Source organism: Sapajus apella, unplaced genomic scaffold, assembly GCF_009761245.1.
Source record: "Sapajus apella isolate SASKATOON/1434 unplaced genomic scaffold, GSC_monkey_1.0 scaffold4, whole genome shotgun sequence".
Lineage (NCBI taxonomy): Eukaryota > Metazoa > Chordata > Mammalia > Primates > Cebidae > Sapajus > Sapajus apella.
Window position 1 is genome coordinate 59350333 of NW_022436944.1, and position 68795 is coordinate 59419127.

A 68795-nucleotide genomic window follows, 5' to 3' on the forward strand; every position below is an offset into this window, starting at 1 on the left:
GAACAAGTAGACTTAATTAACATTCATAGAACTCTCCACTTTAAATACACAAAATATACACTACTACATCACATGTATTTACAGGTTTAAATGAAATATTGGTTGGCTGCTTGTTAATTATTTTCTTCTCTCATTTTTTTTTTTATGTCTCTATTATTAAACACAATTACAGGCATACCCATTCTTAGACTGCATTCTAGCCCGGGGAATAAAGGAACACCCCTGTTCTCTCCCTCTTTTTCTCTTCTTTCCTTTGTTCTATCTTCTCTTTTTTTTCTTTTGTTTTTTTTTTTCTTTTTCTTTTTTCTTCTTTCTTAAAAAAAAAAAAAAAAAGATAGGGCCTTGCTCTATGCCCTCAAACTCCTGTCTATAACCTCAAAAAAAAAATAATAATAATAATTATGTCATGGTTGTTTGAAAACAACTGGTATGTTTCGCATTGGGTACAAAGTTTTATATATGCCTATCGGAACAAACATGTTTACCATATTATTTTTTAAATCAGTATATTAATTTTTTTTACTATATCTGTCCATTTCTGAAACAGGTGTTATTGTACCCCATGGTAATTACAAATTCCTTGATTTCTCCCCATTATGTTTTATGTATAACAACTCTAATGAGTTGTTAGGAATAAAAAGGTTATAATTCATATTCTTGGGGTAGTATGACTTTAATTCATATGAATTCTTCTTCTTTGTTCTATTTAATGTTATTGTCCTTGAATTCATTTTTTCTGATAATAATATTGTTACACCCTCCTTTACAATAGCAGTTGCTTGGCATAATTTTTCAATCCCTCTTTCAGTCATGCTATTATTTGACTTTGGCATGTCTTATAAATAGCAGTGAGATGAAGTTCTGAGATAGTTTTAACCTAAACCAAAGGCTGCCCTTTAATGCAAAATATATAACACATTTACATGTTTTGTGGTTACTGATAGCTGTAAACTTTTAACTTTTTTATTATAATTTAATATTTTTAATTTACTATGGTTTATGGTTGTTCATTTCCTCTTCATGCCTTTTGTTGGGATAGAAAATACATATTTCTATTCTTCTAGAAATTACCAGTAAAATATTTCACTCTTATATGAAAGTTGTCAGAATCAAAATGGATTCACTCATATTAAAACTTTGACAAATAAAGCCAGGGAAAGCCATCTAGCAGGGACAGCAGGGGTCTCATATACAAATGCTTGATAATAAGAACTATCACAAAAGATTACAAAACTACAACCTTGCACAACAGCCATCACAACCTTACACACACAAAAATGCTTTTGAAATGGTATCTGCCCAGCAACTGCCTCTCCAACCTGACTGATGCCACCCTTGTTACTAATTTTTGCAGACAAAAGATCTCAAAACAATTATGTAATCCTCCTTACCTTTCCATTAAAAACTTTTGTCTTCCTTTACCTCCCTGAATATAAACATACTTTACTATGGTATGTGAATTCCCTTGCAATGTCCATTCCCAGATAAATATCATTTTATTTTAGAGAGCCTCTCTCTGGTTATTTCAGTTGACATCTCATTACATAACAATATGACTTAGATACAACCACAATTTTTACTAATTTCTTCATATACCTATATGTCTTTTATCTCATGTCTTCCTCTTCCTTGGATTTATATTTTATTTTCGTGGAGTTTTCTGTGGAAGTAAGTTTCTGAGTTGTTGAATATTTTGAAAATACCTTTATTTTCCATTTTTTTTTTTTTAAAAGATGGGGTTTCACCATGATGGCCAGGCTGGTCTTGAACTCCTGACCTCAGGTGATCCAACTAAAGTGCTAGGATTACAGGCGTGAGCCACTGCGCACGGCTATTTTGCCTCCTTCTTACACATTAGTTTGCCTTGATATAGAATTTTAGGTTCAAAATCATCTTCCTTCAGAATTTTAAAGCTATTACACCATGATCGTCAATAATCCAGTGGTGTCAGTGTTTAGGAATGTGGTTTCTTCCACTGATTGATTTCCACCTGTGTTTTTCTTCAAGAGGACAGAAATGTCTGATTTACTGATAATATATCAATAAAAGCAGTCGTCCAGCACTGACTTTATTCCTTCCAAAAATATATATTTTCTGACATTATTAGGAATATCTTTATGGTGAAGATGTTTAGCTTGCCCTCTTAGGCCAATCACCATCTCTTCTCTTTGAAGATACTATCAGCCTTTACTATCATCCTTACTTTTAATGATCTACCATTCAAGTTCTCAATGCAGGTGGTTAGGTTTCTGGGAATAGGGTTATACTTTCGGTCTATGCAAACATTCATAACAGTTTTGTTGTAAAAGAATTCTACTCTGTTTAATGTTATAAATACAAGGATTAAATCCCTCTTACCTTACAATTTTCTAAGTATTTCATTTATATCACACAATCCTAATATAAAGCATAAATACAACAATCAAGTCTCATGAGAATATGTTGAGATTTTTACTGGCATTTTCTAATTGACTTGGATACCACAGTGTCCAAAAGGTCTGGATACATAAGTAGTACATTCATTGTATTTTTTCAGAATAAAAAATTAGACCTTTGCCTTAAACTCTGAGGTACTTCACCTGAAAAGTTTCTGGAGATCGGAAAAAAATCTTAAGGACTATATTATTTTAAAATGTAATTAATATACTTTCAGCCCGGCGCGGTGGTTCACGCCTGTAATCCCAGCACTTTGGGAGGCCGAGGCGGGGGGATCACGAGGTCAAGAGATCAAGACCATCCTGGTCAACATGGTGACCTGTCTCTACTAAAAAATACAAAAAATTAGCTGGGCATGGTGGCGCGTGCCTGTAATCCCAGCTACTCAGGAGGCTGAGGCAGGAGAATTGCCTGAACCCAGGAGGCGGAGGTTTCGGTGAGCCGAGATCGCGCCATTGCACTCCAGCCAAAAAAACAAGAGCGAACCTCCGCCTAAAAAAAAAAAAAAAAAAAAAAAATATATATATATATATATATATATACACACACACACACACACACACACACACACACACACACACTTTCAAAAATGAGATTGTCCCTGTATGTCTTGACTTGTGAGACATCCAGTGTATCAACTATTTGCTCAAGCTCTGCGAATCATTTAGGTATACTTAGCCAATCTCTGCCACCTAGAGAGTCTGAGCTGTAGTCACTATGGCATTTGGCATCAGAAGCCCTAGATTCCTGTCTCAGCCCAACGACTTGCTACAACCCTTATAAGACTCAATAAGATTTTTCATCCCTCTCAGCCTCAGCTTCCTTTTCTGTAAAATTAAAATCATAACATTTGCCTTGCTTACATTCACTATATAAAATTATATATATATAAGCACTATGAAGACTTTCAGCCAAAATGATTATATGTTTGGATACCACCATCAGAGGTCTTGAGTGTCAGAAGCTGAAATTTATGTATAGCTTCAGGGAAAATGAGTTCTTCTGCTTAGGGGCCATTATGTTGCCAGGTCAACCACATGTTCCAACTTATATATAATTGGAACCAAGTTTATTTGTGACACTAGAATCTGGAAAGGCTGTTACTTATCATTTGAGAAAAGGCAACTCATGCTCAAGACAATAAAGCTCAATTAGCCTTTCTACATCACAGACCACTCCAGTGAAGCTGAAAACCTGGAATACCAGTCATCATAAACAAAGGAAAATTAGGAGGGACTCCAAGGAAATACTTCCCCCATAGTGTACCAAATGTTATAAATAAAACCTAGTGGCAAAACCACCTACTTGTTAACAGCATTTTGCTGTTTCGTAAAAGGGCTTTCACATACATTATTTCATCTGATTTTCCTAGCAGGCAGGTTTAGCAAATGTTATTTTTTTCACAACTTACAGATGAAACTCAGTTTCAGAGAAGTGACGTTACATTCCTGAAGTCATATACCTGGTTGGCAGAGCTGGTCCCTGGCCTTTGATTACTAATATTAACCTACTCTCAGAGCTGTCATAAGGACTTCCGCTAACCAGCTGTCTAAACTAATCAACATCCTCCATTCCTTCTGTAGAACATCACCTGCCCCACGTGCTGCTGCCTCATTTGGTCCTTATATCACCGTGAAATACTCGCTTACCAGGAGTCTGTTGCGTCTGCTCCTAAAGATGTTGTTTATTTATTTAGAGACAGAATTTAGCCCAAGCTGGAGTGCAGTGGCACGATCTTGGCTCACTGCAACCTCTGCCTCCTGGGTTCAAGCAATTCTCCTGCCTCAGCCTCCTGAGTAGCTGGGATTACAGGTGCCTGCCACCATACCCAGCTAATTTTTGTATTTTTAGTAGAGATGGGGTTTCACCGTGTTGGTCAGGCAGGTCTCAAACTCCTGACCTCTGGTGATCTGCCCACCTCAGTCTCCCAAATTGCTGGGATTATGGGCATGAGCCACCGTGCCTCATGGAATCCATCTATTAACAGAAGGAGAAAATTCATCTATTAACAGAAGGAGAAAATAGAAGATATATGTCTGGTAGAAGGCCTCTCTGGCCCCACCCCCCAGCCACATGGAAGGAGCTTAACTTCCTTACGTGACTCGGCACAATGCCCCCGACTGAAGGAACTCCAGCCCCTTCCGCCTAGCAACCATCTAACCAATCATCACCTGCCTCTTTAGCTCCCGCCCAGCAAACTTCCTGCCCAAATCCTGACCAATCACCATATGCCCTATCAACCTCCTGCCCACTCAACTTCCCGTTCGGCAAACTCCCCGCCCGGCAACCGGGACTAACCAATCATCACCCGCCGCCACTGCTCTCCCACCGCCCCAGGCCCTCTGCCCCTATAAAACCGACCGAACAAGGAAAGCGCGCGCGATTTCTCCCTTCCCGCTTGAGTCGCCCGGAGGTCCCAATAAAGTCGGTACCGGTCACCATGCGTCCTGCCTCGTGTCTACTGGGTGCCTGCCTCCGTGGGTTGGGGTCCCGCAACCAGAGGTCGCACAATATAATACTTTGGTATGTCCAGATTACAGGTTTATGAAAATTATAAAGAACAGACTCTCCCTGTGTTTATTAAAAGGCAAATTAGGACAAAGCCTGCAAAAACATTCATATCATATCTCCCTTAGAATTAAAGCAAAGTTTCCAAATTTAATTGTGCAATGCCTTGACTGTTCTGAAGTGTTTATTTCCAAAAATATGGTAATAAAAGGGCTTATATGTCTGTGAACGTATGAATTTAAAGAGAATATTCTCTTCAGTTACTGTTTTCATTCCAGAGCTTTTAAAATTGAGTATCATAATTATTACTCAGTATAACTGTGATAAGTTAATATTGGAATTCCACTAATGAAAAAAAAATGCAAAATGCTTACATATTTAGGCTTCTTTTATCAAGGGTTTTGAATTTTTTCATAATTTCATTGAAATATGATTGATTTATTTATTCTCTGCCTCATTCCAGAATAGATATAAATCTACTTACAAAAACAAGGAGAAGGAAAAACTAGACACAAAGAGATTTGTAAGGTTAAAAGAGAACTTTGCTCGAGAGTAATACAATTGTTCTTACTTCCAAAGCAGGCGTTTCTCTGTTTCTCTGAGGATCCTTATAAACAGACATCATGATATAAAATAACACATCTTTGACAACATCTCTGTGAGACAGACGACGAGTGTCATTTGTGCTGTCCCCTCCCTGTCTCTCAGCCCAGGCTGCTGACTGCACAGACTGATGGCATCACATTGTCATGCTGATTACATGACAATTCAGCAGGACCAGTTCTCAAAGGGACACGGGGGTAGCAGAGGCTAATTGAAATGCAATACACATTCTCAGCTTCTCTGTGGATCTGATTTGATCCGGGGGAACTATAAACTGCCTGGAGCCATATCCCCTATATACTGTTTCAATCAAACTATGGATAAATATTGGGCAGTGGTAACATACTGCTGGGATGACACTATAAACCAAAAATAAAATTTGAAGGCTGCACAACCATTGGAATAGACTTCGTCCTCTAGGCCAGGGCCCTCTCAATTTAACTTGAAAGACTGGTTCAGGCCATGATGTGGGGTGGGGGATGAGGGGGTTGGGAGTGGGGGAGGTGGGGGGTGGAGGGGAGGGGATCAGACATGCCTCATTATGTTCTCCTCCCTTTAGGAATTCAGGAAAAGCCAACCAGCATGTAACATTATCTGGGACCTTAAGTCTGATAAACATTTACAATTTATTCTCTCTGAAGCCTGCTACCTGGACGCTTCTTCTACGTGATTAAAACTTTAATCTCCACAACTTCTTATCTTACCCAGTTATTCTTTTCATTGACAGTAACTTTTTCTACCAACTGCCAATCCAAAACATTTTAAATCTACCTAAAACTTAAACGCCCCACTCCATCCCGCACCCCACCTCCACCTCGAGTTGCCCTGCCTTTATGGACCAAACCAATGTATACCTTAAATGTATTTGATTAATGTCTCGTATCTCCCCAAGATGTATCAAACCAAGCTGCGCCTTGACCACTTTGGAAACATGTTCTCTGTAAGGTCTTTAGACCGACTGACGGCACCATGGACGCCATGTTAACGTCCCTCATCTGCAGGGACATTCCAGATGAGTTCCTGGAAAATCTGAAGTAAGTGGAAGACCATGAAAAGAGGAAGAAATGATCAACCCCTGACCTTGGTCACCCTTGTGACACCACACCCTGCGACCCCTCCCAGCTTGCAAACCACCACCCTAAACTGTAACTTCTGAAACTTTCCACTGCCACCCCAAACCCATAAAACCAACTCCTATCCCACTGCCCTTCACCGACTCTTTTTGGACTCAGCCCGTCCACCTCCGGGTAAATAAACAGCCATGTTGCTCACGCAAAGCCTGTTTGGGAGGATCTCTTCATTCAGAGATTTAACATTTGGTGCTGAAACCTGGGATGGGGGAACTCCTAGGGGAGACCAAACCCCCTGTCCCTGTTCTCCTTGCGCTCCCTCCGTGAAGAGACCTGCCAGCCCAGGCGCCCACTCGGCACCCTCAGATCAGGTAAGCGGTTTTGCCCCAACTCTCCTCTTCAGCCCTTCTCTCTACCTGTCAGCCTCCTTCACCTCTCAGCAGAGACAAGCAAGACAGGACTTGCTGTGAGGTTCATGACCAGAAAAAAATCCTACATAGGTCATGGAACCGGGAACAGTCTTCCCTCAGGGACTGATCGTTGCGGAGACGTCTGCTCTGGTCACTCACTCGCACTCATAGGTGACGGGTCAACGCTGGGACGCACCCTTTGACTGATTCACCCCAGGTTCAGACCAAGGTTCAGTTTGGGCCGCCTGCTAAACTGCTGGCCATGCACTCTCTTTGTCTCCGCCGCCCTTCTTAAACTCTGGGCAGCCTCCCACACTGTCCCTCCCTCCTCTCCCTTAGCCTGCATTCTGAAAAATCTCAAACCCCTCCAGCTATCACCTGACCTAAACCCTAAGCATCTTCTTCTGCAATACTGCTTGGCCACAATACAAATTGGACAATGGCTCTAAATGGCCAGAAAACAGTACGTTCAATTTTTCTATCCTGCAGAATCTAGACAACTTTTGTCATAAAATGGGAAAATGGTCTGAAATTCCCTAGGTCCAGGCATTTTTTACGCATCAATCCCTCCCTAATCTCTGCTCCTTCTCTCCCTTCCGTCCGCCCCTCCTGCCTCCGCCAGCTGCCCGGGATTCTCCTTGTCCATTGACCGTTCTGACCTCTCTCCTCTCCGCCTGTCCAAACCAGGCCCCCATCCAGGCCTTAATCCCTCCCCTCAGAGCCTCCCTCCTCTTCCTCTGCCCACGACCCACCTCCTAATGCCCCTCCTGCCACCTCCCACCTCATACCGGTCTGGCTTACAGTTTAGTTCTGTGGTGACCTCCTCACCCTTGCCTAAGAATTCCCCCTTCGAGAGGTGGCTGGAGCCGAAGGCACAGTTAGGATGCACGTTCCTTTCTCTTTATCCAACCTTTCCCAGATCAACCAACTGTTAGGCTCCTTTTCATCAGATTCTACTAAATATATACAAGAGTTCCAATGCTTAACCCAGGCCCATAGCCTCACCTGGAATGACTTAAATGTCATCCTTACTTCCACTCTCACCCCTGAAGAATGCTTAATATGCATTTTATCACCCTATCAGCCCCTGACATTAAAAAGCTACAGAAATTAGAAACTGGCCCTCAAACCCCACAACAGGAATTAATCAACCTCACCTTAAGGTGTTCAATAACAGGGAAAAAGCTGCCTGGTGGCAGCGCATCTCAGAACTACAGATGCTGGGCTCTGCTGTAAGACAAACCGCAACCACACCACCAGCTCACAAAGGCTTCAAAGTGCCCAGACTGTGGCGTCCAGCCGCCCCTCCCAGACCTTGCTTCAAGTGTCGGAAACCTGGCCACTGGGCCAAGGAATGCCTGCAGCCTGGGGTTCCTCCTAAGCCCTGCCCCGTCTGTGCGGGCCCCCATGGAAAGTCGGACCTTCTGACTCACGTTGCGGCTCCCAGGGCTCCTGGACCGAATCCTGCCCAGATGTCCTCGGCTTGGCGGCTAAAAACTGACGCTGCCCAAACAGCTGGGAGGCCCCCTGGACCATCATGAACACGGAGCTTTGGGTAACTCTTACGTGGAGGTAAGTCCACCCCTTTCTTAATCAACACGAACTCCCCACATCTGGTGTCAATTAGGCCAGCACGCCTTTCCACATTACCTCCCAATCATCCCCACGTGTCCAGTTCCCCGTTAGGCTGAGATATCCTAACAAAATCGTCTGCCTCCTTGTCTATTCCTGGGCTACAACCACACCTCACTGCTTCCCTATTCCCCAAACCCGTGCCTCCTTTAGTAGCTCCCCTTGTGTCCCCCTACCTAAACCTTAGGGAGCAAGACACCTCCTCACTGTTCATTGCTACAAGTCACTCACCCATCATCATCCCCTTAAAACCTAACCACCTTTACCCGCCCCCAGCTTACCCCGTCCCACAACAGGCTTTAAAAGGCCTAAAGCTTGTTACCACTCATCTATTGCAACATGGCCTTTTAATTCCTACAAGCTCTCCTTACAATTCCCCATCCTACCTGTCCAAAAACCAGACAAATTCTACAGACTAGCCCAAGACCTTTGCCTCATCAATCAGATTGCACTTCCCATCCGCCTGGTTGTTCCAACCCCCTACACCCTCCTATCTTTCATACCCCCTTCCACAACTCACTATTCTGTTCTTGACCTCAAAAACGCTTTTTCTGAAGCCCAATTTACTTCCCCATCCATTACCTATCTCGGTAGAATGGAAGCAGAATCCTTCCCAAGCATACATTGGGGGAAGCAGCAAAGGAGAAAGGACTTACAGATGCCTACATACACTGGTTGTAAACAAGGAACAACAAACTGCAGAGGGCTGCAGGAGGCCTCTGGGGAGGAAGGCTCTCCACGCCTCATGTTCCAGTGCAGGGTGACCTCGGCTCTGTTACCATAAACACTGTGCTCAAGGACGTAAAACCCCTTCGTAGCACTATGACCTAGCCAGACTTGTAGGCTCCTTGTAAGGCCCGGGTTCCACCAGCTGCACATAGATAATAGGTTAAAGATAACCACATGTTCTTGTTTTGTGAAACTCCCAAACCATTACTGCTTATCAATCCTTAGAATGACACAGCAGTTCTGGCCACTGATTCACTTCCGGCTCACTGATTCACCCCACCATCACTCCACCCCAACCTATAGATCAAAGTAATTGTAACCAGTAAATAGAGGGGATGATCAGAGCTCAGGGCCTTCACTGTCCCCTCCAAAGTAATAAAGTGATGGCCCCCTGGTCCCACTTTCTCCCTTAATCTGCCTTTTCTCTCATTTCTTTGTCCCACCGAACCAGGGTACCCCCGGGTGACGTAGGGCTGGCTCCCTACAGTTCTTGACCTCAAAAATGCTTTTTTCTAAAGCCCAAATTTCTTTCCCATCCATTACCTATCTCGGTAGAATCCTCTGCAAGCACATACGCGCGCTCCCTGCCAACCATATCCAGTTAATTTCTGAAATCCCAACCCCATCCACTGAACAGCAGCTTCTCTCCTTCCCAGGCATTGCAGGATACTTTCGCCTCTGGATACCAGGTTTTGCACTCCTAACCAAACCACTTTACGAACTTACAAAACGAAACTTAGCTGAACCCATAGACCAAAAATCCTTCCCCCATTCTTTCTTCCATTCTCTAAAAAAGGGCTTAGCTCCTACTTTAGCGCTCCGCAACTCCCCGCAAACCTTCTCTCTACTCAGCAGAAATAAAAGGCTGTGCCGTCGGAATTCCTACACAGGAGCCAGGCCCATGGCCTGTAGGTTTTTTATCCAAACAACTTAGCCTGACAGCCCTGGGCTGGTCCTCATGCCTATGTGCAGCAGCAGCTGCCGCCCTGATACTCCTAGAATTTCTTAAAATTACAGGCTATGCCCCACCGACCCTCTGTAGCTCCCACAACCTCCCAAGCTTCGTTTCCTCTTCACACCTCACACACACACTTTCCTTATCCATACAGCATACTCCCCATTTCCTCGTTTCTCTTTTTCCTATTCCAGACCCAGACCACACATGGTTTACTGATAGCAGTTCCTCCAAGCTCAGCTGGCTGGCACTGGCCAGAGCTGGCTCTGCTGTTGTACCCCACTCGTCTGTCATTGAGACTGCCACACTCCGCTCTTCCACTTCACAGCAAGCTGAACTAATTGCCCTAACCCGTGCTCTTACTCTAGCCAAAGGACCGCATGTTAATATTTATACTAACTCTAAATACCCCTTCCACAACCTACAGCACCATGCTGCCATATGGACAGAAAGAGGTTTTCTCACTACATAAGGACCCTCTATTATCTTTTTTTTTTTTTTTTAAAGATGGGGTTTCACCATGATGGCCAGGCTGGTCTTGAGCTCCTGACCTCAGGTGATCCACCCACCTGGGCCTCCCAAAGTGCTGGGATTGCAGGTGTGAGCCACCACACCCGGCCAGGGCCCGCTATTATCAATGCCCCCTTAATAAGGCCTCTCTCCTCCCAGCCAAGGCCAGAGTTATCCACTGCAGAGAATCCAGGATTTGAGCCACTCCTAAAGAACCCACAGGGTATGGCCCCTTTGAACTCCTAAATGGCCACACCCTTCTGCTTGGGTCTAACCTTATTCCAGACACCAGTTCTCTTGGTGACTATCTTCCAGTCCTCCAATATGAAATCCACCAGGCTGCTAATTTCCTCTTACCCACTCCAGATATCCGGCCATGTGAAGACATCCTAGCCAGAAGGTCAGTCCTCGGTAAAAGCCTAACCCCTCAGTCTCTGCAACCTTGGTGGACAGGACCCTTCCTGGTCATCTATAGCATCCCAATGGCTGTCCATCTACAAGACCCTTCCCAGGGGGTCCCTCATTCCAGGACAAAGCTGTGTCCATCCGACAATTGGCCTGACTCCTCTGCCTCCTCCTGAAAGTCGTAAGTACTCTCCCCCACTTCTCTTAAACTCACCCGTATCCATGAAGCGGAAGAGTAACCCTCTATAAACCTAACAGACTTTTTAACTTCATCAGGTGTCTTTTTCCTGACACCACTATTTAACGCGGTTGTCTATTATCTTCTGTCCTCTTCTTTTCATTTATTCTCACTCTTCATCTCACTCCCATTCTCTGCTCAGACCCAATCCTGTTAATGAAAGTAAGTGGTTAATTATAGATAAAAAACGCTTTCTCACACACCATGAAAACAAAAGCTCTCCCCCCACAGTTACCCTACCAAACCCCGCGATAACCTCTAACAGCGGCAGCCCTTGCTGGTACAAGACCCCAGCGCCCCCCAGAACACTTTCTCATCTTTTCAGCTTACACTTCCAGTTCTGTCTAAGCCAAGGACTTTTTTCCTCTGTGGTTCTTGTCTTACATCTGCCTTCCTACCAACTGGACAGGCACTTGTATCTGAGTTTTCCTTACTCCCCAAATTCGTTTTGCGAAAGGAAACAAAATGGGACCTCCCCCTGAGGTCCTGGCACAACACAAGCGGGTCATTCCACCGATCCCCTTACTTGTGGGGTTAGGAGTTACTACTGCACCCGGCACAGGCATCGCAGGCCTTACCACGTCATTCGTCACCTTCCGTGGCCTCTCGGATGATTTCTCTGCTAGCATTGCAGAATTAACTCCATCACTCTCCCTTCCTCAAGCTCAAGTAAGTTCCCTAGCTGCAGTTGTCCTCCAAAACTGCAGAGGCCTTGATTTATCGACTGCTGAAAAAGGAGGTCTTTGCCTATTCCTAAATGAAGAATGTTGTTTTTATGTAAACCAGTCCGGCCTCATATACAATGCCGTCAATACTAAAAGAGCCCAAAAACTCGCTAATCAGGCAAATGGCTATTCCGGACCTGGCTGGACTGGCTGGCCACTCTCTAACTGGGTGTCATGGCTTCTTCCAATGCTTAGTCCTCTGATACTTATCTTTCTCCTTCTCTTGTTTGGATCCTGTGTTTTCCGATTAATCTCTCAATTCCTACAAAATAATATGCAAGCAATAACTGATTAGTCAATATGACAAATGCTCCTTCTGACAACCCCACAATATCACTCCTTGCCCCGAGATCTCCCAGCAGTCTAAATTCTTTCCCATCTTTAGGTTTCTATGCTGCTCCATTCCCACTCCAGGAAGCCCCAGGAAATATCACCCCATCACCTCTCTTTGCCAGCCTTCCTGATATTCCATTGCCCTCCACTCTTCATTTCTTTTTCTTTTATATTGCTAACATACAAAGGAATGTAAGGTCTTTTAGGCTGACTGACAGTGCCATGGATGCATGTTAACCTCTGTGGCCTGCCTGGATACTCCAGATGAGTTCCTGGAAAATCTGAAGCAACTGGAAGACCACGAAAAGAGGAAGAAATGGTCCACCCCCGCAGTACCTACATAACTTTGAGATTGATAAGGCCATTGGACTTTGTAACCTACCACCTTGGTCAACCTTGTGACTCCCAACCTACGACCCTCTCCCAGCTTGCAAAACACCACCCTAAACTGTAACTTCTATTACTTTCCACTGCCCACCCCAAACCTATAAAACCAACTCCTATCCCACTGCCCTTCACTGACTCTCTTTTCAGACTCAGCCCGTCCACCTCTGGGTGAATAAACAGCCATGTTGCTCACACAAAGCCTGTTTGGGGAGGTCTCTTCATTCAGGGTGTGCATTTTAATATTCTCGGGATCTCCTGAGACCTGAGTCATGGGCCATGGTCACTCATATTTGTCTCAGTTTAAATCTCTTCAAATATTTTATAGTTCAACTTTTTGTCAATAACACCATGGGCTCAAATGCCTAACTCTGCAAACAGGTAGTGACTAAATCCAGGAAGGTGTCTCCTATCAAGCATTCACCTCTTACTTGCTGGTTCATGTAGGGGTCTGGAAGGCCCAAAGGGAGGAGCCTGGTGTCGGGGAGGCTGAGAATCAGCTAGGTTGGAAATGGGTTTATAACATCGGGAAAAATCCACACGGAGACAATGGATCACTCAGCAAGGCTAGTCTACTTCCTGCATGTGTATGCTTCACAACTCACTGGCAGTCTTGCCATGAGAGCACACCTGAACAAAGAAGACAGGGACATTTGTAATTTTCATAACCTGACACAATCGCCCTAATGCTGTGTCCAGTTTCCACTGTACGGTATGGAGCCTCACATTCTACGCTTGACCCAGATGGCTAAAACTTGGAAATTTTCTAAAGAGGTAAAGTCAGAGGAGAACAAAGGAAAAGAGGAAGTCACTTGAGAATGCTTAGAGGTTTCCGCATAAGGAAGGGGAACAAGCTATGACCTGAGACTTGCCTGGGCATGTCAGGGCAAATATCTAGGTTGAAGTGTAAGAACTAAGAACACGGGATGCATTTATTTCTTTATTATGACTAAAAGCTTTAAAGTAAATTAACCTTTGAAGAAACTATTATTTATTCATAATGAACTAGGAAGAAAGCTTTGAAGAGGAACCTTTTATTATTTCCTACAAGCTATTTCCCAACTGTAAGGGTTATTGCCAAGTTTAAAATGAGGAAACAGGCCAGTATAAGAAAATTAAATGCCAATTTATTCAGCTCCCGGGTGAAGTTCTCTGGTCCAGGGAAAGGGGGCCAGAGAAGTCCCACTGACTTCCTGGGGTGGGGGTGGGGGTGGGGTTATAGCTATGAGGAACGAGCAACATTTGGGTGCTCTGATTGGCTCCAGGGGAGCGGGATTGAGACAGGGTGGGCCGCTAATGGTTGGTGGGTTGTTGGGCGTGTTTTCCGGTGCAAGAGCTGGCCAGGGTTGCATTAGCTGGAGCCTTCCAGGGGAGCCATGTGGCAGACCTACGTGCCGAATGCAGAGCCTCGTGCCGGGTGCAGAGGTGGGTGTGTCCGGTCTCCCGGCAAGGCAACCGGCCTTACACCAACCACTATGAAATTATGTTAACAATATAACAGCTGGTATGGATTCGGTCATATATGCCAGCTGATGTCAACTCTCCAGCATCTAACCAAATTACAAAAAAAAAAATTGTTTGAGGCTTTTAAAACTTGAGCTTCAGGAACTCTACTGCTAGTTTTATGGTAAAAATCCAGGTGTGGGCCAGGCGTGGTGGCTCACGCCTATAATCCAAGCACTTTGGAGGCCAAGGCAGGCGGATCACCTGAGGTCGGGAGTTCAAGACCAGCCTGACCAACGTGGTGAAACCCCGTCCTTAAAAAAAAAAAAAAAAAAATCGGGGTGCATTGTGTGCAAGGCAAACAATAAACAATGCTAAATTTGATGAAGTCTTCCTTTTAATACTCCTGGAGGGCGCTATCTGTCTCTTGTTGTTTATGAAAGAGATGTGATAAGCCCAAGATAGTTAATGGACATCTGCCCTGCCATGTGGCCTCTGAATGCTGAGGAGACACATATACTGTCAGTGTACAGTGCATCCTCCTACACCCCACCCTGAGCTAGCCCGACTCTCTGGAATCAAGGTTAGGGTAGGGAGTGTGATCCAAGCCACACACCCGTCCAACTCAGAGCCCTACGAGAGTACTTATCCAGCTGCTCAGTGTCCTGGGGTTGCATTCAGACAACAGTGCTCTTTAGGCTAGGGTCAGGTTCAACTTCATTTAACTGAAAATTAAGAAGAGAAGCGGTTTAAACACACGGGGTTTTTTCTCTCACATATAACAAGTCGACAAACAAGCAGACCCGAGCCCCAGGTTCCATCTATTATTCTGTCCCGCCAGCTGCAGCACATCCAGATGGCAAGGTTATGGTCCAAGACAGCTGTCAGACTTCCAGCATTGTGTCGGCATTCCGGGAAGCAGGAAGGAATAAGAAAGAAGAGCAAAACAGGCACTTGTCCCAACTGAGTCAGCTTCCTTTAAGCAATTGCTATGGTTTTAATATTTTTTGGCCGCTCCAAAACTCATGTTAAAACTTAATCTCTAAGGCCAGGTGCGGTGGCTCACGCTTGTAATCCCAGCACTTTGGGAGGCCGAGGCGGGTGGATCACGAGGTCAAGAGATCGAGACCATCCTGGTCAACATCGTGAAACCCCGTCTCTACTAAAAATACAAAAAATTAGCTGGGCATGGTGGTGCGTGCCTGTAATCCCAGCTACTCAGGAGGCTGAGGCAGGAGAATTGCCTGAACCCAGGAGGCGGAGGTTGCGGTGAGCCGAGATCGCGCCATTGCACTCCAGCCTGGGTAACAAGAGTGAAACTCCGTCTCAAAAAAAAAAAACTTAATCTCTAGTGTGGCAGTACTGAGAGGTGGGGCTTTTAAGAGGTGACTGGGCCTCTTAGGGAGGTCTGCCCTCATGAATGGATTAATCTATTCATGGAGTTAAGAATTGATGGGATAATGGATTAATAGATTATCATGGGACGGGACTGGTGGCTTTATAAAAAGAGGAAGAAAAACCCAAGCCAGCATACTCAGTTCTGTCACCATGTGATGCCCTGCGCCACCTCAGGACCCTTCAGAGAGTCCCTACCAGGAAGAAGACCCTCGCCAGATGTGGCCCCTTGACCTTGGACTTCTCAGCCTCTATAACTGTAAGAAATAAATTCCTTCTCTTTGTAAACCACCAAGTTTCCCGTATTCCGTTATAAGAAAATGAGGTAATAGCAATCTGTTTGGAAAACCCATTCAATACTTCTGTCTACATCCTATAGGCCACACCTAGCAAGGAAAGCTATGAAACACAGTATAGTCTTTTAGCTGGGCACACTGCAGCCCAGAATAAAATCAGGATTCTGTTTTACTAAGAAAAAAGGAGAGAGGCCAGGCGCAGTGGCTCATGCCTATAATCCCAGCACTTTGGGAGGCCGAGGTGGATGGATCATGAGGTCAAGAGATCGAGACCATCCTGGTCAACATGGTGAAACCCCGTCTCTACTAAAAATACAAAAATTAGCCGGGCATGGTGGCGTGCGCCTGTAGTCCCAGCTACTCGGGAGGCTGAGGCAGGAGAATTGCTTGAATCTGGGAGGCAGAGGTTGCAGGGAGCTGAGATCGCACCACTGTACTCCAGCCTGGGTAACAAGAGCGAAACTCCATCTCAAAAAAAAAAAAAATGGAGAGAATGGATATTAGATAGCAACCCACAATCTCCACCACAAACCAATTCCAGTGAATCAAATAGAAAAACAATAAAGAATGGCAATGACATGATTTATTATTTATGCTGAACTAACCCAAGTCAGAAGATCAACCAAAAGTTCTACAGCACCAGATCTCTCTTGAGAAAAAAGGTAAATTTAACTTTTAAAAATAAAATGCAAAGTATGTCCTTGGTGACTTACCCTTTGATTTGGCACAAACTATTCCCAAAATGTCCCCTAAGGTGGAACAATCTAGATCACATTTGGCTCCACCTTTACTATTTTCTTAATTCATTGGTAGTTTTTCTCACCATAATTGCATTACATAAGGAGGGAATCCCACAGCCTCAGTAATCAGAAGTGAAGTCTATAAATCAGCCTTGACGAGAGAGAGAATAAGCTAGGAAGCTGGGCTCGGTGGCTCACACCTGTAATACCAGCACTTTGGGAGGTTAAGGCAAGAGGATCGTTTGAGGCCAGAGTTTGAGACCAGCTTGAGCAACAGAGTGAGATCCCATCTCTAAAGAAAAAAGTAACCAGACATGGTGACACACACCAGTAGTTCTAGCTGCTTAGGAGGCAAAGGTGGAAGAATCACTTGAGCCCAGTAGTTCAAGGTTAGAGTGAGCTATTATTGCACCACTGCACTCCAGCTTGGATGGTAGAGTGAGACCCTATCTCTCTCTCTATATATATATATGTATATACACACATATTTATACAAGCTAGAAATTTAGATTTTTCTTAAAACAGAAATCTGGACTTTCATATGAAATATGACAGCTAGTCTACTTTTGTAGGAAATAAGAATAAATAAATAGTTTCTCTTCAAAGCTTTCCTCCTAGTTCATTACAAATAAATAACAGTTTCTTCAAAGGTTAATTTACTTTAAAGCTTTTGCTAATAATCTTGAAGTGGCTGTTAGTCACAGTAAAGAAATAAGTGCATTCCATGTTCTTACACTTTAACCTAGATATTCGCCCTGACATGTCTGGACAAGCCCAGGCAAGTCTCAGGTCATAGCTTATTCCCCTTCCTTATGTGGAAATGTTATCGCCTCTCTAAGCATTCCTCAAGTGACTTCCTCTTTTCCTTTGTTCTCCTCTGCCTTTACCACTTTAGAAAATTTCTAAGTTTTTAACCAATCCGGTCAAGCGTAGAATGTGAGGTCCCGTTCTGGCCAATGGAAACTGGACACAGCAGTAGGAGATTGTGTCAGGTTATGAAAGTTACAAATGTCCCTGTCTCCGTTGTTCAGGTGTGCTCTCATGGCAAGACTGCTGGCGAGTTGCACCCTTCCTGCAGGAAGTAAACTATTGTTAATTACTTGCTGAGGAGTGATCCATTGTCTCAGTGTGGATTCTTCCCAACGTTATAAACCCGTTTCCAACATCTTTAAAAAAAAAAAAAAAACAATGTGTGAGCCTCTATTTGACCAAGACCTAAACGCTACTGAGTTAACTGTTCACTATGCTCTTGACTTTCCTTGTCTTTGTTGTCATGGGGATGCAATTCTTTCCACAGAAAATCTTTCCTGCTTTTTTCTCCCTGTTCTTTCTCCCCTTTTTTCTCCCTTTGCTTTCCATTTCTTTGTTCTTTCTTTCATCTATCTTTACCAAAATAATTAATTTTCTTTCTACTGATCTTGTTACCCATTCCTTCTTCCATACACTTCTTTTCTGAAATCCTCCTCTGATCAATACTTCCCTTTCAACATCTAGTTTTATTATCCAACTATAGATTCTCTTCCAAAGTTGGTCTTATGTTCTACAATCCATTTATTTCTTTTCTTCCCCCCTTAACTCTCAAGAAATTCTGAGATAAACAAAATGCATTAAAAGCATCAATAATGCCTTCTCTAAATCTACAGCGAGAGGCTATGAACCAAATGCCATCAGCAGTTAGGCAATATTCTTGATAATCGACAGTGACAATTGCAATGACAATTGATACTTAGTTTACATGTCAAAGAGCCAATAATACATAGTACATATTGTGACAAATTAAAGAACCCATTCCTTATCTAAGGTAGAGCAATTGCTACCAGCTCTTCTTAATTTTTTAAAGATAAGCTGGAAAGTTAGTTTTTTTTTTCTTAAAAAATAAATAGGCCGGGCATGGTGGCTTAAGCCTGTAATCCCAGCACTTTGGGAAGCCAAGGCGGGCGGATCACGAGGTCAAGAGATCAAGACCATCCTGGCCAATATGGTGAAACCCCGTCTCTACTAAAAATACAAAAACTAGCTGGGCATGGTGGCGTGTGCCTGTAGTCCAGCTACTTGGGAGACTGAGGCAGAAGAATTGCTTGAACCTGGGAGGCAGAGGTTGCAGTGAGCTGAGATTGTGCCACTGCACTCCAGCCTGGCGCCTGGCGACAGAGTAAGACTCTGTCTCAAAAAAAAAAAAAAAAAAGAAATGAACCTGAATTTTTATATGAAACACACAACTAATTCACCTTTCTAAAAACAATGGGTAGACCTGTAGTTTCAACCTTTGATCTATAGCACATATTGAATTATTTTCTAACCAATTCAAACATATATACCTCATCACAGCACTTGGAAGAATGCGAAGCACACTGCAGGCCCTCAATAAAAGTTGACTGAAGTTGTAACTGAGTCAATGGACTTATTCATACTCTTCACTTAGGGAGGAATTTCTGGACTGTTTCAGTGCTTGGGTAAGGTTAGGGACTACTACCTTGACTATGATGAAAATAAGGGAGATGCAATCACTTTAATTGAATCACTATGATTTTATACTTTGCTATGAACTAAACTCTATGATTATGATAAATTAGCTTTAGTATACTGCACACAAGATTTAGTGACTTCTTTTCATGAGTGACTATAGGCCTTTAATCAGTAACCACTGAAATTGTATTTTACTGGTCCATGTCTTGAATGTCACCAATTGACCAGACTTACTCATTCTTTCCCTGTGAAAACACCACTAAATGTAATAACTCGAATGGTACGCTTTACCTCCATAAGGGAATTATAACATGAGGAAAAAAACCATGAAATTTGGAGGCAGACATACCTGAGTTCAAATCCTAGCGATGACGCTTGCTGTATATTCCTAAGCAAGTAATAAACTTTCTGGGTGTCTCATTTTTCTCATCTGTAAAACGGGACAATGAACTCCACTTACAAAATTGTTATGAAGAGTAAATAAATAATATAAAATGCTTGGAACTTTTCCCATCCCACAGTGGAGAATACAAAATATTAGTAGCAATTCCCCTTGCTTGCTTAGTGTATATCTCAGTTCAGAATGTTTCACCTTTTTAGCTATAAAGTGGGTCAACTCATATTTACCTAGTATTCATAGTACTTTAACTTCGTATGTAGTACTTGGAATTACTAAGAAAATTTGTCAGGTTTCAATTACAAACATGAGTACACGGGCAAACTAATATAATAGGAACACAATTACACAATTTACAGGTTTGTTTATTTCCTAGCCATACAACAATACAAAGATTTCTTGCTATAAAACAACACTGATACATATTTCTAAAAGTGTTCTAAAGTGAAGGTTTTTAGCACAATAACAAATTTACACCTCTGGTAGGTAAAAAATTTGCATAGATGGGTGTGTGTGCATGGACAGACACACCACTGGTAGATGAAGGGTCATCACTCTAAAAAAGTTAATTTTTTCCCTGAGTGTCAGATATATTCATAATTCAAGGTTTAACTTCATGATCGATGCCAAAGAGAAGTTTATTCTCACATTGAAAATACATGTATTGAAACTTTGCATTCAACCAAGATGAAGTAACAGTGACTGAATTTACTCTTCCACCTAAAACAACCAAATCGCAGGACAAAATATAAGAAAACAGGTTTTCAAAACACTCCACATGAAACAAAGAAGGACAGTGATTGCTGAGCAATGGGAAACAATTAAGGTGAGCCCTGCAATTGGCCTTTCTGTCTTGAAAGAGTGTCCCAGGCCAGAGCACAGAACAGGTGTCTTAGTCTGTTTTGTGTTACTACAACAGAATACCACAAACTGGGTAATTTATTTTATAAAGAAATTCATTTCTCACAGTTCTGGAAGTTGGGAAGTCCAAGGGCTTGCATATGATTGAGGACTTTTTTGCAGCATCATCCCATAATAGAAGGCAGAAAGGCAAGACAGAATGTATACGGCCTTTAAATTATAAATTCTGTCTTTAAATTATCTCTTTCCTGTCTTATTTTACTGTAAGAAGTCAAAAGTAGCCATGTGCAGCATGGAGGACTTGCTGTTTAGAGATTTCTTTTACCAGACAGCCTAGTTCCTCACTCTTAAATTGTACCTTTCATAAAGCCTTTGGGCATGGACAGGGCTCAGCCCAGTTATTTGCTACTTTGTAACAAGGGTCGCCTTTGCTCTAGTTTCCAATACCTTGTTCTTCAGTTCCATCTGAGACCTCATCGGAATAGCCTTTACTGTCCATATTTCTTTCATTATTCTGGTTAAAACCACCTAAGTAATCTCTAAGAAGTTCCAGACTTTTTCTAGTCTTGTCTTTCTTAACTCCATTTAGTCTTCAACCTTGCAGGTCCTTGAAACTTTCTTATTCTGATATTTGCATAATAATTAAATGTGGCTTGGTTTAACTCTCCTTTTAAATTCAACAGCTCTCTGAAAATAAGAAAAACTACTGACTCTAACACATGCATAATTTTTGTTTCTGCTCAATATTATACTGTGTGGATACTCCACATATAATGTGCTAATTATAATCATGTTGATCATCATCACTATTAACAAACACAGAGCCCATTCACCCACCTTCCTTACTCTTCTCCCAGGAAAATGGGAGAGTGTAAAGCGTATGATATTAGGAAACAGGCCTAGCTCACGACTTTCTCTTCTGTGGTTTGCTGCATCCATCCCCCCATCACCTACATCAGTCATTTCTCCCAGTGTTATCCCTCCCCTAGCCCCCGACCCCTCAACAGACGCCAGTGTGTGATGTTCCCCTCCCTGTGCTCATGTGTTCTTATTCAACACCCGCCTATAAGAACATGCAGTTTGATTTCTGTTCTTGTGTCAGTTTGCTGAGAATGATGGTTTCCAGATTCATCCATGTCCCTACAAAGGACATGAACTCATCCTTTTTTATGGCTGCATAGTATTCCATGGTGTATACTATTTTCTTTGTCTAGTCTATCATTGATGGGCATTTGGGTTGGTTCCACGTGTTTGCTATTGTAAAGAGTGCCACTATGAACATATGTGTGCATGTGTCTTTATAATAGATTGATTTATAATCCTTTTGGTATATACCCAGTAATGGGATTGCTGGGTCAAATGGAATTTCTATTTCTAAATCCTTGAGGAATCGCCACACTGTCTTCCACAATGGTTGAACTAATTTACACTCTCACCAACAGTGTAAAAGTGTTCCTATTTCTCCACATCCTCTCCAGCATCTGTTGTCTCCAGATTTTTTAATGATTGCCATTGTAACTGGAGTGAAATGTATCTTAATGTGGTTTTGATTTGCATTTCTCTAACGACCAGTAATGAGCATTTTTTCATATGTTTGTTGGCCTCATAAATGTCTTCTTCTGAAAAGTGTCTGTTCATATCCTTCGTCCATTTTTGAATGGGTTTGGTTTTTTTCTTGTAAATCCGCTTTAGTTCTGTGTAGATTCTGTATATCCAGGTATTCTTAACATGGGGTCTGCAGATCCTTGGTCCATGGATAAAACTGCAGGGGTGGAGATCCCTAAAACTGGATGGGAAAAAAATATTACATCTACATTTCCATTAACCTCTAAGCAAAATTTACCATTTCCCTCCATTATGAATGGAGGAGATAATATCATAGTATTAGATGGACCTGTCACTTTGCACCAACAGAAATCACACATACTTTCATATTAGATTTCTGACGTTACAGACATCAAAAAATATCTCTAACATTTATCAGCTTTTTGAAATTGTAGTGTTAAACCTGGTCTTGCTAGATCTTGTTAGTGTATTAATACAAAGATACATGTTATGTATGTATTTTTTAATTTTAATATAATTGGTTTCCTTTGTAATCCTATGTACTTTATGAACTTAAAGCTTAAACAACTTCTCATTATTCATAGAAGGGGTTCAGCAGTTTCACAGGACTGCCATGGTACACACATAAAAGTTAAGAATGCCTAAATTTTAGTCTATTTCTTTGCTTCCAGAAAGCCAACCAAGTGTGACAATTGAACACCTACCTGAGTGAGCCAATTCCCAAAGTCTCGGGTTTATTTCTTTCCCTGTGCGTGACTTGATGGGAAGATATTACTGTGATATTGTGCTGGCCTAGAGCCAGAACCGGAGCAAAACTATTTTATAAAATGCAAAACTGTTTTTAGATAAGTTGAAATGGCTGCCCCATTCTCCTCACAATAACTACTGTCCTTGGCCTCTGTAAATAGAACTGCTAGTTTGTTCTTCAAAACTATGTAAAGCTGCTTACCTTTTCTTATCAGTAACTGCTACAATCTGTGATGTGTAAACAAATGTATATCTTGACTTCTGTAAACCACTGAGGTGAATCACAGAATCCCCTAGCCCTTGAAATGTCCGGAGACCCCCGCCCTTATCTCCACCCAGGAGGTGAATCACAGAAACCCCTAGCCCTTGAAATGTCCGAAACCTTATCATCCCCATCCCCGCCCCTCACCCCCACTCCCAAGGTGGTTTTTCGGGTATAAAAAATCATGGCACCCTTCTTTTGGCCCCACAGGTTGGAGAGACATGAGTCCTCTGTGGTCGCTGGCACAATAAATGACCCTGCAATCTGGCATACTTTTGTCTTGTGGTAACTTTCTACACTCCGGTCAAATACAACATTACGGTCTCGTACATGACTCCATCAATTAACCTATTTGCTGAGCTCACCTTCAGCTGATACCTGGCATCTTTCCTGAATTCTGTGTTGGGTCTTCTGAGGCACACAAAATGAACTGACAAACTGATTTCTGGTATGTTCTGTTCACACACGCCTGGCCCCCAGTAGATGCCAGGCACATGATGAAGCCGGGCAGTGACTCTCAAGCCTGATCCCAGACCAGCAAGCAGGATCAGCGTCACCGAGAAGCTTATGAGAATTGCAGATTCTCAGGTCACACCCTAGACTTCCTGAAACAGAAACTCTGGGGTCTATCAGTGTTTTCTCAAGCCCTCCAGACACGCACACTGGAGTCTGAGATCCACCGTGCTGGGGAATCGGAGGTGCGCCCAATCCTGGAAAGAGAGGGTCCCATCTCCATCCTTGGTGAAGACTAACACCGCTCCTGCAACTGGGCTGGAATTTCAATGCAGGTGGTGCTGCGGGGCGGCCAACGAGTCGAAAGCCGGAGCAAGGGGACTTGTTTTCTTCCTGCACCCCGATTTTACTTACATTACCCGGGGCCTCGAGGGTGACTGATAGAGATTACCCCTGAGCGACGGCCCCTCGGCCTCGCGACTGCAAGGCGAGAGAAGGGGAGTCAAGGGAGACGCTTGATTCCTTTGACCGTCCTCCCCTGCGAACTCGTGGGGTGCAAAGACCCAGACCCTCAAACTCTGGGCAGCCCGGCGGCCGTCGGAACCCTTCCCAGGTCTTCCGCCCGGAGCTAGAGGGCGCACTCCCTGACGGGAATTGAGGTCTCGAAACCCCGCGGGCCTCGGGCTTTCCGGGCTCTGCTGCCTCCGGAAAACTACAAGTCCCAGGATGCCCGGCGCGGAGGGTCACGTGGGAGGAGCGGCGGGCGCGGCTAAATAGTCTCCATCGGCCATTTTGTGGGAGAAGCCGCAGCGCCGCCTCTTCTCTCGCGTCCTCGCATCCGTCGCCGCCGCCTCTTCCTCCGCCTCCTCCTTCGCCTCTTCCTGCCTCCTCCCGGCTTCCGCCGCCGCCACTCCAGCCGCATCCCAACCCCGGAGCGAACCGTTTCCGTATTTATTTCCGTTTTCTCGCCACTGCAGACTTCTGACACGGTGATCCGGGCGGGCCCCGCAGGAATTTTATCCCCTCACCGGCCTCACACTAGTATCGCATGTCCACTATCCAGAACCTCCAATCTTTCGGTAAGATCCGTCGCCGCCGCCGTCCTCCCTTGCCCCGCGCGCGCCTCTGCCCGCTGCCCGCCTGGACCACCTCCCCCAGGGGCCCGCTTTTTGCCCGCCTTGCACCCCGACTGGGGCTTTGTCTCGGCGCCCAGAAAATGGCGACGGGGCCCCTGGCGACCCCCTCCCCGAGGACAGCGCCGGACGGCGAGCCCTCCTCTCGGAGCCCCGGCCGCGGGCCCTGCCCTCCCCCACCCCAGCCCCGTCCTTGACCCGGCTCCCGCCTCCGCCTCCGCGCCCTGACACTTTGGCCACCGTGTCTCGTGGACTCCTAGATCGGCCCTGCTGCTTGCAAAGGCGATGCCGGGCCAGGGGGACTGGGGATCGCCGTCCGTTCTCCGCAGCTCCCGGGGGTGCTTGGGGAAGGCTGCGGATGCAGGCCTCTCATCTGTCACCGGGCAGTGGTTCAGTCTTCTCTGCTTGCGTAGAGAGTTGTAAAATGACGCCTTTTGATATACGTGTTTAATCTACTTTTTTTTGGCAAGGCACAGTTACGGTTAAATGATTGGGGTGGGCATATTCGAATGTTTATGTTTTCATCAGAACGTAATCGAGATGACGCACGTTTTTATGGCGGCTATAAAATTAAGGTTTTCTAAATCTCCTTTCTCTCATTAGAGGACCATGTTCAACGATAACATTATCTGTCTATAACAGCGTTTTTCTACAACGGACGTAGGTGTTCAAATGTTTTTCTCTTTTTCTGAGAGTACCTTGGGGGTATTAATACACCACCCTCATCTTCATTCCTACCCGCAAAAATAGCAAAGGCACTAGAACCTTCATTGATGACTGTCTGGATTGGTACTATAACATATTTCTGGAAAGTACTTCCCTAAAAAATATTATTCTACTTTGGATTCTTTTTTGTATCCATTTGCAGACCCCTTTGCTGATGCAACTAAGGGTGACGACTTACTCCCGGCAGGGACTGAGGATTACATTCATATAAGAATCCAGCAACGGAACGGCAGAAAGACGCTGACTACTGTTCAGGGCATTGCAGATGATTATGACAAAAAGAAACTTGTGAAAGCTTTCAAAAAGGTAAAAGGATTAGGAAAAAAGGATTAGAATAGAGTTACTGAGGCGCACCTCTGAACCGGATTATGATTCACACCTTTATATCAGCGGATGAAAATGACTAGACCGAAAAGGTTGTTCTCATTCTTGTAATTAACACATAAATATTTAGTTATTCTCCCAGTGTGGCCTCTCATTTTAAAAGAAGATTTGCGTGGATTTCACATAAATTTAAATGTGAAATATTTAGTTTTTGATGCTACACATAAAATCATTTCCTGATTTACAAATTAATTTGGAAGGATTGTGGATTGTAGGAGACACAATCTGTTTCTCTAAATAAAATCAAGCTTACTGAAATGGTAAATTCTGTTCTTTTGGTGAAATAAAACCTCATAGTAGTTGGACTAAATTTTATTGTATATTTATGCACTCTTCCAGAAATTTGCCTGTAATGGTACTGTGATTGAACATCCCGAATACGGAGAGGTTATTCAGCTTCAAGGTGACCAAAGAAAAAACATTTGCCAGTTTCTCTTGGAGGTGAGTGATTGGGTGCTTTATGTGTAACCTTGAGATTGCTTTTAAAATTGCATTTAAAGGCAACATGATTCGTTTTCCACTACGTAACAATCATACAAATGAAGTAAATTAGGTGAAATAAAGATATGGTACTTAGTGGGAAAGCAAAGACCTTTATCTGGTTTATTTTGTCGTTAGAGTATTCTGATCATGTCTGTATATACACGCAGGATATTTCTTGGCATGTAAAGTATTCAAATATATATTGAATTGTTGGTTATCAACAGTGCATGCCACACATAACAGTGTTGCAATAAGCTGCTAATAGTGATTCTTTTTAGTTACTCTTCCGTGTCTTCCTAATGAATTTGTATAATTCTCAGGGTTATTTTGCTAAATTAAATTTTATTTTGCAGGTTGGCATTGTCAAGGAGGAACAGCTTAAGGTTCATGGATTCTAAAATGAACCTAAATACGTGGAGAATTTCTTGAATAGTTGTGTTCTCTAAACTCAGTTTGGCTGCCTTGTGAAATGATTCCCTGCAGTAAACGGACTTCTCATTTATTTAATCATTCAAACTTCCATTCACATCTGCATGATTACAGAAAACACGGGGTATGTAGGCTAGTAACACATAAGAAAATTGCAGTAAGATGGTAACAGAACCTCATATTCGTCTTTACATATTTCCAATGGAAAATGTTTTGAGTGTTTATTGTTTGGTTTATTACGTTTCACTTGATTAAATGTTTTTTGTTGTTGTATTAAACCATGTATGTTGCAGCTTAACAATAAAAAAAAAAATCTATGAATCCGTGTGAGCAATTATGCTCCCAAATCTAAGCAAGTAAAATACACATTTTGTCTTTTTTAATTGGAGTTATTCTGCAAATATTCTTCCTGATTAGCTTCAGCTGTTATACCCAGACCTAGAGGAGAACCTTTGTTATATGTAGCTTGTGTTTTTCATTTACTGATACAAGAATAGAAGCAGGAGTAGAAATTCAGCCAGAGCCACAATTCTTGGCAAAACCAGTAAAAGTTGACAAGGAATTTATCATACTGTAGTGTTAAATGTAAGAGTATGAAGTTTAACAGTATTAGCACAAAGTTCTTTTCTGTGTTCTTATCAGTTGTTACTGAGTTGCCAACATAAGTCTATCCCTAAGTACTAGATACTGTAATAGTCTTGTGACATAAAGTATATTTAGTCACAGGCACTTCCCTGCAAGGGTAGGTTGATGGTATCACTGTCTTACAGATGGAAAACATTGGGTCTCAAGTTAATTTCCCAAGAGTGCTAGAAAGTGACAGGGTGTCAGCCCAGAGATACCAGCCAGGAAATTTATTTCACTACATCATGGTTTTGGCACGTGTTTTACCAAAGGGAATCAGAGCCACAGATGACCATGACTGGGGGGTGGCAGTGGTGTAAGAAATAATTGGACCAGGAATGGTGGCTCACGCCTGTAATCTCGACACTTGGGGAGGCCAAGGTGAGCGGATCACTTGAGGGTGGGAGTTTGAGACCAGCCAGGCCAACATGGTGAAACCCCATGTCTACGAAAAATGCAAAAAATTAGCCAGTGCACACCATAGTCTCAGCTGCTCAAGGCTGAGGCCCCAGAATCACTTGAAATGGAGGTGGAGGTTCAGTGAGTCAAGGTGGCACCACTGCACTCCAGCCTGGGCAATAGAGCAAGACTCTTGTCTCTTAAAAAAATGTATATATAATTTGCAGTTCTTAGAGATTTCTGCAGCTCATCCTCTTGAGTTCCAGGCTCCTTTTTATTAAGTAGTAGTTATTTACTTGGTTGTAGAGGCTATGCCGCTAAAACCATTTAGCCAATGCAAAGAAATGCATCTATAAGGGCAAACTTTAGCTTACTACAGTTGGATAAGGACGGTATGGGAAAAAGTCTTGTTTTGGGCTAGGGAGCCCTAATGAGCCCTACACCTGTATTTTGATGATAATGTTTTTGGGAAAACAAAATCAGCCCCTACAAAGTTTGCCTCTTAAAGGTATTAATAATAGGTTTATTATTTTCTCACCCCATCCTGCCTCCAATACAGTAAGACAGACCAGAGGTAAGAGGTATATACCAGAATATAGTCCCAAATTTGATAAGCTCATTTCTGGAAAACATCAATGTAGTTCGATGAAGAAGGTCAAGAGGTTCAGGAGAATTTTCCAAAATTTTAAGAACCTACTTTTTCATCTGTAGTATTGTAAAATAGCCCCCTATTGGGGGGTGCTATGGAAATAGTAAAGCGGAAACATACTAGCAGCCACATTCAAGTGCTGCCTAAATAAATACGTTTGCTCAGAGCTGAGCTACTGCCAAGAAAAGAATGTATCTTGGGAAAGAATGCACCCCTCATGCTGGGACCCATAGACAAGCTCTGTAGTAATCACTTCCTGTGCCAATCCAAAGTGGGTGGGATTAAAAGGCTTGAGGAAAACCTCCCTCTAAATTTTGTGGAGAGCACCCTTCCTAACTCTCTTCCCTTCAGCCTGTGAGCTCCAGACACCTAATTGGATGTTGAACTTGGAAGGCAGTCCCAATCTTCAGAGCAAGAAAGAGACTAGGAGGCATTGTGTAACTGGAGGGAAGAAGACATTTCTTAACAGATGTAGCGAACTGGTGGTAGCCAAACTGCCTTCCATGGTGGAAGGTCTGGATCTGCAGTTTCTTGAGTGGTTTGTACTTGAGGTTGCACAATGCATAATACCAAGTAGAGAACAAATAGATTTATCACTGGACTTTTAAACTTGGCGAAGCCATTAGGAAGTTAAAACCTCTGGTTGAATCACAGCCTGGAGTGAAGTGCTGCTGGCAGCAATGTCCTCTGCCTTTCGGTGCTGGTTCTCCTGAGGCAGAGGAAACCCCATGGATGCAGTGTGATCAACCTGCTTAGGAACCCAGGTAACTCGGGAACTGTTGTCTTAACCATTCTAGAAAGGGGGTGGCTCTGATCATATGGAAGGGACAGTTCTAGTTCAGTCATGATGGCAGTTAACCAAAATAACTTGAGGAATATGGAGTGGGAATGGAGGCTTCTGTGTGCCACATAATGCCACCAGCGTGACTCCGCCTAAAGGAATGGATAATGACAGCTTGGGAAAAGGCAACTTCATTCGACCACCCACACACACCAGTTGCACTGGGTTTCTGAGGACTCCCCTTATCAAGCCAAAGATCCATTTGGGAGAGAAACAGGCATGATCCTGCTGTAACTAAAGCCAAGGGAGTCCTCAATTGTGGACTGTGATCACTTGACAGGCAAGAGGTAGCCGGGTGACACTGTGCTTGTCTGGGATCAAAGGGCCAAGTGAATCAGCTAGAATTAAGCAGGAGCAAAATTATATAAGGAGACAGCATGGAAGACTCTTCATGTAGTCATGTCGGCACTTACCTCCTTTTCATCTAGATAATGGAAGCATGGGGAGAAAATCGTAAATCAGAGGAATGGCTGTATTTCCTCCCTCCTGGAAAACCATTCAGAGTGGAATTAATAGTGATGAGAGAATTGTGTTAGATGACTTTAAGGATTCTCTGAGCTACACAGGAGAACTTAAAATGGCAATTTAAACTCAGCATTGGCTTGTGAGGCTGCCGTCATGGGTCAGGTGGCTTATCTGCTAAGTCGTCCGTGTGATTCTGAACCTAACACGGGCAGCAGTAGATCTACTGTGGTCTATAGATAGCTCTGCTTCAGGACCCCGTGACCTGAAGGTCCTGATGCTGCATGATGCTGGGTCTAGGTGCCCTCATCTCAAACTAGTGAACAGCCTACAGACATTTTTCATGCAGAAAGCAATGCCATGTAGATGGATGCCATTCATTCATGGCACAAAAGAAGTTTAAAGCCCCCACAGGGAATCTAAGTGACTCAGCCCTCATGCTGGCCTTCAACTGCAGCTCCCTGTTCTAGCCTAGAGGATTTTGAAGGGCCTCGGGTCTATAGAATGGTCCGTAAGGCTAGCTTTAACCCCAGAGTTTGTCTCCATGTGTTCTTTATCCATTTTTACCAGAACCCCAGACCCCACCTCCAGAGTCCACTGGGCAAGGAACAACTTACTCTGGAGAGTGGAGATAGAACTTTTAAAAAATGTTTTAATTTTTATTTTTCATTTATTTATTTTTGAGGCGGAGTTTTGCTCTTGTTGCCCAGGCTGGAGTGCAATGGTGCTATCTTGGCTCACCACAATCTCAGGCCCCAGGTTCAAGCGATTTTCCTGCCTCAGCCTCCCAAGTAGCTGGGATTACACACACCCGGCTAATTTTGTATTTTTGGTAGAGACAGGGTTTCTTCATGTTGGTCAGGCTGGTCTTGAACTCACGACCTCAAGTGATCCGTCCACATCAGCCTCCCAAAGTGCTGGGATTACAGGCGTGAGCCACCATGTGTGGCATTTTTTTTTTTAAATTTATTTTTCCCTTTTATTTTAAATTGACATGTAATATTATACATGTTTGTGGGATGCAGAGTGATACTGCAATACATGTACACAATATAATGATCAAATCAGGGTAAATTAGCATATCCATCACTTCAAACATTTGTCATTTCCTTGTATTGTGAATATTTTAAATCCTCTTTTCTAGGTTATCCATATCACTCATGACAAATTCTGTGGGGAGCACATCACCAGACAAGGATTTGGTGGAAGGTATAATTCCCTAAAGTAAGAAAAGGCAAACCTGGGTGCAGTGGCTCACGCCTGTCATCCCAGCACTTTGGGAGGCTGAGGCAGGAGATCACCTGAGGTCAGGAGTTCCAGACCAGCCTGGCCAACATGGTGAAACACTGTCTCTGTTAAAAATACAAAAATTAGCCAGGCATGGTGGTACACTGGGGAGGCTGAGGCAAAGCAAATCGGCTAAACGAGGGAGGCGGAGGTTGTCGTGAGCCGAGATCACATAACATTACCTGACCTGGGTGACAGAGCTAGACTCTATCTCAAAATTTAAAGAAAAAAAAAAGGCCCACCCCACCCACTGTCAGTCACAAACTCCACTCTTAGTGCATCACTGCCGTTGACTTGTTAAAGAAAACCTTAGCCCAATACTAGCATCAGGAAGAATAGTAAATGAGTGGCCAGACTGAATGGGAAGCAGTAACAGCCCACTTGGTAGATGAAATGTGTTGGAATGAAATACAGGGTACCCGGTAAATGATGCTATTTCAGAAGAAACTGAAGGGGCCGATTCCTGCAAGTATGCAGTCCTTTATCACCCCCTTGTGGCCACGTAAACAATTGGCAGGCTCCCGGCAGTTGACGTAAACGATGGATTAAGTTGTTGCAGTCATCATTAAAGCACCAGCTGACAGGTTTGATTTTGTCAGCACTCAAATGTGATTCAGAAACTAGCCAATAATTTATTATTATAATTCATAAAAATCAATTGCAATTTTTCTTGACCTGGGAGAGGCAATAATGTTTTCATGGTCTTGCCCCGGGGATATATAAAGCACCTCAGCTACTATCTACCACAGTGTTGTTAGGAGTTTAATTTAAATGTAACCAGAAACCTCTGTTTATAGCCTCCAGGGAATGAACAATTAAGCTAGAAAACAAGACTCCTAAATTATTGCTTTTTGAGAAACACAATCTGGAATTTTGACACACACACACTATACCCTAAATACTCAGTGCTCTCAATTTAAACCTCTGCCTTAGGCCAATACACAGGTTAATGTGCCTTTCACTTACAAGGTCGCCTAAAGACTTTTGTCTGGGAAAAGTAGTGACGGAATTCCTAAAAACCCCTTAATGACACAATATATGATGCCATTCCAATAGACCTGAAGAACCCAGAACAGGACTCATTTGGAAAACTAATCATTAGTAACAGACTCGCTTGCAGAGCCTCTGGCAGATCTCACCTGCACAGGTAGGGGAGGGCTAATTAGAGCTCAGTAGTAACCTGGAAATTGTGCTGTAGGGATTTGATCCTACAGGATCAACAGCAGCATCACCAAATGGGCTCCTGGTTAGATCCCCACAGAGGTGTTAAGAGGTGTTACTTTGGAAAATGTCCTGTCTCTTTAACAACAGATCCTTTGGGCCTTTTTACATTTGTTATCAAGCACTACCCCTCCTTTTCTCACTTCTCTTGTATTGATAATAAAAACAGCTAATTCCTTTTCAACGCTCACATTGTAGATCCTGCTCTGAGAATTCTACAAGCATCAGCTCATATAATTATCTTCACAGACATCATGACCCAGCACAGATTCCCTGGCTTACCATCACAATCACACTCCTTACAAATACCATCTCCCCTTGATCCTTGGTCCTTTTTTTCTTTTATTCATTTGACAAAACCTCAATTCAATCCTTGTTCAACCTGACCACCTGACTGCTCCACAATAGCCCATAACACCTGGAGATAGCTGGGGGACAGGAGGGGGGAGGATGGCTTTTCTTTCTTCTTTTCCCTTTACCAGCCCCTCCTCCATCCTCCACTGAGCAAGGTGAAGGCTTTGTCTCATCCATCACTGAGATATTTGACTGTCTTCATTTTTCCACCTCCAAATCTACCCTTTGGAGGCAATGTTGCATACTCTCTCTGTCTTCTTTCCTGTGCAATGCATGACGTATATTTGCCCTACCCCATCGAAACAAACCCCTCCATTTGTGTCCTGGGTACCCTCTTCTCTTTTCCATAAATTACCATTGTAATTACCTCCTTTCTTCTGAATCATCAATTTCTTCTTTTCTATGGGATCATTTTCATCAGATGGAAACATTCTCCAGTACTGCCCATCTTTCAAATAAAAGAAGAAAACCATTGATCTCACATTCCCTTCAGCAAAGAAAGAGCCTGCCTGACATCACTTTGGATGTGTAGGAGGCATCTTAAAATTAACATGGCTAAAGTGGAACTATTACTCCATCCTCCACCCCCAAACTCTTTCCCCAGTCTGCCTCATCTAAATAAATGGCACTGCCATCCACAGACTAGCTTAAACTCAAAACGTTATCTTTCAGTTTTCCCTTGCTTTATTGCCCCTACCCTGATCTAATGGGGTCTTATTGTTTCCACTTGCAAAATGTATCTTATCCGTCCTTTCCCTACCCCCAACTTCTGACCAGTGCCCCTGACAGCGCTGTTGTTTTGCACCTGGATTCCCACAGTAGCTCTCCAGCTGCTCTCGCATCCATGCACAACACAGAAGCCTGGCGACTGTTAAATTCAAGTGAGCTTACATCAGTTCTCTGCATGAAATCTGAAGACTCCTCACTGCACTTAACATTGACTCCAAACATATTACAGTGGCTTACAGGATGCCACGTCCCCTGTTCCCTGCCTACCCCTTGTTCTTACCGTCTACTCTGACTCTGCACTACACTAGCAGACCCACTGGTCTTCAACCTCAAAGCATTTACACTCCACGTTCAGTCGGTCCAGGACGCTCTGCCCTGCTCTCCTCGTCCCTCTCCCTCTCGTCCTCAATTTCAGTGCAAACCTCATCTAAAGGAAGCCATCTCTGACCACCCTATCTAAATAAGCCCATCACCACCCATCCCTGACACAGCAGCCTGTATTTTGTTTTCTTTGTAATTCTTATCTTTATTTGAAAGCATCTTGCCCATTGTTTTGCTAGTTTACCTTGCACCTCCCTACCACTAACATGTGAGGTATACAAGAGATGCTGGTATGAGATGCTGTTGGAACCTCACCCATATCCCCTGGTGCCCACCATTCCCACACATGTGCATGGGGTGCTCCAAATGCAAGCATCTCTGTCCCACTGCAAGCAGTGCTTGAGGGCATTCCCTGGCCACAGGAGCATGCAAGGGATGGAAATACCAGGGAGTTAACACCTGCTCCCTGAACCGCTTACACCAGCAATCTTCAACCAATGGCAGGTGGAAATTGCTATGTAAGTATCCCGGCTCCCTTACTCTCAGATAAGAAAAGCATGGAAGCGTGTTTTACACTGACTCCCAGGGTTTCCCAGCAAGATTGGACCTCAGTTGCGGATAATGGTAATCCGTCAATAAAGTACCATTTATTGGCTCCCTTCCCTTCTCTGTCTCATTTTCCCATACCTCTACCCATGCTTTCTGAGATTACCTCCCAAATAAACTGCCAGCACTTACATCCTCATCATAGCCTTCTGGGGCAATCAGAACTCAACTCAAGATATCTTTGTATCTCCCACCCCAGTGTTTAGCTCGGGATCTGGAATACAACAGGTGCTCAATATTTGTTGAACAAGTGATTGAATCTCCCTCCCTGTGATCACCACTCATCCTGTGGGAAATTCTGGTCTTATCCATTACACAGAACGTATCTGTGGATCATTTTCCATTTTGAAGACATTTGGAGCCTGCGCATCTCTGAAATGGGAAGGGGCAGGATTTTGTAATAGGATTGCTTGAACACAATTGTTTCTGTTAAGCCATCTCCTCACTGTTTTTTCATGCTTCTCCCCTGGAATAGGGGAAGAAGAAGGGAGTTCAGTTCCAGGAGAAAGGAAGTGAGCAGAACGAATGCCTAGCAGGGACGTATTCTATGAGGGCCTTGGAAAGGCTTGGGTTCCGGGCCCCTTTGCTCTTTGCTGACATTTCCCTAGTGGCCTAGCTTGCCCAGATGCTGGGTGAGACTTATCTTCTTATCACAGTCATTCTACATATGCAAGAAGTGTCCATGGGGAAAAGGATGGATTATTTAGTTGAAGGTGTTAGGAAATTTGGCTAAATGAAGGAAAAGTTGCGTCCCTACTCCATACCACAAACACTGGTGGGTTACAGATGGATTAAAGACCTAACTGTGAAAGACAAAACTAAAAAGGTCATCAAAGAAACCCAGAAATATATGTTGTGACTGGGACAAAAAATAAGGGTTTTTTACTTGGTAAAATAAGCTGGGTGCGGTGGCTCACACTTGTAATCCCAGTGCTTCGGAAGGCAGAGCTGAGAAGATGGCTTAAGGCCAGGAGTTCAAGGCCAGCCTGTGCAACAAAGCAAGACCCTGTCTCTCCAAAAAACCTTTTAAAAATTAGCCAAGCCTAGTGGCACAGACCTGTAGTCCCAGCTGTTGGGAAGCGGGGGCAGGAGGCTCACTTGAGCCCAGGAGTTTGAAACTGCAGTAAGCTATGATCATGCCACTGCACTCCAGCCTGGGTGATGGAGTGAGACCCTGTCTAAAAAAAATTAATTACGGTAAAATATACGTAACGTAAAATGTATCATCTTAACTTTTTTATTATACATCGCTCCTTTATTATACTAAACTGGAAAAAAAATGTAGTACAGTTATTCTGAAAAAGAGTTCTGTGACCATGTGACAGAGCAAAGCCACTAGGACATGAGTAAGAAATCAGGCACAGTGAAACACACATGCTCAAGAGGCATTTCACTGCCACAGGGCAAGGCAGCAGAGGGATTCTAAACTAGCAAATGCACTTCCACCTTTAGAAGCCAAAAGGCATAGCCCATGCTGGTGTGAGGAATGGCTTACCTTCTGATGACCATATGTGGGACTAGCTATTTCAGCTGCCACTAGAAACCCCAAAGTGCTTGTGTGTATGTGTGTGTGTGTGTATATATGTATATATATTGTGTATATATACAGTGTATATATTAATGTATATATACACTAAAATGTACACACTATATTGTATACTATATACACTGTGTATAAATATACACATACACACATATATACACACACATATAGACAAAATTTATGTGCTGAATTATGTGTTAAGTTTATGTGTTGCATTTACAAATATGTATATATATATACACATATGTGTTGCATTTACTTTTATATATATAAAACATTTTAATATATATAAACATATACATATATTTATTGGCTCTCTTTTATTTTTTATTTTTATTTTTATTTATTTATTTTTTTTTTGAGACGGAGTTTCACTCTTGTTACCCAGGCTGGAGTGCAATGGCGCGATCTCGGCTCACCGCAACCTCCGCCTCCTGGGTTCAGGCAATTCTCCTGCCTCAGCCTCCTGAGTCGCTGGGATTACAGGCACACGCCACCATGCCCAGCTAATTTTTTGTATTTTTAGTAGAGACGGGGTTTCACCATGTTGACCAGGATGGTCTCGATCTCTTGACCTCGTGATCCACCCACCTCGGCCTCCCAAAGTGCTGGGATTACAGGCTTGAGCCACCGCGCCCGGCCTTTTTATTTTTATATATGATATATATTAAATAAATATACAATATATTTATATAATACATCTATTATATATATTATATATATTCCCTTTTATTATATATTATATATATTCCCTTTTATTAGATAATAATATTATATAATATTCTCTTTTATTAGATAGTAAAATATATTAAAAGGGAATAATGTATTATATTAATTAATACTATAGTATTACATTAATTAATAAAATATATTAAAAAGGGAATAATATAATATGCCCTCCCTTTCATTTATATAAATATAAATATTAAATATATTAAATATATAAATCTAAATATATATATTTAATATATAAATTATATATTATACGTATAAAATATGTATTTTACATACTATATGTATTATATATATTTATATGTATAAAATTTGTAAATGCAGTACATAAACTTAATTGAGGATTAATCAGCTTCTCAAACCAGCTCCTCTGGCGTCAGGGAGGAAACAGCTGATTATTTTTACATTACTATGTAGGTCACATGCATCTTCCACTGAAATGACTAACCCCCCTCCCAAGTCAGTGACGTAACCACAGAAGGGCACCGGTCTGGCTCCTGGGGGCAAATAGGTGCTCTTGCTTCTGCTCATTGGTCATGGCTTAGCATGGTTCCTCCCTATTCCCTTCTCAAGCTGGTCCCTAGTAAACATAGCACTGGCTATGTTAAATGAGAGCTACTACCTCTGAACTGTCTTGGCTAAGAGGAGCCTTCCCTCAGTGTGGACTGAGAACTCAAGCCCCGGAGGTGCTGTTCTAACTCAACTGTATGAAGGGAGTGGGTGTGGGAGGCACAATGGCTAAAAGGAAAATGGGAGCCACTGGTCCCCACCTGCAGCTGCAACTTAAGATGATGACGGCCGGGTGCTGTGGGTGGCTCACGCCTGGAATCCCAGCACTTTGGGAGGCTGAGGTGGGTGGATCACCTGAGGTCAGGAGTTTGAGACCAGCCTGGCCAACATGGAGAAACCCCGTCTCTACCAAAAATACAAAAATTAGCCGGGCATGGTGTCGTGTGCCTATTATCCCAGCTACTCGGGGGACTGAAGAGGGAAGATCACTTGAACCTGGGAGGAGGAGGTTGCAGTTAGCTGAGGTTGCAGCCAGCTGCACTGGCTGACAGAGTCAGACCCAGTCTCAAAAAAAAAAAGACTATGAAGGGGTGAGTGTGACGTATGCAGAGGTGCAGAGGCAGGGGTGGGAGGAGGGGGCGTTCCTTGGGACAGTAGTCTGCCTGCTGGCCTTTACTTCTTGGCCCTGCTCCCAGCAGCCACAGCTTCCACAGCTCTGTCACAGTCTCTTTAACCCCTCCCCTCCCCCCGGGAACTACATGGGCTTGGTGGGCTTCAAGTTCTTGTCCAATCTATAGACAACGGGAATACCAGTCAGAGGGTCCAGCTCCATGACAGCGTCCTCGGAGAGACTCTCCAGGTGCTCGACAATGCCCCGAAGGCTGCTGCCATCAGCTGCAGTCAGTGCCCCTTCCCCTCCTCCATCTAGGAAGCGGCAGAGCTATGGCAGTCGTGTCCTTCGGACCTTCACAGGAGGGCAGCTGAGCTTTCGTGAATCTGCATCCTCGCTATTCTCACTGGTGTTGCCTTAGAAGGCATGGTTGGGCTCATCGGAGGTGATGAGACATCATAGGAGCACCTCCAAATCTTTACCGAGACCTCCCCGGGGTTGGCAGCAGCTTCTGCTTTATTAAAGCCAGTTAGAACCCCACGGTGGCACTCATTCCAAGTCCTCGTTACAGGCAGCCACATCTGGTCAATGGCATCCAGCACCACGCAGAGGGTCCAGATGGCTTTTTCTCCCACTGCCCAAGCCGCTGCTCCTCACAGAAAAGTGTCAGGCTGATCATGGTCCCACAGACCTGGATCCAGGCCATTGCCACAGGGTCTTTTTAAACTGCTTTATTCAGATGTAATTCGCATAGCATAAAATTCACCTATTTAAAGTGTACAGCTCAGTGTGGTTTTAGTATATTCCCAAAGTTGTACAACATCACTACAATCAGTTGTGGAATATTTTCATCACTTCCCAAAAAAACCTTGTACCCATTAGCAGTCATTCCCCATTCACGCATTTTCTTCTAGGAATGTATGGTTTAGCTCTTACATTTAAGTCTTTGGTTCAGTCTCAATTAACTTCTGTGTATTGGTATAAGGTGGGAACCCAAATTCATTCTTGTACGTGTAGATAACCAGTTACTCCAGCACCAGGTGTTAAAAAGACTAGTCTTTCACTTGTTGAATCATCCTAGCACCTTTATTGAAAATCAGTTGGCCATAGATGAGAGTTTATTTCTGGACTCGCAATTCTATTCCATTGATCTGTTTATGTGTCTTTATGCCAAAACCACGCTGTCTTAATTACTGCAGCTTTGTAGTGAGTTTGAAATTGGGAATGTGAGTCCTCTAACTCTGTTCTTTCTAAGATTGTTTTGGCTTGTCTATGTCTCTTCCAGCTCAGCTAGTTACAAAGTATTATTTTTCCTCTCATGTGAGGCTGCGTCCTGTACTGGGTCTCTCTCAGGAACCTTATCTGGAGGTCTTGAATCAGGGGTGACTGAATGCCCTGGCCATCTCATGGTATCCCAATTTCATCTTTATACCAACACTATAAACTACTTAGCCCAACCTTGTCACTCAACCTGGCTCCTAAAATCCCAGCCTGAGCCAGAGTCCTTCTCCCCAAATGCCTGAGGGCAGAGGAGCTCCAAGATAAAACCCAAGTAAGCTGTGTGTGTGTCTGCAGAGTCTCAGGACGATTGGGTTTTTCTCTGCTAGGAAAAGAGAGAAAGAATTTTAAAATATACAAACATAATCAACATGTATTTTGAAAATGTTTTCTTTTGCTTGTTTTTCTTGAGAGGGGTTTCTATTAAATCTAAATTATTATGAGAATCCTAGAAGAAAGCCTAGAAAATACCACTCTGGACATACGCCTTAGGAAACAACTTATGACAAAGTCCTCACAAGCAATTGCAACAAAAATAAAAATTGACAAACGAGAGGTAATTAAAGAGCTTCTGCACGGCAGAGGAAACCAGCAGCAGAGTAAACAGACAACCTACAGAATGGGAGGAACTATTTGCAAAGTATGCATTCAACAAAAGGCTTAATATCCAGAACCCGTAAGAAACTTAATTCAACACACACACACACACACACACACCATTAAAAAATGGGCAAAAGACTTGAGAAGGCATGTTTCTAAAGAAGACATACAAGCAGCCGACAAACGTGACAAAATGCTCATCATCACTAATCATAAGAGAAATGCAAATCAAAACCACAACGAGATACCATCTCACGGCAGTCACAATGGCCATTATTAAAAAGTCAGAAAACAAAAGATGTTGGTGAGGCTATGGAGCAAGGTGGAACCCTTATACTGCTGGTGGGAATGTAAATTAGTTCAGCCACTGTGGAAAGCAGTTTGGTGATTTCTCAAAGAACTTAAAACAGAACTACCATTTGACTTAGCAATCCCATTACTGTGTATTCATCCAAAAGCAAACAAATCATTCTTTTTTTTTTTTTTTCGAGATGGAATTTCACTCTTGTTGCCCAGGCTGGAGTGCAATGGTGCCATCTCGGCTCACCACAACCTCTGCCTCCCGGGTTCAAGTGATTCCCCTGCCTTAGCCTCCCAAGTAGCTGTGATTACAGGCATGTGCCACCACACCCAGCTAATTTTGTATTTTTAGTAGAGACAGGGTTTCTCCATGGTGGTAAGGCTGATCTTGAACTCCCAACCTCAGGTGATCTGCCCACCTCAATCTTCCAAAGGGCTGGTATTACAGGTGTGAGCCACTGCACCCAGCCTAGCAAACATTCTACCAAAAAGACACTTGCACTCACATGTTCATCACAGCACTATTCACAATAGCAAAGTCATGGAATCAACCTAGGTGCCCATCAACAGTGGATTGGACAAAGAAAACGTGGCATATATACACCGTGGAATATTATGCAGTCATATAAAAGAATGAAATCATGTCCTTTGCAACAACATGTATGCAGCTGGAGGCCATTATCCTAAGAAAATGAAAACAGGAACAGAAAACCAAATGCCACATGTTCTCAGGTGTAAGTGGGAGCTAAGCATCAGGTACTCATGGCATAATGATGGCAACAATGGACATGGGGACTACTAGAGAAGGGAGGAAGGGAGGAGGGCAAGGGTCAAAACCTCACTGTTGGGTACTATGCTTGGCACCTGAGTGACAGAATTATTTGTACCCCAAACTTCAGCACCACACAATATACCCAGCTCACAAACCTGCACTCGTACCTGCTGAATCCAAAATAAAAGCTGAAAAGGAAAAAGTAAAATGAAGTTCTGTAATGATACGTTAGCACAAACTTTTTCTGTAAATATTAATAGCAAGTATTTTAGGCTCACACGTTGTATGGTCTCTGCTGCAATGACTCAACTCTGCCATTGAAGGAAGAAGCTGCCGTAGAGTATGTGAATGAATGAGTGTGGCTGTGTTCCAATAAAGCTTTATTTAAGGATGCTGAAATTACAATTTTACATAATTTTCGGATGTCACAAAATACTATTCATCTTTTGATTTTTTTCACCAACCATTTAAAAGCGGGGGAGGGGGGTGGATTTCTTTCTTGACAATCGTTAACTACACTTTTTGGAACATATGAAAACAACAGGTTTACAGATTTAGTCTGAGGTCCATAGTTTGTGGACCCTGGATTTAATGTGACACAGGAATCACGGCACTTGAAGGAACCACACATTGCACCAAGAACCTTCGATTATGCAGCTCACTCCTATTAAAATAGGATTTGCAGCACCACAGTTGGCCTCAGGTTTTATCCTGAAGCCCCCAAAAGTAGGTTAGCCCAGTACCAGTGGACAAAAGCCAATTTAGAGAGACAATTCCAAAGCAGGCCAGGGACAGACCTGAGTTAGAGGCTGCTTGACCTCCAGGTCCTTGTTAATTTTCCCCATGTGATCAGGGCCATGTTAGCATCTGTGTCCAAGGACCAAAATTGCCTCCATGGATTCCAGAGTTGCAAAGTACATCCCTGTTCAATTTAGAGAGGGAGAGAAAAAAATAAAAATATTCTCCAGAATTGCCTTTCTGGCACAGGCAGTCCTGGGGTCATGAGGACTTTTTGTCAAAAGACCTGGGTTCTGTCCTGGCTCTGCCTGCTCCCTCTGTGGTCAGGAGATGCCCTAGGCCCTGACCGCTCACTCAGAGTCCTGGTGCTATTGGTTTCCAACTGTGCTGTGTTAGAAATCAACAGAACAACAGAGATATCTCCACTTCCACATCTGTTAAGTGGTGATCTATCTCCCAAGCCTCAGTTTCCAGATCTATGAAGTGGGGATGATGGTGACAGCCCGAGGGACGCATTGTGGGATTTCATTGCATAGTGCTTTGCACATAATATGCATTTAACAAATGTCAGCTTTTTATTATTACATATCAAGGAAGAAAACATTGCTCATGCTAACTTCATGGAAATCAAAGAGGAAAAGGATGTGAAAACATGTAAGGGTGAGATCTAATGTGGAATTTCAATTGTCTTTTTACAAGCAGACAGGTGGAACCCTGGAACTAATGCTTTGTAGTTACAGCTCCCATCCCCACCTTTTTTTTGGGTTACTTTTCCCTTTTTTTCTTGATCAATGTTGCCAGAGAATTATCAGTTTTTATTCTTTCATCTTTTCAAAAAACCAGCCTCTAGCTTTTGTGGTTCTTCCTATTACATGCTTATTTTCTGTTTAATTAATTTCTTCCCTTATAATTATGAGTTTTCATCCTCCTACTTTCTTTGAATATTCTTTTTGTAACTTCTCAAGTTGGTTACTTAGCCCATTAACTTTTAACTTCTTTTCGATTGTAAGCACTTAAGGATGTAAAGTTCCCTTGGGCAGCCCACAGGTTTTCCTATTTAGTCTTTTTGTTAACATTTTCTAGCCCCTGTTCAATAAGCTCCTCCCACTCCTTGGGGAGCTCTGTGGTCTATGCACCCTGCTCAGAGTCATCAGAAATATGCTTTGCTCTTGGCATCCTCCTCAACCTGGTTCCTTTCCACTACTTGTAGCAAACTTGATTCAAATATTGCATGTGGATATAATCAGGTGTTAACTGAGTTCCTTGAAGACAGCATTTCCTTTCCACTTTCTCATTCTTTGGGGTGTTTCTATGCCTCCCAGTGTGACAGGGATTGTTTTGTTTTGTCTTGGCTTATTTTGTTTTGTTTGAAACAGTCTCGCTCTGTTGCTAGGCTGGAGTGCAGTGGCGCTATCTTGGCTCACTGCAACCTCTGCCTCCTGCCTTCAAGTGATTCTCATGCCTCAGCCTCCTGAGTAGCTGGGATTACAGGAGCCCGCCAGCCCGCCACCACGCCCAGCTAATTTTTGTATTTTTAGTAGAGATGGGGTTTCACCACGTTGGCCAGGATGGTCTCGATCTCGATACTTCGTGATCCATTCACCTTGGCCTCCCAAGATGCTGGGATTACAGGTGTGAGCCACCTCGCCCTGCCAGCAGGGACATTTTTACTTTGCTTTAGTTAACCACAAGCCCACAGGTGTATTTTATTCTGCTTTAACCACAAGTCCACAGGGGTATTTTATTCTGCTTTAGTTAACCACAGGTGAACTTTCACTAGCTGAAAACTGGTAGATGCAATACTCACACACGGCCTAAAGATGGTGCTATTGACCCATTTAGGGCCAGTCTTGACGTTTTGTACACCGTAGTCACCTAATTTGCTTGCTTGCTTTCTTGTCTTTGAGTTTATCAGAGAAAAGGCCCAAAGTCAGAAGAGTCGAGAGGCTATGTGATACTGGCTAAACTCTCAGATCATCCAGGCACTCAAGAAAAAAACATAACAAATAAAAACTGGTTTTAAAGATGCAGAGAAATGTCCGGCAATGCACCCTCAGGGGCCTCATTCCAGAAGTCGAGAGACCTCCCAGGAGAAGGCAGCATTTTCTTTCCCGTGTCCCCACGTTTGGAAGCTGGTCAGCCAGGCCCTGGAGAGGCTTCTCCTGGCGCCGTCTCTCGGCTGACATTTTGGATCACAGATGAGCAGCCCGCACATGACTCAGTTTCAAGAATTAAAAGTCTTAGCCTTTAGTTGGGAACAATTTTCCACCAAATAGGCTGTGGAAGTGATGATATCTGAGGGAGGACATGGTGCCTCTGAACTTTTAGACCTTTCCAAGCTACACATATCCCTGTGTGTACAAGCACACACACACACGCACACACATGCACACACAGGCACATACACACGCACACACGCATGTACACACACATACACACACGCATACACACACACGCACACACAGGCACATACACACGCACACACACATACACACATGTACACACGCATGCACACACACATACACACATGCACATACACGCGCGCACACACACACTAATTCCCCTTTGTCTCTCTCAAGTGACCCGTGCTCCAATCCCTCTGCAGCTTCCAGGGCTTCTTATCCTTTAATATGAATGAGAGTCACCAGGCAAGTTTATTAAAATGCAGATTTGACTCAGGAGGCCTGGAGGTGGCCCGAGGTTCTGCATTTCTAACCAGCTCCCAGGGGATACTGGCCATGTGGGTTTGCCAACCACATTCTGAGGAGTAGGGGTTGGTGGCTGTGCAGAGTGGCATCGTGACAGGTGTCAATGTGGGCTTCAGAGACTCCCCAGTGTTCCCAGATCAAGGGCTGCTTATCTCAATGCCCAATAACAAGACGCAGTGAGCTGGGAAAGAAGAGCGTTTATTTCTGTAATGCGGTACAGGGAGAAAACCTGGAAAATCTCACCAGACCAACCTAAAATTACAAAGCTTTCAGGAGCTTATGTACCTTCTAAGCTATATGTCTACATGTAAATGTGCCTTCAGCTAAAGATGTAAGTGTTTAACTTTTTCCAATAGAACTATTGTGTGAGTTTTGAAGACCTTTCTCTGGAGCCTCAGTAAATTTACTTACTCTAGATGGGTCCAGGTGACGGGGTGATTACCCTTTTCGTGTCTCCTGCTAAATCCTAGAGGTCTGGGGAGTTCCTTTAGACTCCCGATAAAACTTGTTTGTGGAGGTCTGGGGGTTTCTTCAGACCCCCAGTAAAACTTGTTCAATCCTACACGGGTACTGTTAAGAATTCATTCATGATCGTGTCGTGCTTCAAGGCCCAGGAAAGGCCCGGGCAGAACTCTTGGTGGGCTTTGTTACATTCCAGGCTTTGTATGAGGACACTGGCTCTATCAGCTTTTAATATTTAACCTAACCACTCAGTCAGTGCTGACACAGTTGTCATGGAGGCCTGCCTGTTCCGCTGTCAGTGGGACGTGGCCTGCCACGCCAGGGCTCAGAAACCTTGGATTCAGATTCAGGCTCCACCACTTCCCAGCTTTGTGGCCTGATCAAGCCAAAACCAGCCCGTCTCTCACAGCCTCAGTTTTCTCAGCAGCAACTTAAGGATAACTGTGCTTAGGATCACAATGACTATCCTCAGCACAAAATCAGATGATGTGTATGGCATCAAATCAGTGCCCTGCCATGGAAAGTGCTTGGTGAAAAACGGCGATGTGAATCCTGGAGTTGAGTGCCTGGGCTGCTCCTCGTGGACATGACCTGTGGAATCATTGTCTAAACTTCCCTGATCACTAAAATCACCAGGACACTGGGAAAAACACAAACCGTTGAGACCTGTCATCTCCCAGATCCCGAAGCCGAATCTCTGTGGAGGAGACAGGCTTACATTTATAACAAGAGCTCAGAAGGATTCTTGAGATCAGACAAGTTTGAAACACTGGCCTACAGAATATAAGAATATGAACAAACCTGCCTTCATTCTGGAAACGAGAGAAAGGTACCCTCTCTCTCTCTGAAACGGCAGCATTTTTCTGTTACTTATCATAAAGATGGGGCCCAAGGCAGCCTAGAAAGATAGCCCCAACACTCTAGTGAAGGATGGAAGAAGGAGAAAGTGGGGAAGGCCAGTGGCCAAACAGACGCCCCCAAAGCCCTTGACTCAGAGGGCTGCAGGCAGGTACAGAGGGGCCTCCAGGCTTCCATCTGAGGGGTCTCCGCACTCCTGGAAGGGAGTAGGGCGTCCTGCTTGGAAGGACGGCAACACGGGAACCACATGCTCTCAAACCCTTGTCTGGGGTCTGCTTCTCCTGGGAGGATGAATATAGGGAGGAAAATCAGTGGGATCATGAAGACACCACACTTTTGCACACACCAAAATTTAACATAAGAATTCCCTTCTCCCTAGCAATTTCACTTCTGGGAATTTATGCCAAGGAAAGAATGAAGTCGTGGGACAAAAGTGAATGCATTCAGATGTTCAATGCACTGTTGTTTACAACACTGAAAATTTTGAAACACCAGAAAAATGGTTAAATCAATGAGAACTGAAAAGGATTTAGGCAGGCAAAGAGTGGGAGGTGGAAGCTGCAGGAGGAGGGCTCGGCAAAGGCAAATTCTTCCCGTGAGAAAGCAGCAGACCGGTTCGATTGGAGCACAGGATGGGGAGGGAGGTTGGCATGAGAGAAGTGGAGGTGAGAGCTGGGCAGTTAGACAGGGCCTCGCAGACCACGGCAAGAAGCGTGAATGCCATTGGAGGGCTCTGATGAGTTCCACACATGGGAGCAGAACAGCTGGATTCATTCTAGGAAGCTGATTACAGCCGCTCTTCAGAAAGAGGAGTGTACAGGAAGCAGGAGCAAGGTAAGGAGGCCAGGGAGGGCCTGGGGCGATGGTACAGGCCGCATGACGGTGGTGAAGTGGGGGAAGTGGGTAGGCAAGAGACTCGCCAGGAGAGAGAACTAACAGGACTTGATGATCGATGTTGTGTTGGCCAGAAGGAAAAGACAACCTCCAGGATTTAATCTTCAGAAACTGGGTGGCCTGGAGTGACATTATTAAAATGAGGGAGGCTGGGGTAGAAAGACAGGACTGAGCAGTGGAAACAAGAATTCCATTTTGAACATGTCGAGTTTTTCTTTTTTTTTTTTTAATAGAGACATGGTCCTCCCCCCTCGGCCTCCCAAAGTGCTGGGATTACAGGCCTGAGCCACCACGCCTGCCCCAGACATGTTAAGTTTTAAATGCCTAAGAGTCGTCCAATCATAGACGTCAAGCAGGTAGTTGTATTTGTAAGTCTGGGACTTAGAGAAGACATAAATTCAGGAGGTGTCAGCCCGCAGAATATTTTTAAAGCCATGAATGAATGAGTTTCTTTAGAAATGTATAGAGAAGAGGGCCCAGAAGAAATCCATATGGAACATTAAAAACACTAGTTTTGAAGAAGTATATCTGGCATGACATCATTTTGTTTAAAAAACAAAGCCCCAAAATCCGTCATAACATATACACGGAAGATATCTGCATAAGTAAATATTTATCTAACTGTTATGGTGGTTATCTCTGGATAGTCAGGGGCACAAGGCTCATTGACACCGGTGAGCACAGGCCTGTGCCCAAGAACCCTTTTCCACCCGTCTTCCCAGAGGGCTGCTTGAGGGGCCCAGGAGGAGGGCCCCGCAGGTCGTGGAGTGGGTTTGATGGTGAACCTACAGGAAGCCACTCTGCATTTGCAAGCCAAGGGAGTAGGAGGGAAGGAAGGGCCTTCATTTTCTCAGGGGTATGTTTCTGTCAACATTTAAATTTTTATAAAGAGTATCATTATCACTTCTGTATGGAGAGAAAAAACAACAAATACATTATTTGAAACGGTGGCATCCATTCTTGGTGAGGAGGCTGTGCGGTGGAAACAGGCTTCTCTTTGGAAAAAATGTGAATTGGTACAACTTTCTGAAATGACATTTGAATGAACTGAATGAATTTCATGCAAATGAAATTTTATGTCAGGACCCTTAAAATGTTCATATCTTTTCACATCCAGGCACTTGTCCTAGGGAAATCATCAGAGATGGGTGTTAGGAACCATGGAAAGATTTCAATTGTTTTAAGATAGCCATTTGGCCTTGGCCCTTGAACCCTATAAAAGCCCCCAACTCAGCTGGGTCCAGCCATCCCGTATCCCCATAACATCTTTAAGGGAGCTGACATGTCAGGAACGAGGAATGCATGGGACACCAAATGACCGCTGACCATTCCCTACCTCAGGACTGCCCCTTGGCCTGCAGAACTCCATGGAGTGGGTACTTCTTAGCCCAAGGCTGCAGGGACGTTTCTTTTTCCCAAGCCCAGTTTCTGGATGAATACACATGAGATGGCGAGGTGGCCGAGTCCACCCTGAAAGGCCAGGCCTCCTTGCGTGGTTGAGAGGAGAACATCAGAGACGGGGACCATGCTGAAATGCTCCAACTTTTAATAACTGGGTTTGGTGCCATGGCATGTCACCCCACTCCACCCCAACCACCAGAATAGAAATGTATCATTAGACTCTAGCAGAGGCCAACTGACCCTTAAACAAACACACTGGACTTTCTGGGGCCTCACGTGCCCAGGTCTCCTCTTTGCCCCTGAGCTTAGCATTGCGTTCATGCATATGCTTTTATTCCTTTCTTAAAGGAGTGTCTCTAAAACGGTACCAATCTCAGATCCCAGCAGTCTGGGACATTCTTGCTTTCAGAAATTTGAGATGGGAAATAAGAAAAGAATCACGCCATTGGTAGTAGGAGCTGCAGCTGTCTGAAACGAGGCATCGTGAGGATCCCTGAGGAGAGCAGAGCAATGAGCAAGCCTGAGATTCCTTTCAGCTGCCTTGGGAGAAACCACGAGGCCCAGAGCGTAAAAAGGAAGGTGCAGGAGGCGGCAGGGCTGTGGTGTCGTGAGACGCAAAACTGCCTGAGCATGCGCTGTGTGCAGTGAGCGCCCGATGAACTTTCTGGGTATAGTTATTGTTAGCACGGCTGATGTTACTGTGAAGGTCAGAGCAATCCATTAGCTATGCACTCTGCATAGTGAGTGCCTGATGAACTTTCTGGGTATAGTTATTGCTAGCATTGCCGATGTTACTGTGAAGGTCCCAGCACTCCACTTGCTGGGGTCCTTGGAGCCTGGCTCTGCTCTGGATGAACTGGCTGGGGAAGTCCAACACTGTAGCTCAGAGTACACCCCTGAGGGGGACAGAAGCTGCAGAAATTGATCCTCCTCCACTTCACACCTTTACCGCAACAGGAAGACCATGGGGCAAAAAGCTTATTGACACCCACGAAAGTCAGGTCTGTGCCCAAGAACCCTTTTCCACCCGGTCTTTCCCAGGTGGCTGCTTGAGGGGCCCAGGAGGAGGGCCCTGCAGGTCGTGATGCTGCTTTGATGGTGAATCTGTGAGAGGCCACTTGCTACCCTGGGGCCACCGACATTGGCATTCTTTGTTTCCACTGCTAGTTTACAACATCTTTTTATTCTATTGCAAGGGAGAAAAAAAGGTGTTCCACAAAACTGCGCAAGAGGACATTGCTGGGGAGAGTCTGACGTTAACAGGGATCTTTGTGCTGCCCTTTCAAACCCTCGCCTCACCAATTACCCAGCAGGAGACAGCCGGCTCCACCATATTGGAGTTTCACCTTTAATTAAACTTTAATTCACTCATGCCTTGTCCTTGTGGCCACATGCTGCTGGGAATCGGTGCCACAGCAACCTGGACTCTAGCCAGGGCCTGCAGAACACCCAGAGGCCTCACCAAGTAAAAATAGACCTTCCTGACTATTCAATCCAACGCTGTATTCAGGGAACCAACGAGAGTGCTCCCAAGGAAAGCTGTGATCTGCCTACAGGCAGAGAAGCTGTGATTTCAGTAAGACCCTGAAGCCTAGCATTCTCTGAGATGGGGGCAGAAGTACATGACATGCTCAAGCAAAGAATCTTGAAAGTATCCCAAGGCAGAGCAGCTCATTTAAAGAAAAAAAAAAATTGGCCAGGCATGGTAGCTCACTCCTGTAATCCCAGCACTTTGGAAGGCCAAGGCAGGTGAATCAGGGAGACTCAGACAAACCAGGATTATACAATTACTCATTTAAATTCATCTCATTTCCAGTAGGAAGTCATCAGGGTAAGCATGAGAAAACCAAGAACTTCCAACCACTCACGTACATGAAGTACCAGGCCCAGCGGGGAAATGAGATGAAATCAGCTTTCTGCAGACACTGTCAGGGCCCCACCCACTGTGCCCCGGCAGTCACCTACAGCTTCCACAGGCCCACCACCTCCTGTCCTACACATCTGCTTGGCTCTGACAGGCCCTTCTCCAGCTGCGGGCGTGTGTGGGAAGTCAGCAGGACTGCCCAGAAGTGCCAGGGTGTTAATGCCCAGGACGGGTTCCAGTGAGGGACGGGAGCTGGTGCACAAACACCCCAGCTTCCTCAACTACTGGTTCTACTTGGAGTCTCAGAAGGTCCCCTAGGAGGGAGCCCCAGGTGCCTGCCCCAGCCTGCGGCTCATGAATTCACCCTGAATTTTCTTTCGTTCTTCTCTGACTCACTTCCTTTCTCTCTCACCAAGCTTTTAGGAATCACTTTTTAAACAAACTACTTGCACCCAGTCCTAGTCTCAGTGTCTGCTTTTGGAGGTAACAAAGACGCAATTTTAGTCTTAAAAACCTTGATGAAAATGACACTTACAAGTTAACCTTAATAGAAACGAGGGTCTAAAACTCAAATATCCATAAGCCAAAAGCCAATGTGATTAAATATCTACAGGCCAAACCGAAGTGAAGCCTGAGGGACCCTGGAGAGCAGGCATCCTCTGCGGGAGGTAGCCACTGGCCTACCCAAGAGGATGTTTCCACGCAAGAAGGTGGGGCCAGGATTGCTAGAGCTTCCATTTTTTAAAGAGAGGCTGGAATTCTGCATTTTTATATGGGTTTTCCCAGTTTTTAAATGTCAAAATCAAACATTTGAAAGCACTATGAAGCCCAAGAGAAATCCATCCATGGACAAGGGCATGCCCAAACTCACAGTTTGTGACCTCTGGTTCCACTGGAGTTAATAATCCGACAGCCACTGTTGACCCTTCCCAGAGAAGTTTAAACTGAGTAGTGAGGCCAGAAGGCGTCTTGTGGAGAGCTGAGAAAAAAAAATCAGAAGTGAAAAAACAGAGAAAGCCCGTGTAGATGATTCTTTCCAGAACAGAGATAGAGTAGTAGCTATTGAGGTCAAGTAAGTATTTTAATTCTTAAAGTCTGGGCACTCAAAAATACTTTTAAGCATGAGGAAAGATGAAGGATTGAAGAAGAGGTTGAAGACAGTGGAGAGACAGGGAGGAACCCGACTGAGTCAAGTCCCTCAGCGAAGGTCAGAGCGGGCGTGTTCCTGTGGATCGGCCTTCAACGGAGGAAAGCCCAGCATTCTCTGAGATGGAGGCAGAAGTACATGACACGCTCAAGCAAAGAATCTCAAAAGTATCCCAAGGCAGAGCAGCTCCTTTAAAGAAAAAAAAAAATTGGCCGGGCATGGTAGCTCACTCCTGTAATCCCAGCACTTTGGAAGGCCAAGGCAGGTGAATCACTTGAGGTCAGGAGTTTGAGATCACCTTGGCCAACATGGCGAGACCCCATCTCTACTAAAAATACAAAAATTAGCCGGGCATGGTGGCACATGCCGTGGGAGGCTGAGGCAGAAGAATTGCTTGAACCCGAGAGGCAGAGGTTGAAGTGAGCGAGATTGTACCCCTGCACTCCAGCCTGGGCAACAGAGTGAGACTCTATCTCAAAACAAATTGACTAGGTATTTTAATTTTGTTTTTTAGTATCTAATTATAAAATGAACACGTTTATTTTGGAAATGTTGGAAAAAATAGAAAATAATAAAGATGGAATTAAACATTTCCTATTATTCCACATCCCAGAGAGGACTGTCTCTGGAAAAGGGATATTGATTCCAGACCCCAGGAGAGGGTTCTTGGATCTCACACAGGGAGGAACTCAAGGCGCATTGCAGAGTGCAGTGAGAAGAGAGAGTTTACTGAAAGCTACTCAGTTACAGAGTAGGGCGTCCTCAGGAAGCAAGAGGAAGACCGCCTTGCCTTTGCTTTAAAGCTTTTTTAATATGAGGTCTAGTTTATGTAAAAGCTGAGCAATGTGTATGTGCGGGTGGGCTGACAGCATGACAAAATTTATTATTCTGTTGACTTAAAGTATCCCTCTGTAATCCCAGCACTTTGGGAGGCCAAGGCAGGAGGATTGCTTGAACCCAGGAGTTTGAGACAGCCTGGCAACATAGCGAGACCCTGTCTCTAAAAAAAAAGGAAAAATAAAAAATAAAGAAAACGATCCTTGACATTTCGGTGTGTATCAAAGCATAACTGTAATTATCTTGAAAGCATATATTGTCATGGGTTTTGGGACATCTGGACTTTCCCTTGTTGCGGGAGTGTGTCCTTGCAGGTATCTTTAAACTGTTTCCTCAGCTGTAAACATCGTATGACTGTGTGTCATGACCCACAGGAATGTGTCTTGTTAGTTTTAAGAGGGAGCTGATATTAAAATGATGTTACTCTGGCTCTCCTGGGCTCCTGTTTCCCTAGCGGAACCACTGCTAGCATTTGTGACTACACCCTTTTCATTCAAACTGGGATTCTACTACACATACTGCTTTGTAAACTGATTTTTTTAATTTTGTAAGATATAATGGACATTTTCCCATACCACTAGATATTCTTTTAAGATATGACTAGTTACAGTCGCATTGTGTTTTCTAAAGATACCCACGCCCACATATCTTCCATCCACATGCTCTCCTTACAGTGGGACCTTCATACGCTTCCACCAAGAAGTGAGGTCTTTGTTCCCTCCCTTTGAGCCCGCCCAGACTTTTGTAACCACCACAGTCAATAGAATGTGGCATAAGTTATGCTGTGTGACTTCCAAGACCAGTCCCTAAAGGCAACGTGGCTCTGGTGTTTGTTTCTTACGCTTGGAGCCAAACCACATTTGTGAGGAATGTGGTTTGGGGTCTCTATGGAAAGGCCATATGTGAATGTTCCAGGTGACGGGACCACTTGGGCCTCTAGCCTTACCAGCATCTGCCAATATGTGAGCAAACAAGGCTTCCAGTTAAAGCTCCAGGCACTACAGAGTAGAAATACGCCATCCCCACCTGCTCCTGCCTGAGCTCCTGACCACAGATTCCATGGGAGATAGTAAGTGATCACTGCTGGAGAACCAAAGCAGTATTGCATTGCATGGGTATATCACAATATTGCCCTTCCGGGCGGCCTTAGGTTGTCTCTCAATTTCTGCCATTACAAATAACACTGAATGAGACTCCATGTAGCTGATTCTTTGTCTAATTAACATCTCTTTCCTAAGAATAAATGTATAGAAGAGCAATAACTAGGTCAAAGGATATGATCATTTTAAAGGCTTTGGAAACGCATTGCTAAATTGCTTCCTAGAATTGTTGAATCAATTTACATTCTCACAATTGGCGTATGACAGTGTGTGAACGCATTCAGTGAGTTATTCTTAGTCACTGGCCTCTGACAACTTTACTTTTCCTTTCCTCACACTGTCATCCCCACCCTACGTTGGTTACTTTTTGAGGCATGTGATTCTGAAGATAGGCAACAAATTAGTGGATAGCCTGTTGGGAGTTGCTCAGGGCAAGAAAAAGATGGAAACGCTGGTGGGGGCATGGGGCCAGGCAGCTGTGCTCAGAACAGGGGTCCAAGGAGGGCTACCAAGGTTGATCACACCACAAACCAGAGGCTCCTGCTGCCCGGATCGGATGGCTCCTGAGACAGAAGCACCAGTGGCACCACTAAGCCCAGGAAACACACCTGTCCCTGCCCTGCTCCTTAAGAGGGTTGATAATAGAGGCAGGGATGTCCTTTCTTGTCATTTGTTGTTTTTGTTGAGATAAAATTCACATATCATAACATGAGGCATCTAAAGGAACAGTTCAGTAGCGTTTAATTGTCACAATATTGTACAACCACCACATCTATCTAGTTTCTTTTTTTTTTTTTTTGAGACAGAGGTTCACTCTTGTTACCCAGGCTGGAGTGCAATGGCGCGATCTCGGCTCACCGCAACCTCCGCCTCCCGGGTTCAGGCAATTCTCCTGCCTCAGCCTCCTGAGTCGCTGGGATTACAGGCACGCACCACCATGCCCAGCTAATGTTTTGTATTTTTAGTAGAGACGGGGTTTCACCATGTTGACCAGGATGGTCTCGATCTCTTGATCTCGTGATCCACCCGCCTCGGCCTCCCAAAGTGCTGGGATTACAGGCTTGAGCCACCGCGCCCGGCTCTATCTAGTTTCAAAACGTTTTCATTACCCCAAAGGGAAACCCCATACCCATTAGGCATTTATTCCCCATGTCCTTCCCTCCAGCCCCTGGCAACCACCAATCTGTTTTCTGTCTCTATGAATTGATCTATTCTGGGTATTTCATATAAATAGAATCGGGCACTATGTGATGTTTTGTGCCTGGCTTTTGAGGTTCATCCACACCGTGCATGAGTACATCCTTCCTTTCTCCTCTTATTGCTGGATATTTGTTTATCCATTCATCACCATTTATGAACATTTAGGTTGTTTTTTTCTTGTATTTTTTAACCAAAACATGTGTATTGGAGCTTTCCCATGGATAGCCATGTTTGTCACTTTTCTGGTCAAATCTTCACAATAAGTTTTTAGCTCTATTATTATCATTATTATTATTTGAGATGGTGTCCTGCTCTGTCACCCAGGCTGCAGTGCAGTGGCACCATCTCGGCTCGCTGCAACCTCTGCCTTCTGGGTTCAAGCAATTCTTCTGCCTCAGCCTCCCAAGTAGCTGGGACTACAGGTGCACACCACCATGGCCAGCTAATTTTTGTATTTTTAGTAGAGATGGGGTTTCACCATGTTGACCAGGATGGTGTCGATCTCTTGACCTCGTGATCCAGCTGCCTCAACCTCCCAAAGTGCTGGGATTATAGGTGTGAGCCACTGTGCCCGGCCCATTAAAGGTTTTTTATGGCCAAATCTCACTGACTAATTCTAGGTTTTTATGTTTGGGGGGTGATTTTCTTGATCTATTTAACAATTTAAGCCAAATCTACCTAAGCACACTCAATGTAACTCCTACTTCTTTTTCTCTGAGGTAAACATGAGAAAGTTTGCTTTCGATTCTGTGCAGTATTTTCTGGTCCCAGAGGCCAAGCAGAATATTTTGATCTGGATGAGGGGTTTTCAGGCACTGATCAAAGATGCAGATATCATCAGAAAAGATGCCTGAAGACATGTACCCTCCCCTGTGTCAGTATCTCTCATTTGGCGGGAAAAATCAGGTTTCATAGGTAAGCTGTCGTCTCTCCTCCCCAGCTGTTTGGGGTGTAGCTGTTAATTACAGGGACGGGGTAGGTTGAATAAGAAAATATTTGCAATGTAGACAGAAGCATGTATTTTTTTTTTTTTTTTTTTTTTTTTGAGACGGAGTTTCGCTCTTGTTACCCAGGCTGGAGTGCAATGGCGCGATCTCGGCTCACCGCAACCTCCACCTCCCGGGTTCAGGCAATTCTCCTGCCTCAGCCTCCTGAGTAGCTGGGATTACAGGCACGCGCCACCATGCCCAGCTAATTTTTTGTAGTTTTAGTAGAGACGGGGTTTCACCGCGTTGACCAGGATGGTCTCGATCTCTTGACCTCGTGATCCACCCGCCTCGGCCTCCCAAAGTGCTGGGATTACAGGCTTGAGCCACCGCGCCCGGCCAGAAGCATGTATTATTAGTCCAGACTGTTTTGGTCGCATGTGCCAGAAACACAACACAAATTAACGTAAGCATAACAAGACAGTATATATGTTCCGTGAACTAAAGATTCAGTTCTAGCTGTCTTCAGTCACACCTGAATCTAGGAGCTCACACGATCCTGTCAGCTCTGCCTTCCTTGGTGCTGTCTTCATTGTCAGGCAGAGACTGGGGTAAGGTCAGCCCCAGCTGAACCAAAAGACAGAGGGCTGGTTGCCCAGAGTAAAAGCTAAAATTTGAGGATAGACAAAAACAAGAGATTCTATCACAAAAGTTCCTGTCCTGTGCTTCTTTATAAAAGTGACTCCATAAAGCTTGCCCTGAGATACCACATTGCCTGATCTCATGGTGTCTCTTGCTATAGACTGAAGGCTTGTGTCCCCCACCCCAAAATTCATATGCCGAAATCCTAATTCCCAATATGATAGTATTAGAAGGTGGGGGCCTTTGAGGGGTGATTAGGTCACGAGGGTGGAACCCTCACAAATGGGATTGGCACCCTTAGAAAACATTCCGGAGGACTCCCATATCCCTTCTGCCATGTCGGGACACAGTGAGAAGGGATCATCTATGACTCAAGACACCAGCCCTCACCAGATCTTCCAAAATCTGCCAGCACCTTGATCTTGGATTTCTAGCTTCCAGAACTGTGAGAAATGAACTTCTGTTCTTTAAAAGCCACCCAGTCTATGGTGATTTGTTATCGCAGCCTGAACTAAGACAGCTCTTGAGCATCTATTACGCGCCATGCATTGTGCTAAGTGCTGAGTGCCGGGATCACTGACGAGCAAAATGGACACTCTCTCTGCCCTCACAGAGTTTGCATTTTAAGGGCAGTATACTTTTTTGTGATTCCACTAGTCCCTGTCTTCTTCATGAATTCTCACACAACAGTTGGTGGGGGAAATGTCATAGGCCAGATTGCCTCCAGGTGGAGACTGAGATGACAAGAATTAGACCCATGTGATTTATGGAGGGAGGTTCTTAGAAGAGAGGTGAGGAAAAGAAAGGATGGAGGGAGGGGAGCCAGGCGAGAAACTGGCCTCAGCTGGTGGCAGCCTCTGCTCATCTCATGGGAAGCTCTGAGCATGAATTGTACTGCAGGGTTAGTCGAAGCAAGAGGATAGACCTTGTATGCCTGCATGCCAGTCACTCAATGGCTGTGGGCCACCCTGGGTGGGCTGGGGTGAAATATTCCAGGCCAGATGGCTCCTGTTCTGCCGGAGCAATTCTGTGAAGGGGACAGCTGTGAGCCATTCATTAGTCACCAACACTCCCAGCAGCTGGGGTGAACCCACCGGCCTTGGGGAAGGCATTTTGGTGGGACACCACAGTCTCCCTACAGAGAGGATGCTGGGCACATTTTCCATTAGGTAACGTGTAATTTCTATCTAGGTATTGAATAGCAGCTTTTACTCAAGTTAGTTTTTCAGTTATTCAATTAGTTAAGTGCTGGGATCAGAAAACAAAATAATAGGAATTATAGTAATACAGAGAGATGAATTTAAACTCCCTTTAAGACTTCCCTGGGCCATGGTGGCTCATGCTTGTAATCCCAGCACTTTGGGAGGCCAAGGCGGGTGAGTCATTTGAGGTCAGGAGTTCAAGACCAGCTTCGCCACCATGGTGAGACCCCATGTCTACTAAAAATACAAAACTTAGCTGGGCATGGTGATGTGTGCCTATAATCCCAGCTACTACAGAGGCTGCAGCAGGACAATCGCTTGAACCTGGGAGGTGGAGGTTGCAGTGAGCCAAGGTCATGCCACACATACTGCACTCCAGCCTGGGTGACAGAGCAAGACTCTACCTCAAAAAAAAAAAAAAAAAAAAAAAAAAAGAGAGAGACTTCCCTAATACCTTGGCGACTGGTTTAGGCCAAAAAAACAAATAATAATAATATTATTATTATAATAAATTAAAGCCACATTGTAAGCTGAATCTTTCTCAACAATGCCTGGGGTTTGTCAGAAAAATTAAAAGAATGAGCTGAATGCTGTAAATTGTGCTTAGCAACGGAGAGTGTCACCTCTACCAGGAAATCTTTGCTTCCTAAAAACGGAAGCATTATCTGGTGAAATCAGGATAATTACAGCCACTAATCATTTGTAACTGAAAGCCTGTAACTGAATAAAATAGGAGTTGAAAGCTCCAAATCTAATTTGTCAGTAATGGACACAAGATTATGTCTGTTAGGATATCCATTACAGATAAACAATGAGCAGTATTGCTCAAAGTCTTATGCTTTCTTCTATTTTAAGATGACATTGTTTATTGGGAATTGCAGTTTCGTTGACCTCAATAACTTCACAAAAATTAAGATGTGAAACATCAACTACTCATGTAGGGAGGAAAGAACTGGGAGCCTTGGGACCCAGAGTCAGCATTTACACTGAAGTCAGGGCCAGAGATTGGAGGTCTGCATCCACTGTGAGGAATGGCCCAGCTAGGTTTTGTGTTGAGGAACTGAAATGATACCCACACATGTGTGCATGAACACACACACACACACACACATACAGCTTACTGTCTACACTAACATGACATTGCTTTTCTATCATATTCATTGGCATAACTTTGTCATGCTACGAGATTCTAGTGCAGGAAAATAACTTGAAAGTTCATCATCCTGAAAAATACATCCTAAGAAGCATCAACAGATAGCTTACTCCCTAAGATTCTCCAATCCCATCACCTCAAAATCCTTACCATGCTGTTTCCACCAATTGTAAACCATTATGTCATGATTCTCATCCAATCCTAATCAAGTATCTCATTGAAAGACCAGATTTGTTTGTTTGTTTGTTTTGAGACAGGGTCTCATTCTGTCTCCCAGGCTGGAGTACAGTGGTGCAATCTCGGCTCACTGCAACCTCCGCCTCCTGGGCTCAAGTGATTCTCATGCCTCAGCCTCCCGAGTTGTAAGGATTACAGGGCCCTCCACCAAGCCAGGCTTATTTCTATATTTTTAGTAGAGATGGAGTTCTGTCATGTTGGCCAGGCTGGTCTCATACTCCTGACCTCAGTTGATCCACTCACCTTGGCCTCTCAAAGTGCTGGCATTTCAGGCGTGAGCCACCGCACTTGGCCATGATTTGAGTGAAACCCAATTCTCAATAAAATCCAACTTTGCCTCTGCTCCTTGAAGACAGCTGAAGCTCTGCTGCAGTGGTGTTCTTCCTTACCACAGCACACAAGCTACTCAAAACTGTCTTATCAGTGGGTTGCACTGGTGACACGGGGGGCTTGCATTCAATGCTGCTTAAGGCTATAGCTCTTCTCAGGCATAAATGTTAGTGCTTGCTTCCCCAGCATCCTCAGTCTCTTACTCCAGAGCCATTTATTGAGTCCCTGCTTGTTTTGTTTTCCATTACTCTAAGTTCACTCAAAGAATACCCAAAAGAGACATAAATAAATTTTAATAGTAGGTAGAAAAATTGTATGTGAAACTCTATGTACCTAACTTTAAAGTTTTGAAACATAAAAAACAAAATTGATAGGTACACAAAGAACAAATAGACGAATCTACAAATCTCTGTGAGAAAATTTAAAACATCAGAAATTGACGAGTAGGCTGTTCTACCTATGGAGTTGCCATTCTTTTATTCTTTTGCTTTCTTAATAAACTTGCTTTCACTTTACTCTGTGGACTCACCCCAAATTCTTTCCTGCACATGATCCAAGAACCCTCTTTTGGGGTCTGGACTGGGACTCTTTTCTGGTAACATCTTCCTGGCAAACCATGAAGGGACTATAGTGAGGTGACCTCTGACCCAAAGGAAAGAGACTGTAGCGCCATTTGGCTAACTTTGGGTAAGTGGCGGGATACATTTTACCTGTCTAAAGGATGGGATTGTGTGAAAGGCACAACTGAAGGGAGCTAGAGTCTCTCCTAAGACAGAGTGGGTTAAAGCACGCCCCCCCCGCCTTTTCTTGGGACAGAATCTTGCTCTGTTGCCCAGGCTGGAGTGCAGTGTTGTAATCTCTGCTCACTGCAACCTCTGTCTCCCGGGTTTAAGTGATTCCCTGCCTCAGCCTCCTAAGTAGCTGGTATGATAGGTGTGTGCCATCACACTCAGCTAATTTTTTGTATTTTTAAAAGAGACAGGATTTCACTATGTTGGCCAGGATGTTCTCAAACTCCTGACCTCAAGTGATTCCCCCACCTTGGCCTCTCAAAGTGCCAAGTTTACAGGCATGAGCCACTGGGCCCGGCCACAGGACCCTCTTAATGAGAAGCAAGGAGGCTTGACTGAACGTGGGTTGAAGGCCCAACTTAACAGGGTTATAGTCGTATCTAAGGTTTAAGGGGTTAGAGGCCGATCTCAATAAAGTCCCTCTTGGTAAAAAATAGATTTGGCATGATGGGATGTTAACCACTATTGTCTTTCAATTAATCTGCCGTGCACTCTTGGCTGATGGCTATGGGTGACAGGATTGGACATGTAGACGATCACGGGATCTTTTTTCTCCAGAAAAAGGGGAAACTTGAGAGCTGATGGGACTGGTGAAAAAGATCCCTTTGTGACAGAAAAGCAGCTACCTGAACTTTTGATTCAGTGTGCTGGGATGAGCGGGTCTTTCTCCGGCCTCCCTGAGCTCCTCGCCTTCCCCATCCCGCTTCAGGCAATGCTGTTCTCCCTTCCCTTTCCTCTCTTTCTCTGTGCAAGCACGTTGCAGAAATGGTAAAACTGTTGATCTCCCCCAAAAAGTTTTAATTAATGGGAAAAAACGGATTTGTGAGGCTAGTCTTAATCTATAGCTAATCTGATGTGCTTTGTGTGTCTTTCTGTATCATTCTATCATATTGTTCTATAATATCTTAGGATAGAACACCAGCTTAGGATCCCATAAGCTCACTGTTGAAGCCAGCCCAACAGGCTGGTCAGTAACAGACTTTGCTGCAGGTCCCTGAAACAAACAAAATTAATTGAAGTTTCTCTCTCATTTTGTTCTATGTCCTTGAGAGTTTGACCTTGTAACCCACATGGTGGTACTTTCTCTTGGTCTCCGTCATCCAGAGGACAGGAATTTTGGAGTTCATGTCATGGTCTTAAAAATTGTCTCAAGCAGTTAAAAAGCCTTTGCAAGCTCAAAATTGACTGTTCTAGACTCCTTCTGGGAAGAGCAATGGAAACTGCCCAAAATTGTAGCTTAGTAGCTAAGGCTCTGTCTCTTCACAATGGCAACCTGGGCTTAATTTTCAGCTTAGGGAATGAGTCCTTTCTGACTTGGTGTCTGTGGACTTTTGCCATTTGTTTATTCTCTTCCCCTCCATGAACAACTTCTGACTTCCCTTCTTGAGCCTTCCTTTCTCTGAGCACCTGTGAGGTTACTTTCGGTAAAGTTCAAAAGCCAGAAATATTGGCAGTTTGGCCTGGCTGACGTCGGGTAATAAGAGATTTGATTAAAAGTCAGCTTAATTAAAAGTGGATATCCAAACTATACATATATTTAAAAGGACTTTATGTTTTTTCCCCTTCTTAGATTGTATTTTTCTAAAGAAAAAGTTCTTTTTCTTCCCAGCAGACTGAACTTTCTCCATTTTGTCTTCTTGCCACTCTGTGCACACATGAGAGGACCTAAGAAAAGCTCTTACAGCTTGGGACTTCTTGGGAAAAACAGAGGAGGCACACAGACCCCATTTTGGGAAAAACCTTTGTTTTCCTAATGAGAACCCAGGAATTGAAAGTGGATAGATTCCTCTCAAAATCTAAGGCTCTGTTCTGTTTTGCATTGCATTATCTGACATCTTTGACTTTTGGGTGTATCAGGAATTATTTCACATTTTGAGAGAGCTTTGTGTAATAACTAGGTAGGAAATATACTTTGGGGATAGGTAATGGAAGTTACAGGGGAATACATGGCTCTGCCCATTTGGATCAGAGAAGCTTGCTTCTTGGCCGCCTAGAATTTATGGAAATGTCCCCACCACCCCCTGAGAGATAAGACTCCCATGAGAGATGGGCTGATTCCCTCTTTTGGGGATCCAGAATCTCATATAAAAATTGGACCCTTAATTTTGGGGGAATTTGTGTTGCCTTCCAACTGTACCTGCTAATTAGGCCCTAGAAACGGGATACTTTAAAGAGAAACTTAAAACCTAAAACGGGCAAATAAAAAGCCTTACAACTACTGGATCTTCTGTCTTTCTGCATATTTGTTTATTTATTCTTTTTTATTTTAATTATTACACTATGTTGATGTAATTTCTGTGTATTTATATTGTGTGTGATGTTTATATATGAAAGAGCTCTGATTAATCAGCTTAAAAGTAATAAGCCCTTACATCAAATATTTTGTCAGAAAAATGAAAACTGTAATGCTGTAATGTTTATGTGACTTTGGTGATCTTTCCCCAAAGACAGTTTTACAGATATTCTTGGTAAAATAAAGACATTTGGTCTAAATTATGTAGGTCAGATATTAGGTTTGCTAAGTGAGTTAAGGTCATAAACTGCTCCTTTGACTTTTAAAAATTGTTCAACTTGCCTGCCTTGGAGCCATTAGATTCTAGATAAGGCCTGGGAACATGTGGAGTTATCTAAGCCCCTTGGCTATGCTGGAAAGAGTCATACCTTGTCTGCACTTCTGTCTGTTGTCTTAAGCTCCACACCTGGTACATAATTAGAATCACTTACTCACCAGGTTTTTCACCAAAAATAAAAATTGCTGAGAGTTAACATCATAACATGTAATTGAGACTACTGAAGGAACAGTTTTACACACAAGGTGTATAAGGAAAGTAGAAGTGTGTTTTTGGTAAAAGATAAGAAAGCATGGGAATGTGGATTTTTTGGCCTAGATTAAAAGGTTAAAGGATTGTTTTAAGTTAGATAGGATAAAGCTGAAGGTTTGAGCAAGTTGTGAAAGGTTTGTGAAAGATTAATCTTGTATAAGAAATTCTCTGTGTGAACATACTGACTAAATTTAGAGTGGTATTATTCTGTTTTTCCACAAAGGGAACATTGGAATAAAAGTACAAGAGGGTATTCTTAGAGCACTGATCTGCTCTTTAACAGAAAATTATAAAGGGTCATAAAAGGTTTATGATAATTTTACCTTGTAGTCAAACCGATTAAGATTGGATATATTTGTCTATATGGTTGTATTAAGAACGGGATTTGACATCAATAGTGCAGTAATGCAAAGGTGAAATTTAGGCTTTCTCTTTTGAGTGAGATTTTCATGTAATATTAAAACAATGAAGAATTTTTGTTTGCCTCTTGAATAAACTGTAGGAAAAAGAAGGGAAAGATAAAAGATTGTTTAGAAAACTAGGTCTTCTGTTAATGAGTAAAAGTTTTTGCTTTTTAAAATCTTTGAGTTATCATTTTGGGCAAATAAATGATGTATGGTGACCTGGGATTTGATTTTATAATAACAAGTGTTTTAAATGTTTAATATTTGACAAACTTTCCAAAATGAAATTATAAATTATGTCTTTTCTGACCGAATTAATTCTTTAGATGTTAGGTCCCCTAAAGTCAAAAAAAGATATATTTGACTTATTTTGGTGTAAAAATCATATAGGAAGCATTGTCAAGTATGAAATGGTGCTAGGCTATCTTTGGGCTGTATCTGTGTAAATATGTTACTAATATGTGTTCCAAAATACATGAAACTTCCATAATTCTGATATGACTTAGTATATGCTATTAATAATTATAATTGCTATGTAAAATGGTTGTATGCCACAGAAGTAACAAAAATTCCTAATCAATTATATTGTTAATAATGGCTGTTCTAAGACTTTTTTGTCATCCACAGACAATTGTTGTCTGGTTTTGATCCTCTTCAAAGGTGGTTTATAATCAGCTATAGAACTTTGGCAGGTGCCCTTATGTTCAGGTTTCTGATAACTTTGGAGATTGTGACATTTGAATAGAGGAAAAAATTTTCAGGCCTCTCATGGAGAACTAAAATGTTCATGAATGTCAGGGTGGGCACTGTGACTCACTCCTATAATACCAGCACTCTGGGAGGCCAAGGCAGGTGGATCACCTGAGGTCAGGAGTTCGAGACCAGCCAGACCAACATAATGAAACCTCATCTCTATTAAAAATACAAAAATTAGCTGGGCATGGTGATACACACCTATAATCCCACTTACTTGGAGGCTGAGGCATAAGAATCGCTTGAACCTGGAAGGTAGAGGGTACAGTGAGCCAAGATTGCACCACTACACTTCAACCTGGGCAACAGAGTGAGACTCTGTCTCATAAATACATAAAAATTTTTAAAAAGTTCATGAAGTCAAATAGAACAGTAGTAAACTGCATCGACTGAACTAATAGAAGACTGAAGTAATCTTTTTGACTTTTTGCTTAAGACGTTGCTAATCCTTTTTTTTTGTTTTTCAGAACAAAGAAAGTTTTTATTCTGAGCTATTTACAGCTTTTAACAATTGAGTAAACTATACTCCTGTGAACAAAATTTGGAGCATATTTGTTTCTCTCTGCTTGATTTCTCCCCAATTTTGAAGCTATTAGTGAGTATTCTTAATTTATGTCAATATGGTTATTTGCATAAGTACAATAAGAATGTTTTCTTTTGCAACAGGACACAATCAGAGAAACTGGTTAGTTTACCAAGGCTTTGACTGGAATAGCTTTCTTTCCTATAAGGAATCAAACTTGACTCATAGAGCCAATAAAAGCCCCTTGGGAAAACTGGCCTCATACCTTGTCTACATAATCCCTGTGCAGGGTTCCTGACCTGTGATAAGCAAAGGATGTCACTTTCTAACAGGACCAGGAGTCCCAAGTTATCTTGAGATCTCAAGAGAAGAGAAATTTACACAACTCACAAGTATTTGACACTACAAACCCATGACTGGGCTCAGCTTTTAGCAAAGTCTTATCTGAGATTCCTTTTATGGAACAAAGTTCTGCCAAAGCCAATTTTAAAAGGCTATGTGAAAAATAATTATTCTTGCTGTACTTTATACAACTAATCATACCGAGTATAATAAACCAAATTGGTCTTACCATGATTTGTCTTTAGTAAAAATGGGATACTGGAGAGAGGAAAAAATATGTTTCAAAAACTGTGGTACATTTAGTGGGTTTTTTGTTTTTTGTTTTTTTGAGATGGAGTTTCACTCTTGTTGCCTAGGCTGGAGTGCAACGGTGTGACCTCACTCACTGCAACCTCTGCCTCCTGTGTGCAAGTGATTTTCCTATCTCAGTCTCCTGAGTAGCTGGGAATATAGGCATGTGCCACCATGCCTGGCTAATTTTTTGCATTTTTAGTAGAGACAGGGTTTCTCCATGTTGGTCAGGCTGGTCTCAAACTCCCAACCTCAGGTGATCCACCTGCCTCCATCTCCCAAAGTGCTAAGATTATAGGTGTGAGCCACTACGCCTGGCCAGTACACTTGTTATTAAATTCTAGTCTCATTGGTTGTTTTTGAGTTTTTTCTTCAATTTAGACAAACCCGCTTATTCCTGTGAACCAACCAGTGATCTCTTGCTGCAGCTCAGAGGAAACAAGCGGGATGAGTAATATAAAAATCTGGATCAGTGTTCTAATTCTGGGCACATGCTGGAATTGGCTAGCAACCCCATATCAGCTTGGTTCCAACAGTTGTGCAGTTCATGGAAAGCCTTCTTAGTTTACTTGAGATAATTTTACTTATTTCGTTTTACTGTTGCGGAATATATTGCTGTTGTACACTTTGTGTAGGAATGCAGGGTAAGTTTATTGAATGTTTTCTAAAATTAAACACTAATCCTCCAGATATCACCTTTTTGTCAAACTTATGAATGGTCTTCACCATACTGATGCTTTCTGACTGAGCTCCTTTCTACCCTGAATACAAGAGACCCTAACATTTAGACAGGAGTGTCATCACCCCTATTCAGCCTAAAGAAGCTACAGAAGATGGATCTTTGTCCCTCTACAACTCTTAGGATTAAGGGTTCCCTTGTAAAAAGATGGGGGAAAATATGTTAGAGACGTTTGAACCAGAGAGACTCCATCTAGAATAGGGTCTGGGTAAAGTGAGGTTGACACCTACTTGACTGCACTCCCAGGAAGTTAAGCATTCTTAATCACAGGTTGAGATAGGAGGTTGGCACAAGGTACAGGTCATAAAGACCTTGCCGATGAAACAGCAGGTGGTAAAGAAGCTGGCCAAAACCGACCAAAACCATGACGGTGACGCACTGCTTATTATATGCTAATTATAATGCATTAGCATGCGAAAAGACACTCCTACCAGTGCCATGACAGTTTACAAATGCCATGGCAATGTCAGGAAGTTACCATATATGGCCTAAAAAGGGGAGGCGGCCCTCAGTTCCAGGAATTGCCCACCCCTTTCCTGGAAAACTCGTGAATAATCCACCCCTTGTTTAGCATACAATCAAGAAGTAACTGTTAAGTATAATCTGTTGAGTAGCACATGCCACTGCTCTACCTATGTAATAGCCATTCTTTTCTTTTCTTTTTTTTTTACTTTCTTAATAAACTTGCTTTCACTTTACTCTAAAAAAAGGAAGCAATTGACAGAGTAGAAACAAATAAGAATATAGAAGATTCGAATAGCAATAAAAATATCCGATATGGCCGGGGATGGTGGCTCACACCTGTTATCCCAGCACTTTGGGAGGACAAGGCAGGCAGATTTCTTGAGCTCAGGAGTTCGAGACCAGCCTGGACAACATGGTGAAACCCCATCTCTACAAAAACTACAAAAAATTAACCAGGCATGGTGGTGAGTGCCTGTAGTCCCAGCCACCCAGGAGGCTCAGGTGGGAGAATTGTTTGAGCCCAGGAGAAAGAGGTTGCAGTGAGCCAAGATCACACCATTGCACTCCAGCCTGAGTGACAGAGTGAAACCCTATCTCAGAACAAACAACGCAACAAAATCAAATGCTGTACCCTCAAAACAAATAATATGTTCTTTCTCCTTGATTTGTTTTCTACCCTTAGCCTCCATGACCCCATCCTCTCAGCTTTCTTCTCACTTCCTTGGTGCCCCTTTCTCTGTCCTCTCCCAGTTCCTCTCATTCTTCCAGAATTATCATGTGTGTTTCCCAAAACTTAGTCCTAGGCTCTTCTCTCCCCTGTCTATACAGTCAGCCCTTAGTATCCATTGGCTTGGCATCTATGATTCAACCAAATGCAGATTGAAAGTATTTGCGGAAAAACAATTAAAAATAACAATACAACATTAGGCCAGGCATGGTGGCTTATGACTGTAAATCTTTCTAAATAATTCCTAGCCTAAGAACCAAAAAAGGAAACTATAGCACTTTGGGAGGCTGAGGCGGGTGGATCACCTGAGGTCAGGAGTTTGAGACCAGCCTGGCCAACATGGTAAAACCCCATCTCTATTAAAAGTACAAAAATTAGCTGGGTGTGATGGCATGTGCCTGTAATCCCAGCTACTGGGGTGGCTGAGGCAGGAGAATCACTTGAACCTGGGAGGCGAGATTGTGGTGAGCCAAGATCGCGCCACTGCACTCCAGCCTGGGCGACACAGAGAGACTCCATCTCAAAAAAAAAAACAAAAACCTCTGTCTCAAAAATAAATAAAAAATAATAAAAATAATACAAATAAAAACCAATATAGTATACCAACTGGCAGTCATGCCAAGAGCCCAAGCCTAGGGACCTGGCTGAGTTTTCCACTGGCTGTGAGCACTGGTCCGTCTCTGCAAGTTGGTTATGTGGTCCATGTATCTCTTTCAAGAGCAGCTGTGACCATGGGACTCAGATATCTGATGCTCACCATCTTCTCTTTCATTTTACTTTACTGAATAAACTTTTTAAATTGAAGTGTAGCATACATTCAGAAACATGATCAAATCACAAGTGAATAGCTCTCTATGGACTGAATTGTGCTCCCCTCCAAATGTTTGTGTTGAAGCCCTAATCCCCAGTGTGACTGTGTTTGGAGACAGGGCCTGTGAGGAGATGATACAGATTAAATGAAGTCATAAGGGTCGCGTGCTAATCTGATAGAACCGGTTCCCTTATGAGAAGAGGAAGAGACACTAGAACTGTCTCTTTGCCATGTGAGGTCACAAGGAGAAGGCAGCCATCTGCAAGCCAGAAAAAGAACCCTCCCCCAGGAACCAAGTTGGTGGACACATTGATCTTGGACTTCCAGCCTATAAAACAGCGAGCAAATAAACTGTCATTGTTTAAGCCACCCAGTGTATGATATTTTGTTCTGGCAGCCTGAGAAAATAAGCTCAATGAATTCACACACAGAAGGCACACCATGTAATTACCATCTGGGTCAAGATCTAGGACATTACCAGCATCCCAGAGTCCTCATTATTTCTCACCCCCAACCCCCCTCCTCCCAAAGTTAGCCAACCTCAGACACCAAAAGCAAGTTTTGCCTATTTTTGGATCTTTAATAAATAAAATACAGAGGAAAAAACAAAAATCTTTCTAAATAATTCCTAGTCTAAAAATCAAAAAAAGGAAACCACAAATTATTATCTTAGAAATAAAATCACTGTATATAAAAAATCTGTGGTACAATCTACAATATAGTGGCACTAAGAAGAAAATTTTTAGCTTTACATTAATTTGTTAGAATAAAAAATGAAGATAAAGAATCTACGAAAAGAACAATTGAGTAAAACTGAAGAAATTAGTAAAAAGAATTAATAAAGGCCAAAAACTATAATAGAAAAATTAGCATAGATCAGTAAAATCAAACCTGTGTTGTTTTTTTCTTAATTGTTAGACAGTCTTGCTCTGTCACCTAGGCTAGATAGAGTGCAGTGGTGTGATCTTGGCTCACTGCTGCCTTGACCTCCCAGGCTCAAGCAATCCTCCCAGCTCAGCCTCCCCTGTAGTTCGGATTACAGGCATGCATCATCATGCCCAGCTTTTTTTTTTTTTTTGTCACTTTCTTTTTTTTTTTTTTTGTAGAAACAAGGTCTTAATATATTGCCCAGTCTGGGTCTCAAACTCCTGGGCTCAAGTGATCACCCTGCCTCGGCGTCCCAAAATGCTGGGCTGACAGGTTTGAGCCACTGCACCTGGCCAAACCCGTGTTCTTTAGAATGATAACCTGCACTGAGCATCTTCCATTTGTTTCTCCAAAGAACACAGAGTAAGCTGGAGAAGGGCAAAGACAGTGGAAGTCTTCAGGACACTGAAGTCCCACCAGCATCTTCGCCCTTCTCCACCTGGCTCTGGTCGTGGGAGACTGACCTCTATATACTATATCCAGAGGTGCCAGTTGTTGGGCGAGAGGGGAGCACCAGCTGGAGTTATGAGGGAGAGGAGAGTCAGGTTAGAACATTTATTTCTTTAGCTTGGTCTCTGCAGGCATCTGCCTGTGTCTCTCATTGGCAGATCTGAGCTCCTCTCAAGGAGGCTCTTCCATGACCCACTTCTTTCGGCTTCTGGTCCCTGCTGCCTCCATCCACCAACTCATGTCTAGGAGTTATAATGCCCCTTATGACTAGCCCCTTGCATTTCCCTATACCCTGCTCACATCTGTGTAAAGAGTCCTTTATTAAACTCTCCTCAAATTATTCAATGTGGGTGTGCCTAAGGTTTCCTGACTGCAGCAACTTCCAAAAATTTAAAAAGAAAAAAGAAATTAAATTTTAAAAGCATTTTAGAAGGTCTCACCAAGAGAACACACACACACACACACACACACACACACACACACACACACACACA

At 43.5% G+C, this 68795-nt stretch overlaps 1 protein-coding gene and 1 long non-coding RNA gene across 2 annotated transcripts; one reads left to right on the forward strand and one right to left on the reverse strand.

Annotated features, from left to right (window-relative positions):
- Window positions 1-22126: 22126 nt before the first annotated feature.
- Window positions 22127-24173, reverse strand: LOC116544659. The gene is made up of 2 exons (XR_004265989.1): window positions 23979-24173; window positions 22127-22322 (listed from the first exon to the last, which is right to left on the reverse strand). It is a non-coding gene; the product is annotated as an uncharacterized LOC116544659 (long non-coding RNA).
- EIF1B (eukaryotic translation initiation factor 1B) lies at window positions 24173-27071 on the forward strand. The gene is made up of 4 exons (XM_032271195.1): window positions 24173-24643; window positions 25566-25729; window positions 26147-26248; window positions 26644-27071. The coding sequence occupies exons 1-4, from the start codon at window positions 24613-24615 to the stop codon at window positions 26686-26688; spliced, it is 342 nt and encodes a 113-aa protein (XP_032127086.1). The 5' UTR covers window positions 24173-24612; the 3' UTR covers window positions 26689-27071.
- Window positions 27072-68795: the final 41724 nt, after the last annotated feature.

Coding starts and splice junctions, on each gene's coding strand:
- EIF1B (XM_032271195.1), top strand. CDS start 24,613: ATGTCCACTATCCAGAACCTCCAATCTTTCG. Junction 24,644..25,565: donor CCAGAACCTCCAATCTTTCG/GTAAGATCCGTC, acceptor ATCCATTTGCAG/ACCCCTTTGCTGATGCAACT. Junction 26,249..26,643: donor TTTGCCAGTTTCTCTTGGAG/GTGAGTGATTGG, acceptor TTTATTTTGCAG/GTTGGCATTGTCAAGGAGGA.